The sequence below is a fragment of the Panicum virgatum genome, chromosome 2N (assembly GCF_016808335.1).
Source record: "Panicum virgatum strain AP13 chromosome 2N, P.virgatum_v5, whole genome shotgun sequence".
NCBI lineage: Eukaryota > Viridiplantae > Streptophyta > Magnoliopsida > Poales > Poaceae > Panicum > Panicum virgatum.
Genome location: NC_053146.1, coordinates 26,527,781 through 26,599,869, shown reverse-complemented (window position 1 = coordinate 26,599,869; position 72,089 = coordinate 26,527,781). Strand labels below are relative to the sequence as shown.

Below are 72,089 nucleotides of genomic sequence, written 5' to 3'. Positions count from 1 at the left end.
CTTCCTAGCAGACAGTGGATGATTGAGTCATATGCTAATGCAAGATCAGTGAACCAGCTCAATGTTCCACGCGACACCAACATCCTCTACTTCAAAACTGAGATACAGTGAGATGCCTATTTTGGTCATTTGGTCAAGAAAACTGACAGTGGACGACTGAGTCATATGCTAATGCAAGATCAGTGAACCAGCTCAATGTTCCACGCGACACCAACATCCTCTACTTCAAAACTAAGGTATAGCGAGATGCCTATTTTGATCATTTGGTCAAGAAAATTGTCTTCAAACATCAAACCATAGACCTAAGGTATATGAGGACACAACCTTTAATGTCTGCACTTGTTGATAGGTTTGAGCACATGGGTCTAGCAAATTTCCTGCAGCATAGGTGTGATTTGAATGAAACAGTCATTCGCTAGTTCTATGCCACCCTAGATATCAGCATGGAAGAAGAAAGAATTTGGTGGACAACTGGTAAGAGAACATACTATGCTAGCTTTGCTCAATTAGCTGCTGCAAACCAGTTAGACTATAACTTTATAACAAGTGAGCAAAGTGTGAACATTGTGTTGGAAAACCCACTAGATGAGAATGACTATTCCATTTATTATGAGCCTGCAGATGTGGGGATTCCTAGAGTGTTTGGGGGCATCCAAGGTCTTAGTCATCATTCAATAGTCATTAACAAAATTGCAAGAGTCACTTTTATGCCTAAGAGTGGGAACAAGGATAAGATTAGAGGTCTCTACTGGAATGTGATCTCTCATGTTATGAATGGAAATAGCATCAACATTATTGCTCTTATCATGTATCAGTTGGCAGATCTGAGGCTGAACCTTGAGATGAACCTCTACTTTGCACCTTACATCATGTCCATCATCAAGGCCAAGACTAGCTTCAGAGGGATTTGTGAGTGCAAGCACACTCCATTCAGACCGTTCAAGAATGACACTGTTTTTCTCTTGAGGCCCTTGACTCCTTTTCCTGGTGATGATATGGAGGAGGAGCATGATGGGGATGATGACAATGATGATGATGATGCTCACATGGGAGCAGCTGCAGCACAGCATGTCGTGCCACATCCACCACCTCCAGTGCAGCCATAGTGGGCTCCTCTAGCTGGATATTTTGATTCATATTTTGCATCCATGCAGCAGGGGATGAGTACTCAGATTGAGGGTTTGGCCAGCCAGATGCAGAGTCAGATGAACCTTGGCTTCCAGAACATGCAGCAGCAGATGACATAGCACTTTCATGAGAGCATGTTCCAGCCCATGATGACTTAGATGCAAGGGTTTCAGGAGAGTCTCCACTCAGATATAGCAGCTTTGGACTCTCGCTTTGAGGACATGCCTTCATCTGAGCAGGTTCAGCAGCTTGAGCAGAGGTAGCAGCAGCTAGAGCAGAGGTTTGACACCTTTAGTACTGCTTTCACGGGCTTCTCAGGCCACTTCTACTCGGTCTTCCCAGCACCAGTGCCTCCTCCAGAGTTTTACCCGCATCAGCCGTTCTACCCACCGCCACCGCCTCCGCCGCCGATGGATTGACCTTCTTGGAAATTGATGCCAAAGGGAGAGATGGACCTTGGAGTGCTTGGATCTAGGGGGAGCTCATGGACTTCACATGAAGATCATTCTCTTTTGCTTCCGCTTGCTACTCTTGATCTATTTGTGTTGAACTTCATTTGTGTCGAACTATGTTGCTCTGCATATTTATGTCTTATGTCTTGCATGAATGTTGAGATTTGCGGACTTGGTTTGTAACTTGTGATGAACTTCGTTGGCTTGTGATGCTCTTATCATTTATGTTAATATTTGTAGCTTGTTGAGGTTGTGTAAATCATGTTAAGTTCATATTATATATATCTTGTATATTGTATGCCTCGATTTCCACTTGTAGGGGAAACTCTGTCAAATTTTTCAAATCTCTTCAATATGTGCTCTTGGTATTCACTCAAAATTATATGCACATATCAAGGGAGAGTTCTCTCTACTCATCGAACTTAAGTGAATTTATTCATATCATATTCTGAAATTTTCAAGAAAAATGAGTAAGTTCTTCCAAAGTTCAATTCCAAGTCTATCTTATGCCTTGTGTATAAAGTTGACTTGAACTCTTTTTATCACTACAAAATTAGTGTTGTCATCAATTACCAAAAAGGGGGAGATTGAAAGCATCTAGGCCCCTAATTCGAGTTTTGGTAATTAATGACAATGGTTTGTGGATTAACAATTTCATTTGAGATAATGAGTATAGGTTGATCCACGGATGAAAGGGATTTGATTGTGATCATATTAGGTTTGGGAAGTGATGTGCAAAGCTCGGGCTCAAGGCAAAGGTATCAAATAGGGTTTTTGCATTTTACCGGTCACATGGCGATTAGTGGATGAAAAATGACCGGGTTTGTTGGATAGATAGCCGTACTATCAAGAGGGGTCGTGTACTCATGTTTGACAGGTCATTAGTGCCATTTTGCTCAAAATAACTAGATGCATGCATGAGGGCTAACGTCGTTTTGAAAAGTTTGAAAAAGAGGCCAAAAGTTTGAGCTGACTGGCTAAGGGCGGACAGTCCGGCCCAGAGGGGCGGACGGTCCGCCGTACTCTTAAGAACTGTACAGAGAGGCTGTCTGCCTCTGGTGGGGTTGAAAAATGAAGGGCGGACGGTCCGGCCCAGGTGGGCGGACGGTCCGCCCCTATAACTCAAAATTTTACCAGAGACGTTGCATCTCTAGTTGCGCTAAGGTCTGAACGGCGGACGGTCCGCCCCTGGGGCGCGGATGGTCCGCCTGTCACTTAACATTTGTACCAGAGACATTTTGGGTCTCTGGTGGGTTCTGAGGCTGAACGGTGGACGGTCCGCCCCTGGGGCGCGGACGGTCCGCCGGTCATTTGAGAAAGTGACCAGAGACGTTTTTCGTCTCTGGTGGTTTGGAACATATAACCGCTGACGGTCCGCCCCTAGGGCGTGGACGGTCCATCATGGCTGTAACGGCTAGTTCTGACACACAATCATTGCACTCTGACTCACTGGTTTATAAGGGCAGACAGTCCGGTTTTTGAACCGCGGACGGTCCGCGATTTCATAGAAAAGAATGTAACGGCTAGTTTTTTAGGGGATGTCAATATATACCCAATGCCCGGCCATTGGGAGGCTCTCTTGGCCATTTGGACTACTTTCTTAACACAATAGAGCTGAGCCATCCCTCTCTCACACATTCTTGCTTAGAGATTGCATTCTTGAGAGTGTGAGAGCATCCTAGTGCATTGCATCAAGAGTTTGAGCTTTGTGGCACTAAGAAAACTTCAAGCAAGCGTCATCGACTTGTTACTCTTGGGAGTTGCCGCTCCCTAAACGGCTTGGAGAAGTGGATTTCGTGGAGCACCTCCAAGAAGATTGTTGAGGAGCCCCGATTTCGATTGTGAGAGGTCTGGTGCTCACCTCACCGGAGTGGTGAAGAGCAACTCTAGTGGAATCGAGGTGTGGAGCGGTTCCTTGATTCAAGCCAGCTCAAGATCAAGAGAGTTCTTGATAGAGGAGCGGTTGACTCTTGGAATCCACCTCAACGTGGATTAGGGGTGACCGGCAAGTCATCGACACCACGGGATAAATTCTTGTGTCAAGCCCGGTTATCTCTCTTGCTCATCTTGTTTAGTGCATTTACTTTGAGCATTTTACTTTCCTAGAGATTGTATTTATCTTGTCATCCTAGGTTGCAAACCCAAACTAGAGGTAGTAGTAGTATGACATAGGGCTCTCTTGTTTTACTAATTAAATTTCTCTAGTGTTTGTGGTTTTAGTTTTTAAACCGCCTATTCACCCCCCCCCCCTCTAGTCGGTGTTCTTGATCCTACACCGGTGGTTCAGTGCCGACCCATGGTTTGTCAGGTGATACCCACTCAAAGGCTAAAGGTCCTATATGTTGAAAGGTCCAGCAAAGAGGAAGATTGCACATGTCACAGTAACACCGGAGATCGAGGTACATATTGAAAATTGGTTCATACCAGTGGTCCCGCAATGTAAAAGTCTTAGTCATCAATCTTCTGGCATTAAAACATATTCGAGCCATTGGAGCTGCAGTAGATTTGAGGGGTTACCTATATATTTATAAGTGATAAGAAGATAGGTTAGTGGGAGGGGCATAGTGCCAGATCGCCTAGGGCTGCGCTCCTCCCCTCCCCAGGGCCGCTCCCCCTCCTCCTCCTAGCCTCACCGCCTGAGAGGGTTGCTGGAAGCCCGGTGGTAGCAAGGACGGCTGCGGGCAGGATTGCAAACCCAAACTAGAGGTAGTAGTAGTATGACATAGGGCTCTCTTGTTTTACTAATTAAATTTCTCTAGTGTTTGTGGTTTTAGTTTTTAAACCGCCTATTCACCCCCCCCCCTCCTCTAGTCGGTGTTCTTGATCCTACACCGGTGGTTCAGTGCCGACCCATGGTTTGTCAGGTGATACCCACTCAAAGGCTAAAGGTCCTATATGTTGAAAGGTCCAGCAAAGAGGAAGATTGCACATGTCACAGTAACACCGGAGATCGAGGTACATATTGAAAATTGGTTCATACCAGTGGTCCCGCAATGTAAAAGTCTTTGTCATCAATCTTCTGGCATTAAAACATATTCGAGCCATTGGAGCTGCAGTAGATTTGAGGGGTTACCTATATATTTATAAGTGATAAGAAGATAGGTTAGTGGGAGGGGCATAGTGCCAGATCGCCTAGGGCTGCGCTCCTCCCCCTCCCCAGGGCCGCTCCCCCTCCTCCTCCGTAGCCTCACCGCCGCCTGAGAGGGTTGCTGGAAGCCCGGTGGTAGCAAGGACGGCTGCGGCAAGGAGCTCCACATCTTCCTCTCTTTTTACCCCTCCCCTTTTACCCTTCCTCTAGATGTAGATCGAGGTTTCGTGGGTGATGGATGGCGGCGCAAGCATCAACGACGGTGACGGCATAGGCGTCATCGGAGGCAGTTGGTGGCTACCCGTGGCGGTGATCCGGCAGCTTGCGGCATGGCTACCCAAGGTGGGGCCCGCTGGTCGGAGGTCTGCACCATGGCTCCCCGTGGGGGGGGGGGCAGTGGCTCAGCATCTTAGGGCTGTAGAGGTCCCGCGATGGGGAGCAGGGTTCGCCCCCTGCGCATCACCGGCGAGCAATTCGCCACCACAGTGGTGGTGCAGCCCGCGGCTGTGATAACGACGACAGCCCATGGCTCCCATGGCCTACGGCGCGTGCGGAGTCATCCTCTCTTTGGCTGAGCTCAAGGTGGAGGACATCATCGTCACTCTAGTGGCCACCGTTGTGGGGGGGCTTTCCTCCTATTGCTACCCCCCATCGTGTCCTATTGGGCGCCCTATGGGTATTCAGGTGCAGCTGCCTAAGGTCGCTAGCCGCCATACATTTCTTCTTAGTGTAGGTTTTCGAGCGAAAGCCTAGCTTGTGCTGGTGGTGATGGTGTTGTCGGCATCGTTTTCCTTCTTGAAGGCGTACTACTGTGAGGACGTCAACCTGCAGGGACAGATCTAGGTGAAATCCAAAGAACTGACTCACTGGTTCAGATGGTGGCAGCATCTTAATGTTGCTCCCCTCTTGAGGCATCATCATGGAGCCCTTGATGGCGACACCATGGTTAGCTTCGAGCAATTGCAGTGTCTAATCTGTTTGTGTGGTAGAGATTAACTCAGTGCTATTTCTAGATCACAGGGTGCTCGGAAGGCACAGGATCATCGACGATCCTTACGTCAAGAGTTTCTAAAAAGATAGTTGATGTTAGATTTTTATTACTGTATGAGGATCAAAGCAAAGGTTGAAGGAAGGACATAGAAGAAGTTTGAAGTTTAGTCATTCATGCTTTCTTTCTTTTTTCTTCCTTTCTTGTCTTTTGTTCTTTGATTGGACGTTTGAAGTCTAAGTACTCGCGTAAACTTCTGGCTTTGTGTCCAGATGTGTTTCTTTGTGGTCGTAGACATTTACCTGTGAATGTTCGAGACCAATTTTTTCCTTTAATCTAAAAAAGATAGGTTAGTGGAGAGACTTGCCATTTATGCAGTAATGCATGTGGCTTATCCGGCTTGAGGACCTTTTGCGTGGGTTGCTCAAGAGCCATGACCGTAGGAAGCTTGACGATCAAGAGCCGTGGTGGCTACTCCAACATGTAGTAGGGTTTGCACTGCTTGATCCATCAATATCATGGGATAAATCCTTGTGCTTATCTAGTGTCGTTTTTAGAGCTTGATTTCATAATTCATCATCTGTTAATATGTCATGCTAGACTTTCAAACCATGATGATATCAAATTTTCTGTAGCCTACAAAACTCAAACGAAATTCTTCAATTTCCAATACCTAATTTATCTAGAGACGAGACCAGAAATGCCCACGGTAGCTCACTAACCTAGTAACCTGACATGTATGCCCACATTGTTTCTCATGTTCAGTTTGCGCTCATATTTTCCAAAACATGACAAATGCCCAGGTACAAGGGGACCAGAAGAGAGAAAAAAAAAGGAGAAGGAAACATGGAGGCCGGCCAAAAATTCCAGATTCCTCTGATTGATCGACAGCAAAGGTACAGGTTGTAAGCCCAGTCAGGGAGCATATCGTTCATGGCCACTGTCCAAGCCAGTTCCACTACCGCTTACCCGTCGTACACAACTTTCTCCAAGTGTCCCAAAAGACAGCGACAAACTTGCGATGCACAGAAGACTGCTTCAGAAAAGAATGGGGAATAAATCATGTTGCAGATGACATTTGGTGACGCACTCTTGCAAAAATCTAGTACTGTGGCTAAGGACTTGATTGGGAGACTAATAGACAGATAAGATGTTCGAATGTCAGAGGTTGAAGAACGACTGTGATGGATCAGTAATATATAACATACTCTGTGACCGTCCTTAAGTATAAGACGTTTAGGATAATTTAATTAGCTTGTCCTAAACATCGTATAGTTAACAACAGAGGAGTAAATATTTTGTAGATGAACCAACACCAGTATTTTTTTGACTTCTGAATGATTAACAGTTTTGGAAAACAGGCCACCTACACCAAATTAAAGGTCTACAGAATTACAATGCAATGCACAATACATCGCTTCTGTGTTAGTTACCGTTAGCTAGTGCTCCCCATTCCAAATTGTAGATCATTTTAGCAAATCTAGATGCATAGATATTGCTATGCATTTAGATGTAACGTATATTCAGATGCATATCAAAATTTATGTATTTAGATCTGCAAAAACGACCTATAGTTTTGAACGGAGTGAGTACATGCTAAAGTAGAAGGCCAGATACACCAATTTTATAACATCAAAAGTTAATTACCATAAATACTAAATCAAGGCCTCTAAAGATTGCTAATACAACCTGATGAGCGTACTCATCTATTATGTGCAATGTGAATTTAACCCATTCATGCTGTATGTACATATATATTATACGTTAGAGCTCAATTGATCATTGACAACAAACATAAAGGTTCCAGCATGCAATTGACTAGTGTGGAGTGTATATCCGATGGAAATTACAAATTCAGAAACACAAGGTTTGTGTTTCTTGCTTCTCATAAATAAATACAGCAAGTTGTTTCATCAAAAAATAAATAAATATCACCAAGCATGAAGAGAACCATCTCGTAATAATATTTTTTCACCTTAGATTTGAGCCTTTATAATATTTTTATTCAAGGAAGAAAGTAGAAAAATTAGCACCTATCTAATTGTTACGAGACAACAATGCTCATGCCAATAGTCTTAAATGATTCCTGTCATCTTAGACCATTCTCAATGGAAGTTTCATGGAGAGTTTGATGGTATTAAATTCTATGCCACATCATCAATTTTGCTGACATGGCGAAGAGAGAAGGAGAGAGTTTTATGGGATGATAGAGGAGTTTCATCCCCATAAAACTCAATTAGCAGTACATAGCACGGTTTTAAATAGCGGGCTATAGCCTCGCTATAGCCTTTTTTGAGGGTTCCTGCTACGCTATTTGTATTTGTGCCGCTATGACAGCTATGGACGCTAAATTGGACTATAACTGCACTAAATAGCATAGCTTTAGCTCCGCTATAGTCTTTATCCTTAGCTTAGTGCTACTGTTTTGGTCTTTTGGACAAATAAATATTTGATTGTATGATTGTTATTGCATTATCAACTTAAGTAATGTTCTCATAGCTCTAGAAACATATTTATGTTTATGAAATTTGCTAATTACTATGTTTTGTACATCTATTACTTGTATTTTTCATGGTTTAGTAGTAAACTGCTATTTGTCATAGCCCGCTATAGCCTCCGCTATAGCATCTTAGCCTCGGAAAAAATACGACCGTATTTATCATAGCCCGGATATAGATCATTCCATTTTGTTATTGCATTATCAACTTAAGTAATGTTCTCATAGCTCTAGAAACATATTTATGTTTATGAAATTTGCTAATTACTATGTTTTTGTACATCTATTACTTGTATTTTTCATGGTTTAGTAGTAAACTGCTATTTGTCATAGCCCGCTATAGCCTCCGCTATAGCATCTTAGCCTCGGAAAAAAATACGCCGCTATTTATCATAGCCCGCTATTTAAAACCATGGTACACAGGGCGGATAATCACACACTAGCTCTATTTCTAAGCTTATCTTTTTAACTCAAACTTATAAAAAAACATATCTGCATGCTTTTATTATCTCAACAAGAGCATCATATAGATCATTCCAATTTGGCAACTGAATAAAGTGATAGAAGACGCATGCATGGCTAGGCAAAACTGCAGTTCAACAACATATTCTGTCCTTGACTGGATGGTTAAAATCCATGGTCAAGAGGCCTCTTGTCACCAAACTTGCCGAAGTTCATTTGGGTGCGTATGTGGAACGCTCATTTTCACCTGAATCTTCGCCTATTTTTATTTTCCAAAAAAATGTGTTGATGTGCCAAAATTTAGTGGAAAAGCAAGAGTTATCATGACAAGATGCATTGAACTGGGTATTTACTTCGTTTATCTATAGAATTTTTATAAGTTGTTCAACGATTGTGAACAATATCGAGGTCTGGTCCTCTTTTGGATTATTGGGGAATATATCAACTTGAAAATTTCTAAGATATGCCTTTCTATTTTTATTATCTTAAAATTATTTCATCTTATGAAAAAAGTTACTGTTTGCAGCAGAAGCAATCTGATTTTACCAAGGCAAAATGCATAATCACACGCGACAATGGAAACGTGATGTTCGTTAGACAAATACATTCCAGGAAAATTATTATCGGTGCTCATCTCTAAAATTTAAAGACCAGTTGCTCTGGGTCCTGGAAAATTTCTGAGTCTGTCACTGAGCTGTACGTGACGCACTGGCGGAGCCATGTATCGGCCAACATGGGCCATGGCCCCCTGGTCCATACAAATTTCTAGGCATATATATAGGATTACGGAGACCTGAATTATAAGAATACAGAGTTGTAATAGCTAGCTAGTCAGGCTCAGGCCATACCTGTTTAACTCCTGCAAGCCCACGCATGCATGACCATGTAAGTCTCGTTGCATGGGCACAGCAAGCGGCAACAATCTACTCAATCTACATTTCTACTGCTGCGAGAGGCTGGAATGTTTTCCTTTATCTAAAAAAACATTTCTACTATTGCACTCCTTGCTTTTCTGCTTCAACATTCAAGCTCACAGATGCAGTCTGCTATATTTCTCTCCATTTTTGTCAATGCGGTTCTACACATATTGACTGAATGACTGCCACTTCCTACATATAACATGTGCACGTTGTTGGCCTCCACTCGTCCGCCGCTTAACAGCTGTCATATGTGTAAGTGTTGTAGAAACTGGCCCCTCCTTGGGTTGATTCCTGGCTCCGCCACTACTGTGACGATTCTTTTGATAGCAGTCCTGCATGCTCTTATATTTTAATAAGGATTCTGGATTTCAAGAGTATATGACATACACCAATATTCAAAGAAAACATATAACCAACCATGCGCAACTATTTGACACATATTCAAAGAAAACATATATACTTGGATCTGAAGAAACATGTGGCCGATTTATGTCGTTTGTGAAGCAAAAGGAAAACCTGTCTTTGTCACAACAGGCAAACTGCTTCCTGAAAACAAATTCTAAGAATGGGCAGTCAAATCCTTTGATCTGCAACAAGAGGCAACAGCGCATCCATCATATACATCATGTTTTTCTGACAAATGTGTTCAACAATTGGCCAGCTGGCTGAAAGCCTAAATACTTTTGCACGGAGAGAAAACACTTGTGTCATCCCGCAGGGAAGCAGAACTCAGCAGGGAATCTACTTTAGTTTCCAGGACAACAAACTTCGTAGCTTTCCTACTAGCTAGCCTCATCACTTCGACTCCACCTGTGAACAAGTAAATCAAAGCATGATCGATGCAATCAGTTATATCCCAACAATGTTCAGTTGTTTTCTATCTCCAGGTCAGAAGTAATCTGATCACCAACTTACCCATCATGGGCGTATCATGGCCTATGCCGGTCGAAATCTAACCCTACAAAGCCCCCTTTTGAGGGCCTCTTAACCTAGGACAAAATATTGGCAAATGGCAACCATAAAAACCTCCTTTTTTTTCCCAACTACTCATCAAGTGCATGCAGAAGTGAGGCGAGGAGTAGTAGTGGAGGGAGGGCAAGGCCGGGAAGCTCCAAGCTAGCCACTAGAAGGGGACAACATCAAACGGGGCGAATCTGCGATGGCCTATCGATCCCTGTCGATGTTCGGCCTGCCCTCACCGGTGTCGATCGCCGACAACGCGATCTGGGAGGTAGCCCAGCTGAGCCGGGCCGGAGTGTGTGGCCGGTGCGTGACACGGAATATCCCCTCCCTCAATTGGTGCCGCGGGCAGAGAAGAAGTGGTGGTGCTAGTGGAGCTGATGAGATATGGGGACGTAGTGTCTCCCACTATCACTGTGGAAAGCCGAAAGCGAGCACTGTGTGCTCATGAAATAGTCAGCTTTATTTTCCCTTGATGCATGGCCTGCAGCTTCGTTCCCTTCCCCATGTATGGGGCAGTTCCTTGTATAGGCAATGAGTCACCATAGGCCTTGCTTGCTTTTGCCCATGATTCCATGGCGGCATGATGCAGTGCCTGATCCTTTGGAACTGCATTGAAAGCTTTTTGTGCCTGCAGGAGCACTTTCCCATCGGAGGGGAACTTCTTTGGTTGATGCAAATATCTTTGGCAGGCAGACGACTCGTTCTGCAGTCTACTCTCTACTGCAGTGGGCGGTCTATGTTCAGCTGAATGTGTGAGTAGCTAGGCGCACTACTAGTGTCAGTGTGCCTGGTGGCCTTCTGCACTACTACATGAATTATTTTTAGAAGCAAGTAAAAATGTACTTTTAAGTGTGGGTACGGTACCTACCTATAGTTCACAGCTAAAAATGCTATTTTAGGGGCGGATTAAGGGGCGGATTAAACGCACCCGTCTCTAAAAATGATTTAATTTTTTGGGTGGATCATGGTGGGTCATGTCATGACACGTTCCTGAAAATTCACATCCAGAAAATAAAAAATTAAAAAAATCAAAAACAGCAACAGAAAAAATATTTTAGGCAACCAGCCACCACCACAAGCTCTGTAGGGTCGAGCTACAATTTTTTTTGACGAAATATACACATTTGCATCACCTGTTTTTTGAACCGCCTACCTCAAGCCTCGCGCATGCCTTCCTTACCACTACACCCCACTGTCACTGGTGACTCCATGGTATGCTATTTTTTTATATTAACTCTGAAGTTGATTTGTAGGGGCGGGTGACGCTGTCACCCACACCTAAAAATCATTTTTAGAGACACGTAACGCCACCACCCGCCTCTAAAAATATTTTTCTATTTTATCTAAAAATTCATTTAAATCATTACATATAGCAAAACAAATAAAAAAAGTGAAACTTCTACACTATAGTTATTGTGTACTATAGAAACCAAAAAAAATATGCCAAGTATATTTCAATGTATATAAAGTTAAGATTGTGGAAACCTCAAAGTATAACTTGAGTTATATGAGATATTGTATAGTTATATAGTTATAGCTATTAGAGAACTTATAGTAATTTTTTGAACCATTAGATGACCTTAAATGAAAAAGTTTTCAACTATAAAGTTTTATATCTCATCGTTCTTTACAATTTTAATATGATGTTTGACTGCATCTGAGATCATATGAAAAAATTATGAATTTTCTTTTGCGTGGCACCATTTGTAGGGGGTGAGCCATGCCAGCACCTGCCCCTAAAAAATGCATTTTTAGGGATGGATGAGGCCATCATCCGCCTCTACAAATGCCACCACTTTTAGGGGCGGATCCTAGCGTCACCTACCCCTAAAATGCTGTTTTTAGAAGTGGGTGATGTCATCACCCGGCCTTGGAAATGGAGCTCATTTGTAGGGGCGGGTGATGGTGTCACCCGCCCCTAAAATGCATTTTTAAGGGCGGATTAAAAGCTAAAAAACAAATTACTTTTCATCCCGCCCCTAAAAAATACAGGATGTTGCTACAAATTTGTAGTAGTGCTGTGAAATATCATTTTTTTTCTGTGAGAGTTTTCTGGCATAATCGATCTGATACATGATCATGTGCATTGTCACTCGTTGCTCGTATACTACACTAGCATTAGGCCCAGTTAGATGGCAGGTTGGCTGGACCGGGCTGGGTGCGGGCTTGGTCCGCGCCTAGGTCAAGCCGTTGTCCTTCGAATGCACACAAGGTCGACTTTCCAGCTAGATATCCTACTTTTAAATAAAAATTATATCGCCTTTTTTTCTCATTTGCATATAATTTGGGTGTTTCAAAATAAAATGTGGTCAACCTTGATGAGCTTCTTATGGATGTTGGCCCTGTTACCTTGGCACTATTCTGTTACTATTTAATTAAGTTATTATGTGATGCTTTATGAAATAATTATTTAGTGTGTCGGAACCATATAATTATAATGTACCATAGGTTAAATATTTATAGTTCTTATGAGATGATGTTGGCCCTGGTTAACCTTGGCACTATTCTCGTTACTATTTAAATGTAAAGTTATTATGTGATGCTTTGATGAAATAAATTTATTGAATTTAGTGTGTCAATCTACTCGGATACCATTATAATATATAAATGTACCATAGGTTTAAAATATTTATAGTTACACTATCATGAATTTAGGAATTGAAATACTTTTTATGGTTCTCAAAATGCCCAGCATTGCAGTTTGTCATAACCTAAATTTAACCATCTATCTTTCCAATTGGAAAATTAACTAATCAAATACTCAAGCAGAATAAAATACTCTGTAAGTAAGAAGACTGTTAAAATCATTTTTTGAAACTAAAAGTAATGTACCTTTGCTTTTGAAAAAAATATATTACTCAGGTTAAACGTTGGGAATACATATACCATTTTTAATATTTAAATGACGAAATTATATGTGAACACATGATTTACTGGAGTACCCATGAAATTTGCGAAGGAAATAGAACAAGAAGAAATACGGGAACTGGTCCCAGGGATCTAGAGCTCTGGGCTAAAGTGGACCATGCATATGATAGGAAATGCACCCAACAGGCAGCTGCAAGATCTCTCATTGGCCTGCATCTTGTAACATCTTACAGCACATGAAACAAAGTGCCTTTTTACATCGGTCGGTAATTGTCGACAAGACAGTTTATACTAGTCTTTCTCTCAGCAATACTTGATGGCCATCATGCCTTTTCTTTCATGAGAACCCATCATGTTATCCAAGACATTAAGAATCCAGTGTCGGCATGGTACTCACTAATCATTGCCAACCCCATTCGAAACACAAGAATTTAACATAATAAGCTTTGCAAAAAAATTACAAAAATACTATTGAGAGAAAATTCCTTCCCGGTTCTACTCTAAATTGGCCTTCAATTTGCAGCATTGCATGCATGTCCTATTCTAATGTGCCAGCATAATTAATTATATAACTGACACGTGAATGATCCAGCAACAAATTGGTGCTGTGATTTTGAAAAGAAAATAGTAGATAATCCCTCCTTTTTTAAATATAGCAGAGGGCGTACGTAACAGTCGATAAGTGGAACGAGCATACCAGCAAGGTGCAACTAGGGTGGAAAAACCGACTAATTATTAGTCTTTTATGATCTTTCTAGACGAACTAAGAGGTATCAAAACTAGAACCAATATGTACTACCTCTGTCCTAGAATATAGTTATTTCTAGGTTTTTTCCAAGTCAAATCTTTTAAACTTTAACTAGGTAAAAAATTATAAAGATTGATAATATGAATATGATATCAGTTTATTTATAATGAAACCACTATCACAATATGTAACATTTTCTATTTGAAAGTAATTATTTTTAAAGATTATTGGTCAAAGATGAAAATATTTGACTTTGATTAAGTCAAAAAGTTATTATATTTTAGGACGGAGTACCTCACATGATGTAGTTAGTGTCATCTCTCTGGCTACAGTAGAAAAAAGTAGTACTGGTTAAGGATTATACATTCTGGCACAAATGTTGTTTGGACACTTATCTTTTGTTGCGCGTGAAGCATAATTGTGAAAAAAGTACATAAACATTTTGAGAATGATGGGAATTCATAGGAAAACTAGTGAGTGCCCTTTGTTTTCATGCAGTCATAGACGATTGTTCGAGAGATTTGACAAGGAGAAAGGCCACGATGGCATGCATTATGATTTGACGAGGTTAGGAGGTAGTGCATCCCTATCTGTCCCGGCTAATGCTGTGAAAGCAGCCAAATAATGTGGTTGTGACCTCTTGTGAGCCTGTGGATGCAATAAGATATCACCAGGGAAAGGGAATGCTATATATACTAGCTCATTTATGTTTGGTACGGACCACAATACTAATTTGGCTCCTACGCATTAAAAGTAACTAACCTGGCTCATCTGCTTAACGTCATCAAGTATTTATGCATATCTAGATATTTTTAATCTCGTGTCAAGGCTAATAATGAATATTTACCTACCTATCGATAAATTATATGTGTATCAATAAATGTCCCAGAAAAACTACCAATTAATAAAATTATATTGCAAAACCTGAGCTCAAAATAGTTTTGATTGCATATTCTAAAACTTAATTTACAAATGTTCCAAATTATCTTTCAAAAATAACATCTCAATTGAATCCAATCTCTTCTTCGTGGCGACATATTTTTGTGGCTAGTGAACGGGAGGTTTTCATATACAAGCTACTGTTTATTTATCTGTATTCGAGTATTTATAAAATTTATATAAGTACACAATTTGTATGTAGAAACTTTGATAAAAATCATGATCAAATGGCTCTCCCCTTTTCATGGATGGAGTTTAAATTATGAATATGTATCGATATATGGTACCTTTCCATCTCGCAAATGCTGCCATTGGTTCCACCATTGAAAAGTGTTAACAGTTGCAATTTTCCATCAGAATGCGCAATGCTAAGGAAAACATAGCAATTTAACTCGTACTTGAATGATTGACACGCGCGCTGCAAAATTAGCAGCCATCGCTTGAAGGTGGTTCGGGTTCGCGATTTCGGCCCAATTACCATTTGGGCCCAGGTGACGCCGCCACTCCTCCTTCCTCCTCCGTCTCGCCGTCGTCGTGCTCACGCCGCCGCTCGACGTCGTTTGTTGCCGTGCTAGGTTAGGGTTTCGGGGTTCGGGGTTCGGGCTGCCGGGGTGGCTGCTGCTCACCGCCGGCCATAGAGAGAGGGCCCAGGGGGGCGGCGGGGCGGCGAGGCGGTGGGACGCCGCCGGCCGCGGGTTGTGGAGGACCCCCGGTGGGCGGTGTAGGCGGCGGGGGCGTCACGGCAAGGTCGGACGGAGGTGGGTGGCGGCAGCGTGGGGAGGAGCAGGGTCGGGCAGCGGCGGTGGCTCCGAGGGCGGGAGCCCTCGGAGGCGGAGGTGGCCGGCGGTGCGGGAGCGAGCAGGGTGGTCGGCGGCGCGGGGGCGAGGGCCGGTAGAACGGGGAAGAAGAAGAACAGGGACGACTGGACGAGGCGGCATGGTCGTGGGAGGCGGACGATCCACTGGCTTCAGGCGATGGTTCAGCAAAACATCGCCTGAAGCGATAGCTAGCTGCGCCCCGGAGTGCTGGCTTTAGGACGAATGCTTTAATTTGCCAGTTGAAGCACATGAATAGAGGGAACTACCCTCCCTCCACCCCCCCCCCCCCACCCCCCGCGAGGAGGGGGTTGACCCGTGCCACCATCCGCCCTCCCTCCCCAGGCTGCCTCCAGTGGCCATCGCTACTAGCGGCGACCGTTCGGGCAGTGGTACCAGCTCAGCTCGCCTCCTTTGCCTCCCTCTCTCCTCCACCGCTTCCCTCCCCCGACCTCCAAGCCTAGACCTGCTGGACGACACCGCCGCCGTCGGCTACCGGGGCCGAAATCAGCCCCCCTCCCCCTACCGGATTTGGGGTCCCTCGAGCGGGACCTAGCCGCTCCCGGCAGGGGTCGCCACCCTCCTATTCCCGACCGGCCCTCACGGGTAGGCTTCTCCAGTGGCTCAGGTGGGGGGCCTCTGTTGGTTCGGGTGGCCTCCTATGGTCGTGCTGTCGCCACCGCTCACCTTGGGCTAGCCATTTAAGCACTGCCTCGGGTAGGTGTGTCATCTTTGAGCCAAAGCTCATTCACCTCGCGTTGCCGGGGACGGCGCTCCCTCGCTTGGTTGCCGACTTCCTGCCTCCGGCCTAGGTTGTCGGCCTGGCGTCTAGGTATTCGGCATCTGCCCCTGCTAGCCGTCTCATTTGACGGTTGTGCTGACCCGCGGGCTCCCATACGCAGTGGCGGTGCTTTTCGGCCCCATGATGGTGCTTTGGTGGTGCCCGGTGGTTACTTGGGTTCAGGGAGGAAACGGGGTGAAGGTAAAAGCCTACGATCTTCTTGCGGACCAATGACGGTGATGTCCTCAGGCGTTATTTATCTTCTTAAAGGCGTCATTTTCTCCCTCCGCCTTCCTCTCCGGTGAGCTTTCCGGGTGAAAGTCTTTGACCGTGTTGGTCGGACGATGGCAATGCCTATGGTGTCGCTCCCTCCATTGAGGTGTGGAGGTGTCATCTTGGATGCTCTGTTGGTGGTGGTGCTCAGCTCTACTCGAAGGGCCTCTTCTTCTGCATCTACCTTCGCTCTATTTCATCAGCATCGTCCGGGTTACATAGGTCGTTGGCGAATGCTTTGCCACCTCTGTCTTTGCTACTAGATACTTTGCCGCCGTGCTACTCTGGCGGATACTTTGCCGCTGCCGTCGTGTTGGTTGGTAATCACTTCGGACAGATGCTTTTACCGCCATTTGTTGGGTGGATGTTTTGCCACCCTTGATGTGTTGTAGACCTTTGCAACCTTGACGTTGTAGTATCTTTAGCTGATTCAGTCGTGCACTCATGACTAGTTTTGCGTGTAAGTCTCCTCCCCCATAGTTCTTGTTGTTCTTATTTGTTGTTAGGGTCGTCTGCCACTCGTTTGGTGATATTATGCATCTGTCTTAATAGGCTCTGCCTATTAAGATTTGTAATAGTCGTATTGCTTTCCTCTTAATGAAATACGTGCTCAGTCATGTTCGCAAAGCACATAAATAGTCATAAACATATATATAGCTGTCTCTAGAACAGAGTAATCCATCCATATAGCAATAAAAAAATACATACTCTTTCTGTTTTCAAATTACTAGTTATTTTGGTTTTCTACCTACATAAATTTCAAGACATAACGTATGTCTAATTTCATAATATTAATAGTTTGGGACGAGGGATTTGTATTCTTTTCAAATTTTCTTTTCAGGTAAAAGAGCTACGGCACGGCTAAATTTAAGCTTAGAAAGCCACTTTATTATAAGAAGATGGTAATCGAAAGTTCAAAACGTTTTCGCATAAAAACGTGAGAAAGAAGCCAACTGCAACTCTTTTCCTAGTTTTCCCATGGACTAATCATGCTGCTTTCTTGCCCTATTGAGAGGTTGATCGAGCTAGTGATGGCAAATAATAGTATAGTACACTATACCTCCGCCGACTTGTGGAGCCAAGAAGATCCTGGCCTCCCCCCCCCCCCCCCCCCTCTCTCTCTCTCTCGTTGCTACATTGCTCCCATTCCTTCACCACACGCAACTCTCTCTCTCTACCTCTCTCTCTCATGATTTCGCGCAATAAGAGTGGAATCTTATGTGTAGAACATGTGAGAGCGAGAAGAGTCATTTGAGCGAGGGGGATATCTCTTGATTGTCAGCATCCTCCCAGGCCATTTCTTCCAGGCCATTTCTTCCCTCCATATAACTTCCTCAGCTCATGGAGGCCTAAACGCACCCCCTCTCCGCTCTCCTCAAACTGCAAGAGTCTCTCTCTCTCTCTCTCTCTCTCTCTCCACCTCTCTAACTGTCTCTCTCTCTCTCTCTACACACGCACAGAGAGAGGCAAAGGCAGAGCCTCCAAGCAGACCCCTATAACATCTCAAGCAAATTTTCTGGATCAGTGAGTGGAACGAAGGTTGGCGTCTCTCTCTCCCAAAGGTAGCTGCAGCATGCACGGATCCTAATTGAGGTAAGCTTTCTCTCTCTATCACTCTCGACGAACTGCCATGTCGCTTCCATAGTTCTATATATGCTGCACCCACGCCTGCTTCAGCACAAAGCTTTAGATCCATGGAGAGGTTGCAGGATTGATCAGTCCTGCAACCACGCCATGCATGATCACTGCTCGCGCGCGCACGGTTCTTTCTTGTCGTCGCAACAAAAGTTTGGCATCTTACAAAAAAGTTGAAGTTTAGTTTCTCGGCTCTTCTTCCATCTCAATTTTCGGCAAACAAATAATGTTTGGGACGACCTTGTTGGTGACGCAGCCAAATTTAATATGCCTGGGTTACAACACAATCCAAAGGCATACACGATTTTTCTGTGCTCATTTAATTTGAGATATAGAAATGCCTATGGAGTTCACTTCCCCCATGCTGGAAAAGTAATGCTCTTTAATTGCCACAGCCAAGAGACACGCATCTAGCTAGTATGCCCTTCGTATAAATTATGTTACATTTTTTTTGTCCATTACTCGAGAGGAAACTTTTTTTTTCCAAAGAATTAGCTGTTGATTCATTGAATACTACTTGTACCAATTTCTCCATGGCACCAGCTGCAAACATTAAATCCATGTGTCGCATGGTCCAGTATTTCCATCATAATATGCAATTCTCTCCCACACCAACCCCCTCTTACTCACTTGCAATGAACCTGGCATCTTCCGTGCATGCATTCCATGCTAGCTATCTGCACTTGATTGGTGTTATTTGCAGACCTTCAGTCCACATCCCTCTAGTAGTTAAGGGGCAAATTCAGTATTTCAAAGAAACCGAAAGGCGTCGCAATCGGCAAAACTTGTGACTAGTGTTGATATGCTTGAAAGCAAACAAAAGAATCCCCCCCATTATTTGCATGTGCCCAAATCACTCATGGCAAGCCTGCATACATAAATGGACACAAGGGTGATGCCAAGTTGCCAACATCTTGTGCAGAGAAAGAGTGAGAAGCAAAAGGAGGGGTGGAAGCAAGCAACCAACCAGTGATGCATGTCTGGTGGAGCCTTGTGGGATGAGGCCTGCTTGAGGTGAGCTACTAGCACTGTTACATCTGAAAGCAGCACAGAGTATTAGTGCCATCACCACTGTTTGTCCTCCTGCCTTTTCATCTCTCTCTCTCTCTCTCTCTCTCTCTCCATGTTGATGCTACAAGCTGGAGTTTGGTGCATGATGAGGCTTCAAGGGACATGAGTTGCATGGAGGCCCCATATGTCTTCCCTAATGCCCTGATGCTTTGTGCACTGGGAAAAGGCTAGGTTCACAGCACAACCACAAAACTGACTCGCCAGATTTCAGGGATTCCCAGCTCCTAGAAATCCTGTTCTTTTGTTTGGATTTTTCTTCTAAGAAATTAAAACGCTAGCATTAGCATCTATCCTTGATCAAAATAAAATCTAAATTACCTTATCTTGGATTTTTGTTTCCTTAAAAGCTGCCTGTAATGAGGCTAGCTAGGACTAATCTTCCACTCACACGTTTGTCACTAATGTGGCCAGCATCCTGTCTCTGTATTGGATTATGAGTGTGTGTGTGTTGTGTGGTCTGGCACAGGTCACATCAGCACTACACCATCAGCAAAAGGTGAGTCAGCCTAATCAACCCACGAGACCCTTAAGATGCCACCGTGTGTATGCGTGTGACTCTGGTTGTGAAGTCATGCTTGCATAAACTTCAAAGAAGTGCATACAAGAAACATCTCAATAATCTACACTACTTTGATATTTGGAAGGCGAAAGGAGGGGGGGGGGGGGAGAGAGAGAGAGAGAGAGAGAGAGAGAGAGAGAGAGAGAGAGAGAGAGAGAGAGAGCTAGGATGGGATATGGGGCTCACCCAAAGCTAGCTATCAAGAAAGAGCACGGCAGACGAACATGCACATACACAGTGAACTGTGGTCCTGAAAGCTCCTCTCCTCCCAGAGTATATATATATTGGCAGAAGCTGATTGGCGCTTTTTCTCCAAATGAGAAGGGCCACACCTCAGTCACCTCACATTTTCCATGAGCATGAGGTCCAGCTTTTACCTTTTAGCTAGCAGATTATAAGTTTTCAGAGTTTTCCTTTTTTATTCATCAAGGTATGGATCCACTTTACCTCACCTGTTTTGCTTGAAGAAAAAGCTTTTCTTGAATTTGGATGTTCTGAATAATTTACTGGCATTTTGTTAGTTGCGGTTTTAAAGCCTTTTCATTCTTTTTTGGTATCAATTAAGTTCTAATAATTTGTCCTTGAAAAGGATTCTTTGTGAAGTTTTGTATGATTTAAGATTTTGTGCTTCTGAATGCGGGTCCAGCTGTTGTGTTCTAGCGAAGGATCTGAAGATGAGTGACTGACTGACTGCTAGCAGCCTGTCGCTGGAAATCCTTGCTACAGAACAATTTGTAGCCCTGTTTAGGTTTTTTATTTATAATCATTCAACTTTCACACAGTTTGATGGATGTGCAAAATTTTGTGAGATTAAAGTATTATTTGATAGTCAAGGAAGCACTCAATGACTCAACATGGTGTTGTCTCCATTTTTTACTCAAAATGGAGGAAACCGACAATTTGTTGTTTCGTTAATCTTGGTTCTCCTCTTATTTTCCAATATGTCGATGTGGTCTAGTAATTCAGCTGAAGCAGCTAGTGGATTAAGAGATATTATGTTATTAGCAGGACTTCGTTAAGAAGATCATCACAATGAAGTACATGAAGCTTGGAACAAAACCCGATACATTCTACACTGAAGAAGCAGTCAGGTAACTGTCATGTAGCATTTTATTTCTTGTATGGAAATACAAACATTTACTCCATGTAGCATCAAATACTTTTTGAAAATTATTATCGAGTTACTCTGCAGTTTTGAATTGTTATGGCTTATCAGGTCAGTGGTGTCAGACGTACCCGCGGATCTCATCATCCATGCCAACAACACAAAGTATCAGCTACACAAGGTACTAATGGTTTTTGTATTTTTTATTTATGCAAAGTTGTCACCATTTCCTCTTATGAAACATTCATACTTTCCTCATGGGATGTTAATCAAACAGTTCATCTTTTTCGAAGTTTTCACACAGACATGTATTTGTCTAGTTTTCAGTGACTCAAAAGTAGTTTAAGAAGCTTGTTAGCCAACTGAAATATCCATATCGATCCGATGCAAGGAACATCTCCCCTGAAAAGATTTGCTCCATACTGAAGCACAAAGTTGATTGGGAAAATATATTCTTGTCAATCAACTGCAGTTGCAACCACTTGTAAGGGCTCATAGATCTGATAGCCACTACCTTTACGAAACTCCTAATACTTAGCGCATTCGACGAGCATAGTTTAAGATGGGGCGCTGCACTTGATCCATCTCTCTGATAGTTCATTGTGTCACATGTGCCCCTTTGCCACTTTCTTTCCATTGGCATTGTCACGGATCTAATGATGCTATGAACTAAGCCGCCTTTACTAAGTCGCCGCTTGCAATGATTAGTGTGGATGAAAGCCCAATGATGGCATCAAACCAACTGTATCTTTGTTTACTAATTAAAATGCATATTGAATGAACGAATCTCGGCCAGTTCGTCGAGCTAAGGATCTGCTTTACCTAAGATTGTCATAATTCACATGCAGATCGGAACACACAATGGCATAAAGAAAGCCTGTCTCGCGCTTTTTCAGATACACGCTTGAAAAGCTTCTTCTGCATAACATGCAACCTAGTAAAGATGCTGGAAGAATAGATTGTCCAGTTCTTCTTTAGGTCGTCTCGTGAATGCCACTGACATGAGTAGTTTACTGGCGATTTGTAAAGTAATCAAGTGGTGAACTGAAAGCTATGATCTACCTCTAGTTTCAAAGGAACTCTGAATATGAGTCCTATTTCCCATATATTGTTGGTTTCAGTGTAACTGAACATGAATCAACAAAATACTCCCTCCTTCCCTGTTTATAAGGCATACACGTATATCAAGATTCAAACCTTGTCATTTTTGACCAATAATTTGACTATTAAATTTTTATTTTTATAATGCAAATTTCATATGATTGGATTCATAATCAAATATATTTTACAATGATTATAAGTTTATAATCAAAAGTGATATAATATATGATAAATAAATGGTCAAAGTGTTGTTTAGAAGACCGTGTCATGTTCCACCATGCCTTATAAACGGGGAAGGAGGGAGTAGTATAGCAAGTTTCGTTTCATTTTTCGATTTCCCGGTACCTTAAAATGCTTACATCAGATAACTTATACTGGAACATGATGCCACTGCCTCAAGGAAGAGCATGTGTTTGAGGACTTTTGAGCTCACAATTGTAAATTCAAAGACCTGACGAATATAGTGCAGAAGAGATAGACGAGAAGACAATTTTGTGGCCTCGCCTCGATCGCCCCTTTCCAATCTAGTCCAGCCTCTTGATTTCAGGTGTTGTTTACCTGTAGTTCCCCCTGCTGCTCAAGTGCGGCCTCCTGCAGCGCCTCTGCTCCGACGCCGACGACGGCGACGAGGAGCCGGTGCCCGTGGCGCTGCACGACATCCCGGGCGGCGAGGAGGCCCTGGAGCTGTGCGCCAAGTTCTGCTACGGCATCTCCATCAGCATCAGCGCGGCGAACCTGGTGCCGGCGATGCTGGCGGCGCGGTTCCTCCGGATGACGGAGGCCGTCGCCAAGGGGAACCTGGTGGCCAAGCTGGAGGCCTTCTTCGACTCGTGCGTCCTGCAGGGGTGGAAGGACTCGGTCGCCGCGCTGCAGGCGGCGTGGCGGGTCTCCGGCTGGGGCGAGAGCCGCATCGTCCAGCCCTGCATCGACTCCATCGTCGAGAAGATCCTCATGCCGCCGGCCAAGGTCACCTGGTCCTACACCTACACCCGGCCGGGGTACACGAGGAGACCCCACCAGTCGGTCCCCAAGGACTGGTGGACGGAGGACGTCTCGGAGCTGGACGTGGAGGTGTTCCGCTCGGTCATCTCCACCGTGCGCGCGTCGCGCCAGCTCCCGCCGACGCTCGTCGGCGAGGCGCTGCACGTCTACGCATGCAAGCACCTCGTCGACCCGCTCCGCGCCGTCGCCAACGGCCAGGCGCAGAGCGCGGCGGCCGAGGAGACGCTGGCCAGGCAGCGCCGCGTGCTGGAGTCCATCGTCACGATGATCCCCGCCGAGCCGGGGTCGGTCACCGGCCGGTTCCTGCTCCGGCTGCTGCGGGTGGCCAACTACGTCAGCGCGTCGTCGTCCACGCGCGCGCAGCTGATCCGGCAGGCCGGGTCGCAGCTCCACGAGGCGAGGGCCGCGGACCTGCTCATCCCGCTGCCGTCGGACCCGCAGGCGTACGACGTCGGCGCGGCGGAGGCCGTGCTGGAGCACTTCCTGGCGCAGTTCCAGCGCCCCGCGGCGCCCGACGAGCGACGGCGGATGAGCGCCGCCATGGACAAGGTGGCCAGGATCTTCGACGAGTACCTGCGGACCATCGCGCTCGACCGCGACTTCCCCGTCGCCAAGTTCGTCGACCTCGTCGAGTGCTTGCCGGACATCGCCCGCAGTGACCACGACGGCCTCTACTACGCGATCGACATCTATCTCAAGGTCCGTCCGGAATCTCCAACAAACATGCATTGCTTTGATTAATTAATTTTATCATGGATGGATGAGGAGTTGATCCATGGCGTGCGTGCAGGAGCACCCGGAGCTTGGCAAGGCGGACAAGAAGCGGCTGTGCCGGCTGATCGACTGCCGGAAGCTGTCGCCGGACGTGCGGGCGCAGGCGATATCCAACGACCGGATGCCGCTGCGCACCATCGTGCAGCTTCTCTTCGTCGAGCAGGAGAGGACCATGGGTGCCGCCAGCCATGGAGCTGCCGTCGCGCCAGACCGGGCCTCGGTCGACGCCATCTCCCGGCTCGCGGCAAGAACCAACGAGGACGAACCGGCCTCATCCGCTGACCAAAAGTCAGACGTGCACCGGCCACGCCGTGATCACACCCGGGTAGCCGACGGAGTGACGGCGGCCATGACAAGGTCGCTGTCGGAGTCGACCAAGACACCGCCGCTGGCAGGGAGAAAGGAGAGGACGACACAGGAGAGGAGCAGCAGAATGAGGAACAAGGAGTGATGAAGCCGGGTGTGCAGTTATTCTTGATTTTTTTTAAACAAAAAATATTTCCGTGCATCCCATTTTTGGTGGGAGATGTAATAGGCATCCATGTTGAAACTTGAAAGAGAATGAGGGGGTAGATTTTGTAATTAAAATGGATGGGGGATTAATAAGTGGCTACACTCATACAATCTAGGATAGCTCAACAATGAAAAAAAATACTTGTTCATCATATTCTACCTCAATTGGTTAGTAATGACACCAAAAAGATCCTGGTTTTACTTTGAATTTTAAATCTTCATCCTATCAAGCTCCTCTCTTTCATAACCTTTCAAAAATCAGCCAATTCTAACAAACTTTGTACAGGTAAGTTGATATATGGCATAGTTCAATTAAATATACCTTGCCGAAAGTCATTTCATGGGCTACTCTGCTTGCAATTGAACAATGTACAATAACTGATTCATCGTTCCGGACGAAACAGTTACAAGAAAACTAGACTCAAACCAGAGGGTTAAAAAGCCCGATTCACCTTTCAGCTACGAGTAATCTCCACACGATCACAATCTCATTCTCATCTCTACAACAAAACTGCAAAAATAACAGAATCTACCTTGCTCACTCACAAAACTAGCCTCAGCACCAAGCAGGCTTTTGCGGTTTCGAACCATTGACCAAAAACCAAGAGCCACTATCATACACAAATCGGTTCCACACTAGCAAAACTACAACTTCCACGGTGTCAGTGTCTATGTGAGTGTTTCCGACTTCTCCTAGAACTAATGTCACCCCTCACCATATTTCTTATCTCAATAATTCTGGAAGCAAAGCATATGTAACCAATGATTGCCATGGCATACAAGGATCGATATGGCGCCAAAGCCATAGAGCTTATGAAGGAATAATAGCCAGCCAGGAGGTAAAGGAAGCTCAGACCAACTTCATGCCCTCTCCTTCCAGGTAGCTTGAAAGATATACAACAGCTGACATTTGGTTGGGATCCAAATAGTCCATGCAGTATAACACCAACGCAAATAGCAGAATCTATCAACCAGGGAAAACTCTGCCCCATACCAATCCTCTGTACAGAAGAAGGAACATATTGGAATCATCACTGATTAAGCCAATCTAATAAAGAAAACTGGAAACTTGGGGGAATTTGCTTCATGATGTTCAGGTACTTAAGAATGACAAACCTGTAGCCAAGCAACAAGTGAAGGCGCAAACATGAGTGTGCTTAGAAGATGCAAGATCATGATCCCATGCCGACAATCAAACAGTTCCAGTTGACTGTCGGTAAAGCTTTTAGGAGCTCTTGGGCTATCATCCATCGGCAGAAGTTGCTGGAGCCCATCTGATATACTTTTGGACAGTAGAACTGCACTATCACCCACCTTGGATTTGTGCAAGTCCTTTTTCTGAGTGATACTACGAAAAGAAGCTGCTAAAAAGCTGTATAAGACAAGAATTCCACTTTAGATATTGAGTTGCAGCCACAAATGAAATAAAATATACATGGTGGGAGCATGTTGGAGATAAAACATAAATTATGTATATTCTGCTCACAATACAAATACATTTCATCAAGTGAAACTGTTGAAAGCAGCCTTAAAGTTAAAACGCACCTGCATAGATTTGAATGAGCATGGAATATATGAGAGAGAAGTAGCAGACCAAGGCCAATAGCCGGATGAACCAAACAGACAAGTGGTAAAGTAGCAATTGCGACAATTATATTTGGATTGTTCTTAAGCATCTGCACAATCTTTTCCATGAGGACGTTAGTTAGCACCTGAATATAAGGGACTAAAAGAAAAAGAAAGACAAGATAAGCAGGTCTCTATGTACTCCACTTATAAAGGATGTTTACCCTCAGTGACTGCAATGAAAAAGAGAAAGTGAAGAATTGACGAAGAAATGCAGATTGAACAACATCCCCCCATGATTGCCATCTGTAAATCATCGTTGCAAGATTAGAGGAAGATCAATGATATATGATTTTATGGTGAGCGCAGAGTCCATATAGTCAACAATTACTTATGCTTCATAACAAATCACTTATGGGGGTGAACAAAAAATCAAAAGTTGGACTCGCAAATAAACAAGTAAAAGATGATTGAACATAGGTAATAACCATAAAACAATTTGCAGATTACTTGAAACGAAATAATAACTAATCATTTGAGGTAGATTAAGGCTGGGTAGTTCTGAAATCAAAACTGATCATCTTCCTTATAGATATTCTTATACGGGAAAATATAAGAAAAAATATTGTCTGATGGCATTGTTAATCTGAACAATGTTTCTAATAAAAGATATATACTTATATGAGAAGCAAAGCAATCTAATCAAGATAATTAGTAATTTCAAGACTAATACCACCTGCGAAGGGGCCTGTAGCCTAGTGGTTGCAGTGACCATAGTAGCACCCCAGGTACTAGGTGTCTAGGTTCGCATCCCCCCGTGAGAGCAAATTTCAGGCTGGGTAAAAAAAGTTACTCCTGGTCCCCCTATACAGTATGGGTGACTTGTGGCGGACCCTCATGTAGGGGTCGGTAGTGGGCTAGGCCTCAAAGCGGTTAAGGCCCAAACCACACTCCTATTGAGCTCTTCTTAGTGAAATACCATAGGGGGCAGTATTTTTAACAAGAAAAAGATGTAAGAGATAAAAAGTTGTTCTCGATAAAAAAAAGATATAGAAGTGTGTATTGACCTTCTCTTGATGAAGACATGTAGAATGGCAACCGCATAAAGTAATAATTTTGAACTTAGTATCAACAAAATTGTGAAGCCATTAGCAACTATATAGCAGATCATAGTAACCAACAAGAAGGCCCAGAATGGTGGTTTTTGCTCCGTTGAGAAAAATGAAAGGGCAAGAAATATAAGTATCGGAAAGATGCAGAGAAACATGAATGGCTTTGGGACCCCAAGATTAGACTCCATAGCTGACAAAATGGATGGCACAGAAGAATCACATTCCCATGCTGATGACTGTCGCATCAGGCCAAAAAACATTATGGCCACCATGAAACCAAGAATCTGCAATTGAACAGGCTACAGTTTAAAAAAAATAAGAAAGCATTGCTGACCTCTTATGTAGTTATGTTACTATAGTAGTTAGCAGTTCCAAGTAAACATGCAGTGACATGTTAAATATATGTTTACTAACATGGTATTGTGAAAGACACAGATTCCAGTGCAAATATACTATAGCAAGGAAAAATAGAAAATATACTAGCTTCAAATATGCAGATGCAGACCAGACCCCCGAAACCATCTTTTTTTAAAGGCTTTTGTATATGGTACAGAAAATACATATGCAACTGAAATGTTTGACTTGAACAAATTCTATGATTTTATAAGTCAATTAAACAGGCGATTAAAACATAAAAAAATTAATAGGCAAATATTTTTTATTACTACTGCTGTACTACAGTGACAAACAGCATCCAGGCAGTAGCATTGTGTGGTGCAGCAACAACAGAGGCTTCATTGGCCACTGGTGGGTCAAATAGTCGTGAAAATTAAACACTGAGAACCTACTCCCAAAAAGATCATCAGTAAGCTATAGCCACCAGCAATGCATGAGAAAGATCCACCATGATAAACATCATGGATATCAGTGATCAGGGCAAATTGAGGTGCCACAGTTAACTGTTGCATATTCACAATTTGTGAGTCATTGTCATGTTAGCCGCATATTTTTGAGTAAATTCCCTATGTGGCCTTACTAAACTTACCTCTCGGTTCTTTTTTTTTCAGGACTTCCCTATATGACCCTCTTCCCTTATTTGGCCCTTCCGTCACTCCTGTTAGTGCATGCCGTTAAACATATATGAACATCTATCTGACTAGCATAGTGCCCGTGCGTTGCTACGGGTAATATAATAGATCTACATAATATCACCAAATTTGTGTTCATTCACTCCATGTACAAGCTGTGTTGTGATCATGCGAGGTATTAATTGTCCGGAATCCGATTGGGATTCCGATTGATTTGTCCAGATTCCATTATGATTCCGACTAATTTATTTGGGTTCCAATTAGGATTTCGATTGATGAAAGGTTGTCGGACTCGCATAAGGGATGGACTAAGGCCCGCCTGTCAATGACACAAGATGGACCAAACCAAAATTTGAGGTGGAAACCTTACTCGCTTTAGTAATAGGTATAGATATAGATTTTATATGAAGTGACGAAACTACCCCTAGCCATTGAGATAGGTGCGCAACAGGCCCTGAACCGTCTCCTCTCGATGGGCTTCTCTTGCTCCCGTGTTCACCAACCTGAACTGTAGATCAGGGGCGGCGACGATGCATGCGGGCAGCGGGCAGCGATGGCCAGCGCTGCTGCTCCGGACGGGCGTGAGGCGGCGGCCAACCCTGCTGCTCCGGGCAGGGGCGCTCACCATTGCCGCTGGTCGGCCCCTCCATGCCGAGCTACACTCTCCGACCTCCCTCCGCCCCAACCGAACCCAGAGCTAGCTTTCCCCAAGCCCCATGAAGCTCCTCAGCCCAACCTCCCTCACCTAAGCCAAGCCTCCCCCGCCGCTGAGCCCCTGCTCTGCCGCGCCGCCACCTCCGGCCGCCCCCAGCCCCAACTGAGGCCATCCCGAGGTTCCTCTCACCTCCCTAGTACTCCCCCACAACCCCTCGCCGCCGGCCGAGCCTCCCATCACTGGGACTTGAAGCCCCTCCGCCGCAGCCACACTCCAAGGTGCCTATCTGTAAAAGTTGAAGTTCAATCCCCATTTCAAATCTGCAAACTTATAAATTTGATATAAAATCATAGAAAAATGCAAAATAAAATTTTATGAGCTCCTTGTGATGAAATCTATATCTTTGCTTAAATGCACATATGCAGTTTCTAAATATTTCTTGGTCTAGAATAAAAATTAGTTTAAATAACTCATAAATTTTAAAAATAAAATCAATATTTGTCATGCACAATTATTTGTTAAAAAGGTCAATATATTCAATATATTATAAATAACGCAAAAATAGTCCACTGCAACATATACAAGTACTATTTTCAAAATGTTCAGAAATGTGTACCAATATCAATTTGGTTATAGAAATACAAATAGGGGTAAAATGGTCTTTTCCTGTGGCCGTTAACATCGCTAACACTTAAAACTGACAGAAGGGCCAAATAGGGAAGAAACGAAGTTAATGGGTCATATAGGGAAGTTCTGAAAAAAAGGGCCAAGGAAGAGGTAAGTTTAGTAGGGCCATGTAGGGAAATTCTCCATGTTTTTAGGATTCCATGGTTAGAGGCAACTTCCTTGGTGGTCAAAACATCCATCTACAGTGTATAAAGTTCAGTCTGCATCTCTGATGGATTAAGCGAGGAATAGATCAAACATCCCTTCTTCTTAATCAGGCCATGGGGATGAGTCCTGCCAGCGATCATTTGACAGGGGGTGCTCTACGCCTCTACTCTCAGTTCTTGGAACCATATCCAACCTAATCCATATCATATAGCTTTCAACAATCAATGTGATCTAGCAGTCTTAACATTACTGTATCATCATCAGTATATGAATACAACTCAGGGAAAAGGTAACAGCATGCTGTCATGCGTGGATCAAAGTACAAAGAAACAACAAGGTTACCTCTGATGAGTACAATAAAAAGAACCTGCTTGCCGCAGCACTTAGTGAAGCACGAGCAGTGATTTTGTATGAGCAATGCGGGTCAGCCTACAAATTTTGAGAGGAGTTACATTTGAGAGATAACTTGTTTTAATTTCTTACTATGGATAATTTAAAAAACGAGAAATTAGCTCTCTGACAAATGAAAAATGTGTATTACACAACTTGACATCCGAAATGTCTGATAATGTTCTGTCAGACTGTAAATTAAATAGGAGTATTTGTTAGAAGCTGACATTACCACACTGGAAATTCTAGTATTTCAATTTAGGATTAATTAAGATGGTCCACCTGGGTTTTACTTTTTAAGTACTTGAACTTGGGTGGATAGAGCTGAATCAGTGGGCTTTGAAAATAGACCGGAGCCAAACAAAGCTTGCAAAATAATCAAACCCATCAAAGTTAACAGGTTTTAACAACCAAATTATCTGTTAAGTAAATGGGTGAGGATGACCACAAGCTAACTGCCTGCACTGTTGGAAATACAAAATTAGTACTATAAACTACTCCCTCTGTTCTGCTATGTTTGTCCATAGCTTCAGGAGAATATGTTCCACAACTTGTCAAGAATCAAGAATTTAGTTGTTGCAGAACTTTGTCATGGTGAAACGCTGGCCGACCTGCCCAGTGAGCCCATGGCAGCAGCAAGATTACGTGCAGGTTTATGTTATTAGGAATATATCTTTAGTTAGGTTAGGTTTATGTTCAAGTTAGTTAGATTGGAAAGTTATCTCTAGATTACTTGTTAGTCAGGTCAGTAGATTGTATTTGTTACAGGCGGCTATATATATGCCAGCCAATCATCTATTTGGAACCAATTAACAATTATCAGGAGAGATCCTCATCTAACACCGGGCCTTGAGATTGGGTGCAGCCATCGCTGGCGCGCCCAATCTCAAGTGTCAGGTTCAACAGCCGTCTATGCCTTGCAATCCTCAACCCCCACGTTCTGCACAGCTCCCAAACCAGGGCCATGACATATGTCCACTCTACCCTTGATTAACGGAAGAAGTCTACATAACCCTCCAACCTATTGCAAGTGGAAGTGGACTACATAACTCCCCAAACTATGAAACAGTCTATTTTACACCATCTGACACTCGTCTTTGTAAACCTATTCAAGTGACCCCCTGGGGTGTTTTTTCACAGCGTTTATGCAGCGCCGCACCCGCACAGGGGTGACATGCTGCCGTCGCCTGCCGGAGCTCCACCAGACCAGCAAATCCGAGCACGGATTTTGAACCAGATAACATGGGGAGAAAGAGGAGGATGAGAGCAACTCAGATTCTTTTTTTTTTGGGGGGGGGGGGGGGGGGGGGGGCTTGCTGTGGATCAGTTTGTTGTATGGTATCACAGAGTACATATTCTATTATTTTTAGATCAACTAAAAAAATCAGTCAGTTTCCATATACAGAGCATATTTGACTCACTAAGTTACTAACTTACTTTACTGTCAATCTAAAGGCACACAACATAGAAAAGAACCTTACCAGGATCATTACTGTAGTTCTGTCCGTGCCTTCAGCTGAGTCCCAAAAAGCAGGTGATGAATCAACCACTAGAGTCTCTGAGTATATATTTGGAATGATGTGTAGGCCTGCTACAGAATCCCATGCCAAAGCAACAGGTGGAAAGCACCGCAATTTACAAAGATCTACAATACCAAAAATATATATATGAAAGGTCATTCAGGTGGTGCAGACAAGGTTAGCCGGTAATCAGCATAATTACTAGTCTGGTTTTGTAGACGGTATTTAAAAAAAAGATAAAACTCGACCGGTGGGGGAAAGACCGCCCCCACAGTATTGCACCAAGAAGAAACCTCAGCCAAGCCAGCCGGGAAAACCCACGAACCCTGGCTTCACCCTATAGGGCCACCGGCCACACCGTAATCTGGGCCGATCACGACCCATTGTGTTAGCAACCACTGCAACTACCCCCTGGTAGGAGGGCCCAAACCAACCACAGGTGCCACAGGCCAGTGCCTGCCACTATTTTTTGGTTGACAGTGAGGGGGGTTTTTTGCTGCCACCAGGATTTGAACCCTGGTTGATGTCTTCCTCAACTGGGAAGCTTACCACTACACTACAGGAGTGTTGGCAGTATTTACATGCTTGGACACTAATTGATGATATCACTCCACACACTAGTATAGAGGTTTTAAGTCCACATTTGTTTTATCAGTTATTACTATGACCAAAGTTACCAGTAAAGACTAGGACAAGAGCAAAAAGTAATTTCCTCTTTACATTAGTATTTACAGAGCAAAAGAGAAGTAATGTCTCACTATTTCTCTCAGCTTCCATTTGGTCACCAGCATTTTTTATTCCGCATCCAGCAGTTTTCAGTGATAATGTTACTGGTAGAAGGCCGAGACTTGCAGAAAATGATAAGTTAAGAGCCAACGGATGATCTTCTGACAGAAATATTTCCTGAGATCAAGATTTATAAGATTCGACCAATATTACATAGCATACAATAGACGAAATATCATACTCTAAATTTCGGTAGTTACTAGTTACTAACTTCAGGAGCAAAGCGGGAGCGGATAATCCTGCCAGTAGAAAGTGCACTAGCCCCTTCCACTGGATTGAAGAACTGTCCCACCGCCATAGAGGCTGCTGGGGGCGGCCTACCTGAAATGGTCTGAATAACGAAGTTCAGCACAAGCAGTGGGTTTAAAAATTCTATCAGCGTTCAGAGCAGTCAGAATTTGTTTCCACTGATTAAAAAGATAATTGCCATCGCAGGGTGCCGAAGATGACAGATGGGATATGAATTAAATTGAAATTGCCTAGATAGTTAAGAAATATCAGAAAACCTAAGTTACTGATGTGAGAGTATATGTGCCCTGGTCATGGAGAACTATTGCAAGTTCATTTGTGTAAATAGGACAAATAAATGACCAATCTACCCAGTAAAAACAAAGTGCTACTGAGGCACAATCATGTTCCATGGTCTAGTGTACCCACCTCACAGGGTGTTGTGCCTGTTGTGCATTTACTCTGTTTTTATTCAATTGTGTTTATTCGTAAAAGCCACAAATTTTCTGTAAAGGAATCAATGTGTTGGACATGCTATTTCCAATTTGCGAAGAAAAAACTTTTAAGCACATTTAATTGTACCAAAACATTCTAGTGCAAGACAGGAATGGCACAAGAGAATACCGGTCGAGGCGCCACTGATATGGTCATGAAGCTGAAACCATTCATTTCTTCTGGACTCAAAAGAAGAAATGCAGAAGGCGGTGGTTGCTCAGTTTGACTCCCAGGTTCAACCTACTCAAAAAGCATAACATATAATTATGAAGGCTCAAGGTTGTCAATGTTGTGATTTATTTTTGTTTGACATGAAAGGGATCGTATCGATCATGATCCTATTAGATTTAAAAAAATGTACATATTTTATTATCGAACGCATGTAATGTACATATTTTATTACAAAGGCACGTTTTTGTTGATATAGATGTTTTTACAGCAAATAATTAAATAAAAAAAGTTTAGAGCTTTAGCATTCCAATGTGCATATTTACATTTAGCTCAATCATTTATTTTTTAAACATAAAGTAAAAATAAATTAATTTTCTAAATTAACAATTTAGAAACTGTAATGTAATAGTGATAACATGTCAGCTTAGAACAGTATATATAGAGATAGCATAAAATAAACTAAAAAGAACATAATGATAGATAACAAAATATTTTGTGAGCGAACATAGCCCCATCTCATGCATGCCAGCACCTGCTCTCCTGCCTAGATCCGTAGTAGAGACAGAGAAAAAAAAGAGAAGAGAAGAGGAAGAGAGGATGAAGAGATGGGATGTTGTAATAGTGTGGGCAATTCAGTCTTGTGTCTATTAATGAGATTTTCTTTACATTATCCAAATATGTAAATTAGACAGACTGCAGCAAACGGCATTAAGAAATAGAGGCTGACCAAGACCGTAAGTTCACATTCAAAAAATGCAGGCAAACATAAAAGGTGAAAATATATACAGGGGTAAGAGTGAATTGTCCCCAAGACAAAAGGTAGCAGGAACTGACTGGCATTTCCACAACATAAAAGCACAAGCTTTTCAAGAAGAACATTTAATATCCATCTATATAACCTAAAAAAATGCAAGAATCATGTTCATCGACTGGCATAACACACTACAAAAATAAGGCATAGACATTGCAGTTAACAGTAAAAAAAGACACCGATTTTAGTTGTCCTCAATTAGTCCGTCACATTACAAAGATGACTGGTGTAATGTCTACCCAAATTCCTCAGACAAAAGGATTACTGACAGAATGTAAGAAAATGATAATGATTAGGTGAACAATTTGAAATATTACCTGTTTTGGAGCAGGTCCTGCAGGAATTTGGACCATCTTCGATGTAACTTCCACTATCTTTTTACCGGCAGGCACTTCATTTTGCACAGGTGAATGATGCTTTTCTGGCCACAAATGAATCCTTACTCCAGAACATGGAGCAAGATTTGTTACAAAAACAAAGTGTCCTCTGCCATTTAATCCCTTCCACAAGAAAAGAGCAATGCTGTCAAAGCTATTCATCATGTGGTAGTAATCCAATCTACTTCAATGAAAGTTTCTAAATTATCAACAAAACTTCCATCACATACAGATTGCGGTTAAAAACTAGAAGGCCAGTCACCTACCAGCTTTTTAATATCTAACCATCTTCTCCTGCCATCCATTGCTAAAACGGTAACTGAATTTGACTGAATATACAGGTCCTTTTCAAGGCCATCACTTGTCCACTGAGTGGATGGCGGGCAAGGAAGCGAATCTTTATGCTGTAGTTCTACACAAAAGAATATATCAATACATTCAGATAAGAAGAATAATTCGCGCTATGTAACTCGATAAGACCCTATAATTAACTACAAGGGTTTACATAACATTTGATTGAATAAGTGCGATATAAATATGTTATACTAAAGTAGCAGTTTGCATGCTTTCCCTACAGCATAAAAAGTTAACAATTCCATGAGCCCCATGTTACAGCAGTGTACTGCTGTCAGACACAAAAATTAAATAAATACGAACATGGAAAGACAACAGAAAGTCAGAAACTAGAGCAAACAAACCATCTTAGTTCATTATATAAGTTCAATTAATTTGGAGACAAAAAAATTGTTTTCACATTAGAACATTTACAAACAGAAATAGTTCTATGCAAAAAAAGATCTACATAGATTTCAGCTCCTGGCCAAGAAGTATAAGCTCATTCGATAAATAATTCATGTTGTATGAAACCAACTTTCCAATTGCTTTAACTGCAGAGGCCTTGAGGAAGAGACTGAGCTGTACCTCCAGCTTCCCGGTTATCACTGGCTGGTAAATTCGATGATAGAGAACCAGGAACATGAGTCATCGAACTCAAAGACTGAGGAACTGCACTTTGGAGCATTTTTGTGAACACAAAAACTCTTTTTTCTGTACTTGAAAATGGCTGCCCATTCACAGGATCTATGATGCTAAGAAGAGTGTGAGCAACCTGGAGAACATTGAGTCAACACAACTATTAATGCTACCACATAGTGCAAAACATTCAAAATTTGTCAATTGTCATTAACAGTTTTACACAGATTTCTGACCTGTACAGCTAATTGATTGCACCATAGAATGGATTGATGCTCCATGGATAACCAAACATTCTTCATACTGGAGCTTCCTACCATAAAGCCATGCGTAGAAGGCACAATTCCATCCAGTGATGCCAATCTTGACCTAATCTGAATCAAAATGAGTGAGAAATTTATCTCCAAAAAAAATGAGTGAGAAATACTTCCAAAACGACCACATTCATGTCACAAAGTGGTTGCAAACGTCCAAAGTTTAATAATCACATATTGACATCATGCATGCATCGAGAACTGAACACAACTGTGCAATAAACATTACAAAGTTAAATAAAAGAAAAATCTTAAAATAAAGGATCTATAATTCTATGGAATCCCAGACTAAATATCAGAAGTGGAACCCAACAAGCAATCCAACCAGAGAAGAGCAGACCCTTATATGGGCTGGGTCATGCTACTTGATTGTTCAAATAGTACGCCCACTGAACCAGTAAATTATATATGTCAGATCACCAGTTTTTCTGCAAACCGCTGAGGTAGCTGCAGACCAAGATTATGCCCCAAAACGAAATACCCCAGTGTCATGTACAACTTCAACCATGGCATATAAAGAATTCATCATTCACGCGGCTAGGTGCGCTAACTAACTGACGCTGACCCATTTGCCTCAGACCTTGGTCAGGTCAATGTCACTAGCCTAGCCTTGTAGGAAGTCGAACAATGGAAAATAAAAATGCAATGGAAAATGGCCACTACATATGAACTAAAAATTTGAGTTTATCGTGTATTTAAAACTCAGAACAAGGATCAAGGCAACTTTATTTCAAAATTTATAAACAGAAAGTGATAAGTAACCCCATATGCAAAATATCGAATAGACAACACAGCTAAGTAAAAAAAATATCGAATAATCAACACAACTAAGTAACATGATAATATACTAGAGTTGTCATGACACTTGCACATTGGTGACATGTCACATACAGATTAGAGCACATTAAATAAATGTAGAATAAAGGAGTATAAGTTTTATAGTGTTGATTCAGTATGTTATGGACATGATTCTCTTTTCTCAATATTAGCTAAGATTTTTGCTGTCATCATAAGTGACTGGAAGTGAGCAATCATAGAATGTAATGTTCACCCAAAAAGTTCTTGCTGAAACCATAGGTGATTGGAAAGCAAGCAATCGTAGAATGCAAATGTTTACGCATAAAGCCATCTTGTCCTTGAAGATAACATAGGCATAACTAAATCTGCATTAAGATTAATGACAACAGTGAAAAGATACCTGATAATCATGAATCCCACCCGATACAGATATAACAACAACATTTGACAACTTTGGACTGCTTGCATGTGAGACCCCCATCTTGTATCCCTTTCTCCATTCCTCATTAACATGGGAGAAAAAATGACCCAAGGATGGCTGAAGTGCAATGGGAGGGTACCTGGTAAGGGATTATCATCCTGAGAACCACTTGCTCATCCACCCAATGGCAAGCAATACATATTAAAGGAGCAAGTACCCCCCCCCCCCCCACCCCAAAAAAAAACTACAAAAGAAACAGAGAGAGAGAGAGAGTACTGGTGTGGGCTGGAAAGTGTAAGTATAGTTTCCACTGTCGATTTCCTCAAGTTTGGGTGGACAAGAGCAGCTCGTGCAACAAAGCCACCCATCGAATGGCCAACAAGTATAACACTAGATGGCAAGTCATGAGAAGATTGAGCACCACCCTTTGTTCTCTCTAAATGTGATTCTTTGTATTGGTCAAGGATCTGCAAAGCACAAGATCAAGTCATTGTAAAATTTAAACCTAGATGAAAATCTTAACATTGAAATGTCCACGGAAAGTTCGAAACTATAGTCTTCCTCAACGTTTTAAATATCCAATGCTGTGTAATTTTCCTATTTGACATGATTCTAACAGAAGGTTATAATATGACAGTAATGACTAATGAGCAAGGGGACAAATACGTAAGCTAAGATACAATATTAAAGGTTGGAACTGGTACCCTGTGAATGGCATAGACAACATATTCAGTATGCTCCTCAAGTATCCGACCATCCATTGCAGAGTGCTCTCCTTCAAGGTCAACAGCATACCAATCCAGCATGCGCCCATATCGTGACGGAATCGAAAAACCTTTGAGTTCATTTCCTGATACGATGCTAGATGCTTCCTGATAAAACGTGGGCTCAAGTGGGCCATTCTGATACGCTCGAAAAGATTCTGCAGCCAATGACCGGACCTAGATGCGAAATATGATAATCATCAGTAACAGCAGTACTTGCATGCATTTGGAACTGAACCATAAGTACATAACTTGTGCACCGTCAGCCATCTTTAATCTTATAAGAATTCAATTTGCACATAATACCCTCAGATAATAGCACAATAGGCAGAACAGAGATGCACATAATACCCTCAGACAATAGCACAATAGGCAGAACAGAGATGCACAAGACATGATTATGTCAAGTCCAATATGGACTTCAGCAACCAATCCGAGTAGTTTATCACTAAATGGACCACATTTGATTCCAGAACAAAGTTCTGAACCAAGTACAACGAAAACAAGCCAAAGAAGCGGGGCTTGGTCACCTGTTTGTAGCTCCCTCCGTTGCCGGGAATGAAGAGCACGGGCACGCCTCTAAGTCCCCTAATGTGCTTTGCAAAGTCGATCTGCTTCCAGCCCTCGTGGTACAGGAACAGCCCGTACCTGTCGGAGGAGACATTCCTGGGCGCGGCGGCGATGGGGATGTAGGTCGGGTACATGTAGGTCATGAGGCAGCCGTTGGGCACCGGCCGCAGCAACCTGCTGAGCGCCGCAAGCGCGACCCAGGCGGAGAAGAGCAGCACGGACCCAACCCGGCAGCTGCCGCGGAACCCGCCGCCGCCGCCTCCCATGGGAGAAGAAAAGCTCGAGCCTTGCTCCAAGATCGAGCAAGATCAGAGGGAAAACAAACGGTGGGGCCTTCGGATCGCGGACGAGATCTTTGCACCGTGGGGGCAGCTCGGGGGATCCGGGGACGGAGAGTCGAGTGCCTCGCGGGAACAGAGGTTCCCTCAGGCGAATGCCGCGGCCCTGGGTCGCGCCGCGACCTGCGGAGAACCCGCGGAGGAGGACGGGTGGCGGAGATGTGGAGGTGGGGTGTGGGGGTGGGGCGGTAGTGCGAGGGAAGCGGCGGCGATGTGGGGAGCTCGCTTCGTGCCTGGTTTTGGAGGGGAGGTGCCGGCCACGGCCACTGGCTGCTGGGGCCGGCCGCGGCAGTGGCCTGTGGGATTTCGAGGCGCACGAATATTTTGAGGCAGGGCGGACAGACGGCGGGACAAACAGAGGACCGCCGGTCGCACGAGTATACATGTTTTAGCTCATTAAAATACTGCTTGACCATTCAAAAATTACTTAAACTTATAGTGGATATTTCTTCTCTATGTTTGAAAATTATTTTTTCAACAAGGAATATTCCTTGAATACAAATAGAGTAATTTTGTAGAACTTAACGTTATTAAACTGATGCATGAATATCTAAATATGAAGCAAAGCAACCGCATGCCCCCCTCCCAAATCTCGCTCACATTTGTTATAAAAAAAAAGACTTCTCGCTCACATTAATAGACGTATATGTATGTTTCAACTGTTCCTAAAATTTTACGTGTAAAAGCATTTCCAAAGAGTCCCCCAATCCCCAATCCAACTACAATATTAGAAGAGTAATAAAAACTAATGCTCCAGCAGTTCCCAAAACTTTTCACTTTTCTCAATAATTAATTATTAGGACATCACAACAATTCACCCCACCACTCCCCCAATAAAATAATTTGATTGGGAGAAAGTTATTGTGAGACTGAAAAACAACTCCTTTTATAATTTTAAAACTGGTATTGGAACACCTCCCAATACTAATTATTAGGAAAGGATTATTAAGAGACTGCTGGAGAAAAAAACTAACTTCACAACCATGCGCTACTTCGAGAGATGAATCTACTAAGGGCTTTGACCGCAGGATTAGAGAATGGTACTGTAGCACTACTGTAGCCAATCATCAATTAATTACTATCATTAGATTTATCGCGCAAAGTTTCACTCATTTGTGAAAAGATTTTGCAAATAAATTTTTTTTAGTACTCTATACATACAAGATTTTTTTTGTAGCGCGAGTAGCGCAAGCAAAATAGCCAAGGCATCTGCCGCATAGGCGTCACTCTGCGCGAGGAGCACACGCAACTTGCTCGCCGACCTTGTTTTGCATCCTAATCTTTAGATTTTTTTTTAAATGATATTATTTTAATAGTTAATCGCGAAAATAAATACCGAATTGAGAAAATTACAAAAATAGAATCCAGTCGGCTCTTGGGGAGCTGACAGGCCTGTTGTCGGCCATTAGAAGGCCGGCATGCCTTCGTTGGCTACTGACGAGCCGACTAGAGGTGCCACGTAGGCGGCCATGGCTGGGCGCACAAGCCAGCGTGGCTTGTCGGCAGTATAGGGCCAGTCGGCCATTGCGGAGCCAATAAGGCCTATCGGCCTGATATGCGTACCTGTCGGCCGTTGAGGGGCCGACAGGAGTGTCAGCCCATTTACCCCTCCCCCGGGGCGAAGCCAGCCACAAATGTCACCGGGGTCTTCATGTTTATGCAACGGGGTCTTCTACTAGTATTCGCTGTAGAGTTCTATAGAATTCTGAATTTTTATCGGGGTAGCTTCGCCACTCCACCCTGGTTTAGCGTCGCCCAACTCATTCACTTTCGACCCGCCGCCGGCATCGGTCCCCACCGCGCCTCCACCCTCCACGCCGCCGCCGCCCCGACCCGTGTCGCCGCGAATCCTCCGCCCGCCGCCGCCATTTGTGGGGAGCGGCTGTCTGGCCGCCGCTCAAGGGCTGCGGTGCCTGTCCGGGCGCCGGAGCGCCGCCCCTGGCCGGATTGAGGGGCGGTCGGTGCCGCGGCGCCGCGCAGCGGGCGGCCGGGCACCCCGCGGCCAGTCGGGCGTAGTCCGCGCCGCGCGTGCCGCTTTTGTTTTTGCTTCCTCGATCCCGACACCGTTTCGACAACGCGTAGACGTCTACCTTGTTTGCGGAAGGTGAGATTTTTTATTCTTTGTTTTTTAAATACAGTCACATGAGGCTAATATTCGTAGCGTATCAGTATATATATTTGTGCAATTGTTTAATATTTCATAAATAGTGAGTTGACTATATAGACGAATTTGCTCTAGACGGTGTCCGTAATCTCGTAAATCGTGACAAGGCCTAGTGAGTTGAGTATAGAGATTCAGTTTTGAACCATGATTGTAGCAGTACTGTTTGTAGTTTAAGCATTTGACATTATCTACGATATTAATGCAGAATGTTTGGTTCAGAAAAACTTAAATAAATAGACATAATGTTACGGGTGCATGGCTAATTTTGTATCGTGTCATTCAATAGTAGGAATGGATTCGGAACTAGTAAATATCAGAGTTCATCATGACAATGAGTTCATCAATTATTGTGACTCGGGGATAGATTTAAGTCAGTTTCAGTATATAGATACAACTATGAGCAATCCATTACACATGATACATGGGGATATGTTAGGTTGGATGCATAATTTTCTGCAAGTTGATCCAAGTCACTGGAGGATCAAAGTTTCTGATGTAGTTCCAAGGCAGCGTGAGCATGGTTGGCGCTGGGAATTGTACGAGATGAGGAACTCGAAAGGTTGGCGTGGATTTGTCCATATGGGTATGAACAAAATGAAATTCCCTCTTGTTGTGCTTGTTCAGCAAGAACTGGCTAACGTAACTCTAGGAGAGAGTAGCATGAGCCATACCGTTGCTGCAATAGAGATGGTGGCTGAAATCGATTGGCCGCATGAAAATGCTACTGCAGAGGAGTTGGAGGTGTAGCTTGTGGTCCAACAACAAGCTGAGTATGAAATTGAAGGAATTGGCGGTGACATTACTACTGATCAGGGTGAGTTGGATGAGGCGATTGTTGATGAAATGGAGGTAGATGACGAGGAGTACAAAATCTTTGTTGCAGGTCGAGATACTCGACTATTTGACAATGATGATACCGTTCTCGAGGACTGGGGCAACTTTGACAAGGATGGGCTCAAAGTTAATGATGGTCATGACAGTTACTGGGTGTATAATCAAATTGAGATCCAAAGTGGACAACTGTTTCACGATAAGAAGCACCTGCAACATGCAGTTAAGAAATGGTCTTTCTTGAAAAAGAAATCATTCAAGGTGGTTATTTCCAATCCAACCACATATGATGTCAAGTGCCTATCCCCAGGATGTCCATGGCGGGTTCATGGTTACCTGCCGAAGGGGGAGAACAACTTTGTGGCTTTGATCGTCGTTGGGCACTCGTGCAAGCTTTCAGAAACCGTTGTGAACCATAGAAACATGACAACTGAGTTTGTGGCCACTGTGATGTACGGAGAAATTGTGAAGAAGACTTGCATATCTCCGTTTCAGATCATGCTTACAGTTTCCAATAGATTCTCCTATGAAATATCATATAACATGGCATGACGAGCAAAGCAGAAGGCGCTTGAGTGGAGGTTTGGCTCGTACAAGGATTCGTACCACCACTTACCACATCTACTGGCACTACTACAGAGTAGGAATCCAGGAACTATAATCGATATTGATGACTATCAGGATGCAAATGGTGACAGGGTGCTTAGGCGTGCCTTCTGGTCCTTTGGGTGCATGATTGAAGCTTTCAAACACTGCAGACCAGTTCTCTGTGTGGATGGAACATTTCTGACCGGAATATATAAAGGGCAGCTGCTCACCTGCATTGGGGTCGATGTAAATGACAAGGTTGTCCCGATTGCCTTTGCTTTTGTGGAATCTGAGAATGCTAAAAGCTGGTTGTGGTTTCTTTCACTCATCAAGCGGGCCGTGGTTTGTGAGAGGCCTAACGTGTGTGTCCTCCATGATCGCCACAAGCGTATATTTTCAGCTGTCAAGAAACTGCAGGAAGGGCGCAATGTTGATGTTTCGTGGACAGACCTGCATAGTTCTCATTCTGTTCCCTCAATTCCTTCCCGAAAGAATAGTAGACTAACAAACGTATCTTACTCGTTCCCTCAACTGCTCGACTGAAAGAACTCTTAGTTCTCATTCTGTTCTTTCTTGTTTTTTCAGGATCCAGGAAAGACTTTCTTTAAAAAGAGGAATCCAGATGGATAGATTGTGAAATAGAGTATCTCCTTCGATTGAAACATCAAGGATGAAATAGTGGACTTCTAACCGAATGATTGATGGAATTCAGGTGCGATTCCTAGTATTCAAATAAAAGAATATTAGATTACATATAAGTTCTTCGTGTTCCTACTCCATTCTATTCTCTGTCGGGTCAGGAAGATATTGATCAGTGCCGGCATCTATAGCTGCCAATGAGATGTGGGCTAGGGATCATCGATGGTGCATGAGGCATATGGGTGCGAATTTGTACTCCCAGTTTAGAAGCAAGTGGCTGGAGAATCTGTGAAAAAAAATGTGTAAACAAAATTAGCGATGCAAGTTTGACGAAATATGAGCCCTTCTTGATAAGCTTACTACGAGTCATATGGAGGAGGTTCGTAAGAAACCTGTTGTGGCACAGGAAGAGGAGTCGCGGGGTTTAGATCCTGTCGAGGGTGAGCCTGCATGCGTGACAAGGAGGCGTAAAGGGGGAAGATCAGTGAAATGCTTCTTTGAGTGGATAAAAAATGAGCCCCTTGAGAAATGAGGATTGATTGCGGATATTGATGGATCGAGGTATGGAATTATGACAACAAATCTGGCTGAGGTGTATAACTGGGTACTTAAGACATGCTGCTCCCTTCCCTTGACCGCCATTGTCGAGTGCATTCTTCGAGGAACAGTGGCATATTTTCGAGAACGATTTCAGCAAGCCGCACTTGTTGTGCGAGATCCTCAAATGGTGTACTGCAGTAAAATGACAGAGATAATAGATAAAATAAGTGCCAAGGGAGCGCTGCATCGAGTGCATTTCATGGGCAACCAAGATTATTTCTTCGAGGTGTCGGTGCGTGACAAGGGGGCCATTGGAATGGGTAGTTCTACGGTAACAATGGAATGCCAGTTTTGGCCAGAAACGAACACGTGCGTGTGCTCTTCCAACAAACCAAAACTGCTGCATTTCCCTTATTCACATGTCTGCGATGCTCGTGGCAAGGCAGGAATTGCAGGGACCTATGTGTCCCCGTATTATCTGAAGGAGGCAGTCATGGCTACTTGGAGTGGCGAACTCCGTGGTTGGAGGGCGCTAGCTGATTTTACGAAACCTCCGCCCAATGGGGCAAATTGGATTCCTGATCCGGAAACTAAGATCATTCATCGGGGTCGTCGGAAGAGTCAAGGTCATCGGGGTCATCGGGATTCCTGATACGCAACATATTGGTCTAGAAGGAACATACCTTATTCTGACAGCAGGATTGATCCGAATGAAACAGAGGAGTACAACATCCATCATTCACGGCCAGTACCCTTATCACGTCCCGCCCGTTCTGCTTTCTCATGCTCGCACTTGCGTACATCATCATCCACCTTCTTCAACCACGCCATATATTGCTGATCACGACGAGTGATCCACGTGTCAATCCACTCATAAAAATGACAATAATGAGTATGCGTCTCGTCAACAGAGTGCTTTCATAAACAAGAAATGAAACAAATTTATTATAAAAAATAAACACTAGACAAACATATATAAAAAATATATCTATACCTGTGATATTGCACTTGATTTTGGACTTCCTCAATATTCTTACAAGATCAATACCTATGGCCAAAAGTCTCGTAACCACGAGATATGTTGGGAACACAACACATCTGGCAATAGCAATAGGGTGGCTCTACACCTTTTGGCCATACCTTACAATCTGTAATACATCTATTTGGATCGTTAGGAGGGCCTCCTAAATGCGCCTCCATTTCCCGACACAAAGCTGCCCTAGGTGAGGAGCTCATAATGGTTTGTTTGGACTAACTGAAAATATATGGAAGGTAAATTGCCTGTGCTCTCGTCAACCACATCCTTGCCTTTTATACACGCAGGGCTGCCTGCAACGTCCTTTCAAACAGCGAGGGAGTCACGATATTACGAGACCACTGCTGCCCTTGCACTTTAAGCACGGACATGACCACTCACTGCTCCACATTACTGCGCTTGCACACCAAGAAAAGCGATCTCCGTTCACTGCGTAGCATAGACAAGCCAATCAATTAGCATCCTTTCGACGTCAATTTATCTCACTTCACTTCATAGCCGACAGGTACCTGTCGGCTATTGGGCAGCCGACAGGCCCCTGTCAGCCACTGGAGGGCCGATTGGCCTGTTTGGAAAATTGGGTTGTCGACGGTCGTGGGCCGACAGCACAATTGGCCCGATTAGGGCCTGTCGACTCTCCAATAGCCGACAGGTCCTTTCGGTGCTGACAACGGGCATTCGGGCTATTCAACTGTGCCAGGTCATATGCCACGTAGGCAGTCGGCCCTTCAACGGCCTATACCAGCCTAGTCGGTTTCCATCAGCCGACAGGCACCTATTTTTGCAATTTTTTTATTTTGGCATTTATTTTTGCGATTGACTATTAAAATAATATTATTTCAAAAAAATTCTAATCTTTATCTTAGCGATCTCGTCTCTCATGCTAGCATCAAAGAAGTGGGCGTAGAACTGCAGTAATATGTACCATTATGACAAGTCTCTCATCGTAGTCGCGGCACGGCTTGCCGTCGGTGGCTGTGCTAAGAGTATGCCCCTATATAACTACGAATACCTAAAATTTATGGAAAATAGGCAGTGTTTAGATGTTTTGGTCAAAAAAAATTTGAAACGAAATTTTGCTATGTTGGAGTACTAAATAAAGTCTATTTATAAAACTTTTTACACGGATGGGTTGCAAATCGTGAGACGAATCTAATGAGCCTAATTAATCCGTCATTAAAGGTTGTTTATTGTAGCATTACTATTGCAAATTATGGATTAAGTAGACTCATTAAATTTGTCTCGCGATTTATAACTCATTTGTGTAAAAAGTTTACTAAATTGACTTCATTTAGTACTCCGAAATAGCAAGACTCCCTTTCAAAAAATTTGGAATTTGGAATTTTGAAGGGATCTAAACATGGCCTATATATTCAGAGATGTATACTGTCATATACAAGTTATGAACCCAATTCAACAAATCCAAACAAAGAAGCGCTAAGGACGTCCATAATGGTTAGTTATTTAGCTAGCTAGATCTGATGTGGCCAGAAAAAAAGTAGGACAAAGAGTAATCACTAGCGACGACCAAATAGCGGATCTATTTCACGTAGTCCAAGAATATGTGAGAGGAGTGTGTGGGTCTAATAGTATAAAATAGTCTTTCTTTTCTCTCCCACTTCTGCATCAACAAACTAAATATCTAGTACTAGTTGTTACCATTGCGGACACCCTAAAATAGGAATGGCTCCCATGCTCACGGCTCGTCCCAGCCCCCCCCACCCCCACACACACACCTCCCGCCACCGTCTGTCCCAAACCCCAGTACGCCTCCGCCTCCAGCCCTCCGCCCTCTAGCCTTCTGCCCAGCGTCCGGCTGAGTCTGGCTCCTCCTGACCTCCCCAACTCCGGCAGGGGAAGCAGTACTGAGGGGCATACCCCTTGCTGCCCCAGCACTAGCGCTCTAGCACCTGCGCGAAGAAGCCCACCACCGGGGAACTGGGCACCAGCCGACCAGCGGCGCCAAGTACTGCTCCACCCTCGGCTTGCAGTCTCTGTGTTGATGCTTTTCGGGATCAACACACAAACGCACTCGATCGTGCAGTGAGCAGAAGCGCGTGTTGCAGCGCCACCGCTTGGACCGGTCAGACCGGTTTCAGGGAGCGGTCAGACCGGTCGCCGCCGGCGAGATCGGTGATGAAACCTACAAACGATAGCCTAGGAAGACCCGTCGGGGCAGGCGCACGCAACATTGTTCTAGGGTCGGCAGGCCACCTAGAATGCCCTCAATCGACGTAGAGATGAAGGAGGAATAACAAGTAGTAGATTGGAAAAGATAGGGCAAGAGAAAATAAAAAGATAAAAGTTTTTGTGTTTGATCGATTGGATGATCTCAATCGGTCGTGACCGTTTATATTTATAGAGTGGGGTGGACTTATCCCACAAGAAATCCTTTTTACAGATCTAGATCTACAAAAGCCCTAATTGTACTCGGATTCTAGGTGGACCGGTCCCACCGGTCTGACCGGTCGGCGCTTTGCCGGATCCAAAATAGGGCTGATCGGTCAGATCGATTACGGGCACCAGTCAGACCGGTCTAGTCTAGCCTATGCCAATTTTGGTCGTCAACATATGCCCCCCTATTTTTTGGTAATGCTTGCATGCCAAAAAAACAAGCCTCTGGATCAAAATTGTCTCAGGACGATGATAAACATGCATCGGCCATATTTTGTTCTAAGGGTGATAATTTCTATCGGCCGTATCTTGCTTCTTTTTCAAGTTGATGACGAAATAACTTGCTTAGGCCTACATACCTGCTTCATGGTCGCCGACCTTGCAGGTACAACCTCCGCTTGCTGTTCCATGGACTCCTTCTTGCGGATCCGTTGCAGCCTTCTCTTTTGGGTGTGAGACAAGTCTGAGGGACACCACCTCGGCTGTAAATACTTATTATCTTGCTTCATATCCTTCTCACCATCTTGGCTGCAATTAGGTTTGCTTTTGACCAGATTATCGCTAGCAACAATCGGTCTTTGAGGGGCACCATAACTTGGACATGTAGAAGGATATTGAATAAAACATGGATGCATATATATTCTACTATAGTCCAAAGGCGTGTAATAGTAAGGATACGACCAGAACCATGGAGCAACCGGCTCACCAAACAAATATGGTGTAAAAGCATTATTACCTTGTCGCAAAGGAGAAGCCAATTGCTCACGAAGCTTCGACGAGGGTTTTGCATCCTTAGCTTGATCTGGTCGTTCCTTCTGCTTCTGAGTAGTTCCTTTTCCTTGAAACTCGGCCTTTTTTGGCGCTTCTGGAATTTTTTCCAGAGCTCCTAGAATGACCGGTCAGACCGGTGCAGACCCGTCCTTTTTTTCCGCTGGTCGTGTTCCCCGAGCACTGAAGCTCACCGGTCTGACCGGTCTTTACAGACCTGGCGCATTTCTTCTGATTTTGCCCCCCGAGCATTCAACCTTTCAATGAAGCTTCAGGGGACCTCTTCACTGAAATTTCTTTGCTTTGTCTCAGAGGTTCTGTCCTTAGTTCACCAATGACTATTCTTCCCCTTTGTTGATTTGGCTTGATTCAGCCGAACTAAAACATTAGGATTCTGTAATTCATCAATCTGCATAGGGAAAGAATTATTATCAATTTATATTTGTGGAACAACCAATCGTCCTTCATTAACGGCCGATTGAATTTGTCTCCTAAACACATTGCAATCATTGGTTGCATGAGAGAACGAATTATGCCATTTGTAATAAGCATGTCGCTTTAATTCCTCAAGCGGCAGAATCTCATGAGACAATTTAATGCATCCCAATCTATTTAATTCATCAAATATGCGATCACATTTGGATACATCAAAAGTAAACTTGATATTATCTTGCCAAATTTTCTGAATTGGCTTGAGAGAACCACAAGTGCAAGGTTTATCATTAGAAGGCCAAGCAAATTCAGCAGCATAAACATCTCTGCCTTCATCATCCATACAATTTGATTCACAACCAAGAACATAAACATGATGATTAGGCTTTTCATTGGAATTTTGCAAACTTCTAGCCTCTTTAGCTCGGCTTTCATTAGCCAGAGATTTTTGCAAAACTTGACTTACATCTAGAAATTCTTGTCCATCTAGCTTATCCTTATGAAAATCAAGTAAACCAGCAAAAACTAGATCAGCCAAATCTCTATCAGAAATTGTCAAACTATAGCATCGATTTCTAATATCTCTAAATCTTCTAATATATCCCGCAACACCTTCATGTATCTTTTGCTTAACCGATGTAAGATGTGACAATTTCAATTCCGTTTCACCACTAAAGAAATAATCATGACATTTCTACTCTAAATCGGCCCATGTGCGAACTGAATTGGGTGGCAATGAATTAAACCAAGTAAATGCAGCACCCGATAGAGATAAAGGAAATAATTTTAATTTGTAAATATCACTAGTGCTAGCTTCAACTAGTATAATAAATTGGCTGATATGCTCCAATGTAGTTCTACTATCATCACAAGTGAATTTAAAAAATTTAGAAATTTTAAAACCCTATGAATATGCAGCATCCTCGTACTCATCAGGGTATGGTCTTTTATATAATCGGCATCTCCCTTTTGGATCTATACCAAAAGTTTGTCTAAAGATTTTAATCACTTCATCTTTAATGCTGCCAGATCCAAAATCATCGGCTATAGGCCGATTTACATTAGGTGTACCATGATGTTGAGCAAAGTTTGGCGGTGTAGAATACTGCAATGAACTTGCTGCCCCATACGACACATTTGCATGAGGTGCTGAATTATAATTAATTCTGTTATGCCGGTAAGCCGAATTAATCACTAAAGCATTATTAGTTGGACTTTTGTAATTAGCTTAATCATTTATTGCCTTATCGGTATTAGATGTAGATGTATTATCATCACTACCGATAGGCTTCATACCAAGATGTGATTCTATTCGGCTAAAGCGGTCATCAAACATACTATGAATTTTTGACCCACAAAATCCAACATATTATTCACATGAGAAGAAACAGCATTATCTATATCATTAGCTATTTCGGAATTAAGAACAGGTTGTTCATTCTCATCGATTTTTACCTCAAACTGTGAAGCATCGAAGGCGGCATCCATTGTGCCCTTCCCTTGATGGTCGATGGAGAAGTGCGAGATGTACTGCTTCATGGCTTCTTCCTCCAACTTCTGGATCTCCTTCTCCTTCTCTTCTCTGATCTTCTGTCGGATGTCATTAAGAACCTTCTGATGTTCGGTTGAGAGTTGTTGAACAGTCGGCCTTGAGATGTTGAAGGCATCAACATCACTAGGTTTAGGAATTTTACCGGCCATGGCAGCCGACTGATTCTTTCCCCAGCGGAGTCGCCAAAAAGTATATTGACGCTTTTCGGGATCAACACACAAACGCACTCGATCGTGCAGCAAGCAGAAGCGCGCGTTGCAGCACCGCCGCTTAGACCAGTCAGACCAGTTTCCGAGAGCGGTCAGACCGGTCGCCGCCGGCAAGATCGGTGACTGTTGACGGTCCTTAAGTCGGAAACAAAGCCATCAATTCCTGCATCTTTTCATAACATTCGAACACCAAATATAGTTATAGGGCTTATTGCTAACCATTTCCACGAGTTTTGGTGAATCTTGGATTGCAGGCACCCATACGCGGAATAAGACAAAAACATACAAAAGACGCGACACAAATACATAGAATATCCAATCCTGCATCACACTTACAAAGAGGGCCCAATTGATAGAGCAAACCGACATACAATGGCCCGGCACCGACATACATAGGAGAGGACCCACATGTCAGTCACCCGGCCAAAGGCGGTGGCGAAAGGCAGCCAAGTGGGGCCGGCCGAACCACTGGTTCGGCCGAACCTGGACTGGCACCAGTCCAGGTGTGTCTTGGCCGGTGGTTCTTCCTTATCCTCCCAAAGGCGGTTATCAATGTTTCCATATCTGAAGATGGCGGGGACCGACCTCTCCAAGCTATAAAATGACCTCCACTCACCACTCTCAAGGATTCATTCATCCCATCACATACACAAGGAGAAGGAGTAGTAGTAGGACTCCACTTATATCATTAGAGTAGGGAAGTGTGCGAGGTGGAGGATCGGAGAAGAGCCGGACATGTCGGGCTCTCTTCATCTTGTATTTCGACAGGTACGAATCACTTGAGTAAGTATCCGGAGTTCATCTTCTGTTAAGTTCTTAGTTTAGTATTCTTAAGTTATTCATTTGTTTACGGGTTCATCATCCGTTCTCGTAACGGATGCTCTGGTAGAGGGCCCCTGATAAAGACGGGTAACCTTGCACAATGCTAGAGTAAGTAGTTGAAGGCTTAAGCGTGGTGCTTAGGTCCTAGATTGCCTTTGTTTGCCTTGTGCTCCATAGTATTGTGGGGTAGACCGTGTTGGCGGTCGATTTCGATGATTTTTACCGCCAACATTCCTTCGATTTCATGCTTTTAGGACTATATTGTTATAATTTTTGCTAACATTAACAAGTTCCACGAGTTTTGGTGAATATTTGAATCCAGGAGCAACATATACAAAAACGAGCCAAACTAGGGGAAACCCTAGGCCGGCCAGCCTAGGCCAGGCCGGCCGGCTTACCCCTGCAACACTTCATCGTGCAACTTTGTGGAGGGTGGCTTGAGCCCAAGATCAAGTCACACCAATGTGTTCTAGTCAAATTTCACAAGTCAAGGCTGAAAGGCTTGAACCAAGTGGAGTTGAGCCCAAATCCAAAGACAACTCGAAGATTCAGAACCCAACTCAACTTGAGAAGCAATGTGGGCCTTGAGAGCAACATGCTAGAGCAATTTAAGCCCGAGCCAAGCCAGAGCCAGGCCGGCCGGTCTAGGAGAGGCCGGCCGGCCCCTAACTGTCACCGTTGAAGCTACACAACTTCCACCGACTTCAGGAGGAGATCCAGAGCGTTCACTCAAAGGCGGTGGCCAGATGGCCACATCCCCAGGCCGGCCGGCCTAGGGGAGGCCGGTCGGCCCCACCTAGCGGCCTCTGAAGCTCTCCCTTGGCGTGAAAGACAAGCATAACTAACTTACCTGCGTGCAACTGACGCTTAGCCCAGTGCCGACCATAGAGTAGTATAAATAGAGCATCACCCCCCTCTTGTAACACACACCCATCGTTAGAGAAGAGAGTCTCTTGATACACTCTTGTGTTGAGTAGGAAGAGAGTGAGGTGAGTGCTCTGGTGAAAGCCGAGCTAAAGGAGCGGACTCGAGTTCTCTCGGTCTTACTCCACATTTGTATCCACCTCGGAGGAATATACTTGAGTAAGTTCCTTGTCTCAACTTCAGTTTCTCGCTGGCTTTACTTTCTGTCTTAATTACTTGTTAAGTACTTACTTTGATCTGCGGGATCCTGAGTCTGCATAAGTAGCAAGTTCTGCTTATTTGAGGTTGCTTTCTATCTAAGTACACGGTAGGAGCAAGTAGCTCAAGAGCTGTGGGCGTGGTGCCCAGGCTTGGTAGTTATCTCAGGTTGTGTTCCACCCCACGAAACCGTTGTGGTAGTCGGTAGGTGGTGACAGCCCTATCCGTCCTTTGTAGTCCACCACGTTCGAGTGCAGGTTGCCGTTGGACTCCCCTCTCATCCCTTTCTGAAGTCCTTCCTCTTCCATCCGCCGAAGCAGATCAAGTCAGTAGTTTGCTTGTCAACTAGTCAGAGTAGTAGGTTATCTGAAGTTAGGCCCTCTTCCCTTTATCTTCTTCTCGCTGGTTGTGTCCGGTTGAAGATCTCCAAGTTTGGTCGAAGCTTTACCATTCCTTGGATTCGATATCCCAGGTATACTCCCTGGTGAAAACTACAATCGGTCTCTGTACGCTTGCAGAGTAATTCGTTAGGCTAAGGAGTGCCAACAGACAGCAGGTGGTGACAGCCTTGTCGGTCCGCTACGAAGCTGCTTCGTGGTTAGTACATTCCCCCCTGTCCGAGTACGGCGTAGAGCCACTAGCCGGAGGTCCCTAACAGTACCTGGGTCAGACCGGTGCCCGAAGTAAACAAGTGACGAGCCTAAGTTTACCTTGCCTTGATCCTTAGCCTAAGATAAACCACACTACCCGAAGCTCTCCTACTTCTCGTTCTCCTGGGTTAAACTAGCTAGAAGATCGTTACACCTCCATTCCCTATGGAAATACGATACCCTGAATACTCTCTGGGTGAAGTGCTACAACGGTATTTTCCGTGCGCTTGCAGATCTTATCTGTGATCATTAAGAAATACCAACAAGCATTTCTTGTGCCGTTGCCGGGGAAAGGTTGCTGTAGTTATCTTCGAACCTAGTTTGCCTGTATATCTTTTCTTTTACCTTTTCTTTTCTTTTATCCCTTCTTTTATTTTATCCTTATACCATTTCACACCCTTCTATCCACCAACTCTCTACCTCCGAGGATGAGTTCTCAGAGCCATCAACCTCTCCAAAGCCTTTCAAGGTTTCCGGCTATGAACTTGATCCTGACATCATTGCCATGGTTCAAGAACGAACTTTCTCTGGTCTAGGAATTGAAGATCCCTACCATCATTTGCAAGAGTTTGAGGAACTGTGTTCGTACTTGGTAATGCCAAGCATGTCACAGAAAACCTGGAGGTGGAAGTTGTTCCCTTTTTCTCTCGTGGAGAAGGCGGAACAATGGTACACTCACAATGTGAGAAGTGCGAATGGTGATTGGGAAGAGCTCCGAGATGACTTTTGTCTCTCGTTCTCTTCCTTATCCGACGAAGCATCTCGACGAGGTGACATCCTTGCATTTGAACAATTAGAGAAGGAGTCCATAGGTGTAGCTTGGGCTAGATTCTCACACCTTTTAGCTTCAAGCCAGACTGGTGTATACCCGATGACATATCCTTGCACATCTTTTACATAGGTCTAGACATGGACTCGGCCGATGATCTCGACATCGCCACTGGAGGTTCGTTTGTGCATAGAACTCCAACAGAAGGAAGAGAAATCCTAGATCACATCTTAGGAAACTCTTCTTCTACTGCTCATCCTTGCGAGCCCCAGCAGGAGTCCTAATCGCACCTTGAGAGCTCCTCATCAGCCGAATCCTACCCTTACACATCCCAAGATTTGTCTGTTGAGCCCTCTTCCGAACCATGGACATCGAAGGAAGAAGAAATTCAACTTTCGATGATTGTTGGCGCCTACCAACATCACCAGCGATGACGCCCGCAGATGCCAATTTGGGGTGGCAGTATTTCATGAACCACGAATAAATCCGCAAGTGCACGGAATACCGCTGTAGCATTTTACCCGGGAGTATACCGGGGTGTCATTTATATTTCCGCAGGGAAGGCAGTGAGTGAGAGAATATATAGATTAGTGGGTGAACTCTATCTAGATTGGATATTCTCATGCATAAACAGGGGTAAGATAATAACATGGTAGGAGGTAGTGTGACACACACAAACTACCCTCTCGGATAAATAAATAAAAGAAAGATAAAAGATGCTTTAGGCCGGGAGCAAGGTAAAAGTCAGAGCTCGAGTCAGCTATATTAGGCTAGCTATATCTACACTTTCTCATTGGTTAGCTCGTCAGAGATTAAACTACACAACAGGGAGATCGCTATCGAAGCGACGGGAGGAGCCCGTACACCCCGGCGACTTTATTTACCTCCTACCCCGCATACCGAACGTGGAGGATTACTAAAAGGCTCGGACAGGGCTGTCACCACCTGCCGGCTACCTCTACAAACCGTGGGTATAGTTGACATCCAGCAACACTTAGCTAATCTAGACACCATGTCTACACTAGTAAGGGATACTCTAGTGTCCCGCGCAGAGCCCCCACCCTCCGGATGGACAGACATCACACTAGAGCAATCATACGAATATTGGAATAGTTGATAGAGTTCTAGGAACAAAAGACTAACTATCTCCAGCACAGGGAAATTATACAATGAGATCATTGAATAATAATGCAACCATGACAAGAAGCATATACTCGATAACTCAGAATATACTTCAAGCAGATATCGGTAACCATAGTCTAATTCTATTACAAACGATCGAATATTACAAGAGAGAGCTAGAGATAAACCCATACCAGACTCTCGAGCAACTCCGGCGACTCGATTACTCCTAGACTTCTCGTAAACTCCACTAAGCCTAAAGACTATGCAAGAAGGAACTTGAGAGGTGAGTGAAGTGAGGTGTGTGTGTGTGTCCTATTCTCTACCCCCTCCCTTTTATTTATAGGAGGGAGCCACCGGCCGCAGCACCCCAAACCGACCTAAAGGAGCAACAGGGAGGCGCCACGTGGAAAAGTTGAGGCGGTAGGGCCCATGGGCCTGGTCGGCCGACCTATAGGTCGGCCGGCCTGCCCTGGCCGCCAACTGCCCCCAACTGCTGGGGGTTGGGCTTGTCTGGGCCTCCTTGTCTGATCCACGCTGGGGTTGGCCTGTCTTGACTTGTTTTGCTTCGGTTCTTGGGCTACACTTGGTCCATTTGAGCCTGAATCGGTACTCTGATATTTTCTATGATTGTTTGCTGGGCCAAAGTGTGCTTACAACCTGCATATTAGCTCAAAAACACAACTTGCATATTCTAGAAGGTAAAGTGTTGTTTAGGGACTTTATTGAATATAAGTACGTATAAGAAATGCTAACTCTCATGATTTTCTGATCAAGTTGACACCTAGAAATGATCGTTAGTGAGAGTCAACAATGATCTCTTTCCAATTCGAGGATGATCCGTATGAAAACCTTAGAAACACCTCGAATTAGCTTCGTTATAGGAGACCTACCGCACCCCTTTATCCTTCCAGCAAATCCACGAATGAAGAATGGTCGAAGGAAGTGAGATGCTCCTCCAAGGCAATTCAAGTTGGCTCATCTTCCACGACCTTCTATTGCTCTATAGGGGGAAATTCTATAGAGGCCCTTTATGACTCCACTACCAAGGCTTGCATCATGTCTGAATTCCTCATGGAGACATTCATAGGAAGCATGCCTCTAGACCCGACTGACATACTCTTCCGAAGTCCTTCAGGACTATTCTTTGAATGTTGAGGGATCGTGCGGGCAGTGCCGGTCAAGATAGACAAAATTGAGTTCAAATTAGACTTTCACATCTATCCGATCCTCGATTTTGAACTTCTCATAGGCTACCCTTTAGAAAGGATTCTCCAAGAAAAATCTTTGCAAGGGAGCCTCAACCATGATTTCGGGAAAACTGCTTTCACCACTCCTATCTCTTGCCCGGAAATTCCCATGGTAGAACATCATCTCGACCACAACCCACTTGAAGAGATGATGCAGGAGTCGTCATTCGTCTTTCCAAATAGTGCTTCACCTCCCGATCCTCTCAATAAAGCATCTCACAAAGAGGACATGAGGGAGGAATGGACAAATGGAATAAGGCACTTCTCCGAAGCAGTTTGGAGTAATTCGCCCTCCACGATCATTCCATGTTCTATACGGGGAATCGCCGTAGAAGTACAACTTATTCCCAACATGGAGGAAAATATTATGCCATGGCACTTAGCATACACCCTTTTGGGTAGTGTTGCGCTGAAGCCATCCAGCAAGCTCTTTGAAAGTTGTCCCCAGGGATAAATTCTTGAATGCCGGGGGGTCGCAAGTGTCGTACCAGTCATTATAGACAAAATTGAGGTCAACCTTGACTTCCATATCTTTGACATTCTCGATTTTGATCTCTTAATAGGCTACCCTCTTGTGGGTTTCAAATCCATTAGAGTGGCTTTTTTTATGCTAGTTTGCCAATACCTAACGCAACCCTCCTCCTTTACCCGGGCTTGGGACCGGCTATGCTGAGACGACTCAGGAGGGAGAGAGTCTTCCAGTCAGCATAGGCGGAGTTGTTGTTGTTGTTGTTGTTGTTGTTGTTGTTGTTGTTGTTGTTGTTGTTGTTGTTGTTGTTGTTGTTGTTGTTGTTGTTGTTGTAATAGGCTACCCTCTAGAGAACTTTCATCATTCACCTCTAGGGAGCTTCCATGAAAAGCTTAGGGAAATGGCTTCTGCCTCACCATGCTCAGAGAACTCTTTGGCGAAGCCTTGTCCCAAACAGAACCTGCTCGAGGAGATGCATGAGAAAACCTCATCATCCTCGATCGAGTTTGAGCCTCTTCTTTCTAGCCCACATTTTGTTGCTCCTGATCATGATCGGGATACAACAATGATCTTCCATGATGAAGCTTCTAAAACTGAGAACTGTTGGGCTAGGGAAGCCAGTGAAGCGCTGAGCTGACTCTGGAGTTCAAAGAGAATAACTCTATAGACGAGCATGGTAGCGTCATTGTCGAAACATCACTACCATGCTCCTTTAGCACCCCTCCAGAGTCAGGCACTCGTTGCACCATGAATGCCTTTGCGAGCTGCAACCTCCTTAAAGCTCTCTCTAGCAAAACGTTTGGAAGGATGGTTGTAGACGCCTTTGTTTATCATAAGCATTGTAAATTTCAAGGTTGCACTATCACGCTAACCCTGCAGCTTAAGCACAATCGATGAATGGTGATGAAGGTGGGGGCTACATCACCAATTGATAGCTGCAGGAAGAAGCCCCTAGGGTCGAGCTAATGACCATAAACAAAGCACTACCGGGAGATAACCCGAGATATCAAAAAGAAAAAAAAGAATATATATAATTCCTTCTTAAAAAATAATAATAAGCATGAGCATGTTTTAGGTATAGTATGGACCTTCAGGTATTTTTGGTCGCTAACCATTTCAGGTTAAGATTAAAAAGAAGAAGGACATGCAACGCCCAAGAACATGGGAACTACTCCAACTGGATGTTGGGGATTACTCCGAAGGAAACACCAACACTACACACTTGACTCTTGGTGTCCCAACACACAAAAGTTCAAGTGTGGGGGAAGTTGGTGGGCAAATCAATGCAAGTTCTATTCAAGGAGTATCCTAGTTTACAGAAGGATCAGGTCTGGTTTACTTATAAAAAAGAAGAGAGATAAAAAAGGAAGAAGAAGAAAAAAGTATAGAAAAAAATGAAAAGGAAAAGAAAAAAAGAGAGAAGTGAGCGAGGAAGGGAGTAAGAGTGAGCCTGCAGGACCCACACGAGTCAAAGGCTGCCCTGAGCGCATGCCTTCAAGCTTTGGCCTTACACATCAGCAAAAAGACATTCCTCCACCTGGCTCCACCCAACCTTGCTCTCGCGCGCTTGCAAAGCCTCGCCATAATCCTCATTAGCTCCTAACTTTGCAAAGCGCCGCTCTAGCAGCCCGAGCTCACACACCAGAGGAATACTCCTCTTCTGGTCCGGGGCTTTGCTACACCAGTCCATTTGGCACTCACTCGCACACATGAAAGGAGACGTATTATGCACCGTGCCAATGGAGAATGCCACCAAGGCCTAGGGTTCCTACACACTAGCCGTGCGTGTGACCTAGCCTTGCAATCGCCTGAGTCAGCATGGTCTATGAGTCGTCCTCTACTTCTGCTCACATCAAACATGGAGGAGTCATCGACAACCAAACATGACCATGCCACCTCTGCAGCAATATCAAGACATCCATTTTACATGCAGATGGTAAGTGCACTCAGGTATGTAACCTCAAGTTCACCAATCTCCATTTGAACATAGCTTGATCTTCAAAATTCATGACTCCGTTGTTTTTGCTCGTATGATCTGGTGTGGATGGCTTCTAGCTATAGGCATCCATAGGCTTTTTAAATTTAAGCATGGTGCTTAGGTTAAAATAGTCTTCTTTAATCAAATTAGACATGGTGTTGAGTTTGGTTAATGAACCATTGAGATAATACTATCACAGACTTTGGATGCATGTCTTTCTGTGGACTAACCCCTGCAGGAAATTTTCAAAATTGATAGGTAAGTCCACAAGTTCATGCTGGAGATAAACAAAGGCACGGGAGGCACGTCATAAAAAAAAACACAACATACAAGGGGAGCACAGATCACCTTTCCAAGGTGCACTGTGAGTATTTTGTCAAAAAGCTCCTTCATGTTTGTGCAAGTTTTATCCTAGCCTTGTTTAAAGATACAAATTTGGTGAACAACAATAAAAGAGATAAATACCTTTTGATAAACAAAGAAGAGGAAATTTCTCTCTTGAAAAATGATGAAATAATAAAATAATGGCAATCATTTTGGGATCCATGACATTTGAACCTTGGAATTTGATTAAGCATGGATGTGAACAACAAATGAAAAAAAGGGGATGATGAAATACTGTCAAAGAAAAAAATATTTAGACATTTCTCGAATATTTGTTGTCCACTAACCTTTTGCAGGGGATGAACACCCTAACACTCATACAACACTCCTTGGTCCAAGAGGGAGACAGACGCACAAGGAACCAAGCAGAACAAAATCTAAGGTTTGGCTTTATGATTATAGAGCTTAACTCGCATCTTGATTCATAAAATATGCGATTGGTGTTGACGCGAAACGATCACACACCAAGCCCGAGAGCCCCGTATGCCAAGCTCGGACTGCACTTGATTCAAACCAAGGCATGCCAGTCAATTTGACCTGTAAATTGACAAGAAAATGGCAAACCGTCAAATACAATAGTGTATCGGCTGGATATCCGAATCACCCTTACACAGCGTATCGGCAAGGCTCTGCCGATACGGAAAATGACAGCAGATCGAGTATAAAAAAATGTGATTAAAAGCGATCTACAAGGAATCGGCAAGAGGCTGCCGATACGGATATGCAACTAGACGGCTAGATCTAGAGGTGACACGTGCCAAGATAATAATGCGCAAACCCACAAATGTATGGATTTGAACAAAGCTAAGCTTGTAACCGATCTATTCAGCTTCACAGGGTTTATCGTGATAAACAGGGAGCTTACAGCCGATTAAACAAGTTACTAAGCCGGGTAAATTGTGAATAGATCTAAACGAGAAAACACCGATGCGCCCGAGATCAAAGCTTAGATAAATTCGATAAATTTTGAATAGATTTGAACGAAGCCATAGTGATGCACCCGGAAGCTAAAGCTCAGATTTACTCGGTAAACGAGGACTTACCAGCAAACCAAGTCGCTCGAATGTGAGGCGTCCTTGATCAGCTTGAAAGAACTCGCGGAAAAATAAAAAAGATGGCGAACTCGCCGACAGAAAAGTAAATTAAAAGTAGTAAAGTTTGTTTGTTTGGATGTGTATCAATCTTTTACAATAGCCGGGGCTAATATTTATACCCCACGCTAACACAATCCTAGCCGATTACGGCAAAGCACGATTCAATTCTAGAAAATAAAACACATTCTAAAACAAGATAACTCCTGCCAAACTGAAGCCAAAATATCTGGTCAATCTCACCTTCCCCGGTTGTTGATGCTCCTTAGCGCCCCGATTTGTATACTGCAAGCGCACGGTTCGTGTAGCTTTTCCCTTAGAGTATTCCCCCAAGGTTTATCAATCCGTGGATCGACAAAGAACTACCTAAGGTTTTCCATCTAATCTAACGGATCTATCCTAACATGAAGCATTGATTGCATATAAAGGGTAAACCTTTGACAGATATGAGTGATGTGTAAAGGTTGATCTCATCCATGAACATAGGCTTAATCATAGCAAAACCAAAGACATGACTAGGCCTATCGTCATCTAGTTGTAGTTCAAGCTAACGAGCAAATAAATCATGCATCTCAATCAAAAGCATCTTTAAACTCAAAATCTCCAATCCGATCCCTCGATACTCCGCCTACTCTGTGGAGACGGCCTATCACGACGCCCCCCCTTTTGAACGAAATACCCTGAAGCAAGTCGAACCCCCTTTGGTAGTTCCGCCATGAACCTCTAGCCACCATGACTACAAGATCATGCTAAGCGATCTATCTCGATAATAGATCTAGGATGAAGCAAACCCAAAGAAAAGAACGAAATCGAAAAAGAGAACATGATCGCTAATAGATTCGGAAGACATAATTATCATTACTCACATAATAGATTCGTTTGGATCGTCACCACCGAGTACATACCATTGACGACTCCAAATAGCTCACGAACTCCACCATGGCACAACCTCGCAGGGAGGCCATGGCGGCTAGGGGTGGCCTAAGCCATCTCCTAGACAACTTCGAAGACTTGCGGCAGCCGTCGTCTCCCTCCGGTCATGGCCCTAGGTTTTCATCGAGTTCTGGGTGGATGGATGCCTCAAGTTGAATAAGGTGCGAGCTATTTATAAGCCGAGGAAGCCACCGGTCGAAGGGGAGGCCAAACCGCCTCGAAAACGGGCTGGGCCGGCCGGCCCCATGGGCCTAGGCCGGCTGGCCTACCCTGTTTCGGGCTTGCCTTGGTCTCATTTTTTGCGTGCAGACTCCTCGCATCTTCTAGAGTTTATGTCCTTCACGATTGCACCCCTTTTGACATTGTTATCTTGGAGATATCTTCGAGGAAAGGATAGGATAGGAAATCCTTCCTTAAATCTTCATTTGCTTTGCTTAATCCCGAAGTATCTTGATCTCATCTTCGTGGGCTCGGTCCTTTGGGCTCTCTTGGAGGATGGATGTGCATGAATGGGCTTCGAATCAACATGGGCTTTGGTCCTTCCTTTGGGCTTTGGCCTTCGTCTTTCTCCGTGTTAGCGCTCGATCACGGGCCTCGTCATTTCATGCTCCAAAATAGACCAAAAACCTGCAAAAACAAAGTTCCTCCAAAATATATGTGCATATGTGAAAATGACCAATAATTAGGCCGGGGTTAGGACGGTTAGTTATTTTGATATTGAATTCATGCCATTATCAAGGATAAACAAGGGATAAAAGGGGTACTTAAGGAGCGCCAACACCGGTCAACAGGATTTCCACCGGTGACACACGATCACCCTTCACCGTTCGCACTATATACGGACCCTTTTCTCCTTTGCAACAATCTTCCTTGACACATGTTAAAATCCGGTGTCAACACATGCACCCCAATTTCGGAGTAAAATGTCCTTTTTACTTTCAAATTAATCTTTGTCATGATTACACTGCCGAACGGTCTTCTCATCACTGCTGTCTCGCTTCCCGTGCGGGTGGGGAACAAAAATCTCTTCTTTGCCCTTCACCTTTCACCTCCTCATCCACACAACGGGAATCTGTCGATTCACATTTCGTCTTTTTACCCATACGCTCCTCAATTAAATGCAGGGGTAAAAACCGCACCAGTGCATAGCAACCGATTTGTCTACCTCATTTTGGGCTATAAATAATCCCATCGGTACTATAGTTTCTCCATCAGCCAAAGCCTCCTTTGCCTTCTTCCTCTTCCTCCAACCAAAAACCCCAGTCTCTCTTTCCATCCTCGAGCACATGGCGAGCAACAAGCGCGTTGGCGAGGGTTCCTCCGGTGCTCCTTCGCCTCTCCATCCCCGTCACGGGTAAGACACTTTCTTTCCCCACCAATGCTGCATCCCAGATCTGCATCTGACTAGTTCTTGATCTCTGCAGGGACGCCGACGCCGAGCTCCCGGCCAACTTCCAGGCCCTGGACGAGAGCACCCAGGGTCTCATCCGCGATCTCCTCCGCCAGCGGGACGAGGCCCACCGCGAGCTCGACCGGGCGCAGACGGATCAGGTACTATTTATAGGGTGGGGTGGACTTATCCCGCAAGGAATCTTTTTTATAGATCTAGATCTACAAAAGTCCTAATTGTACTCGGATTCCGAGTGGACCAGTCAGACCGGTCGGTGCTTTGCCGGATCCAAAATAGGGCCAACCGGTCAGACTGCTTACGGGCACCGGTTAGACCGGTCTAGTCTAGCCTATGCCAACTTTGGTCGTCAACACCTTGCACCCTCGGCCCTTCAATTCAAGGAAGCTAGCAAGGTAAGAGGAACACCCTAAATCCACATTCAAGATTTCCTTTTCTAATACTTTCGATTGTGTTCTTAATTCTTGCAATGTAGATGAAGAAGAAGGGTGTTAGCATATTTGCATTGTGGGAGAAAGCTGCAAAGGCCAAAAACACTGCCTCCACATCCATACCAAATGCTCTTGAGATTGAGAATAATGAGAGCAATATGCAATTAGCACTTGTGCTACTACCAGCACAGAATGATGATGAAGAAAATGGTGAAACTCCCCAGCAGGACAAATGGCCCCCGAACTCCAATTGTAGAAGAAATTGCAACTGATAAAGTGGGCGAAATGTCTGAAATCAGAGTAGATTTTGAAGCGCTTGAGCATAATCTTGGGAAGTGGGATATATTGAGTTAGGGCCATGTCAACCAAAGAATCATGATTTTGAATACAGAGATATAGGTGGTCATCCACGTCGCTTTTGCCGAATTTGGTTTAAATAGAATAAATGGATCGAGTATAGTGTAGAAAAAGATAATGCAACCTTTTGCTTTGTTTGCTATTTGTTCAAGGATAGAACAAAATGCCCTAGTGGAGATACATTTGTGAATGATGGATGGAGGATACATTTGTGAAAGATGGATGGAGGAACCAGCACCTTGAAAAAAATACATTGGTGCTGTCACTATAGCTTATGCTGAATCTCAGGAAAAATATGATAGGTTCACTACACCCAAAACATCAATTCGGGAGTCTTTTGCTCCTAACATCACCCAGTACAAAGCTTTATAGATACTCCATTTGACATGTACACTTAAATGCTTGAGGTTTTTGTTGTGCCAAGGCTTGGGATTTATAGAGTGAAGAGTCACTGAACAAAGGAAATTTTCTTGAGCTTTTAAACTTGCTTGTAGGAAATTTTGATGAGGTTGACATAGTGGTTCTGAAGAATGCTTCACAAAATTGAAAGATGACATGCCATGAAATACAACATGAGCTCAACAAGTGTTGTGCCCAAGAAACAACTAAGCTAATTGAAAAACTTGGTAGTCAACATTTTGCAATACTTGTTGATGAGTCTGTTGATGTGTACCAGAATGAGCAGCTAGCTTTTTGCTTGTGTTATGTTGATAAAAAAAGGACGAGCAATTGTCCGGATTCTTGGTATTGTTCATGTTGAAGATACTAGTGCCATGACACTTAAGGCTGCAATTCATGGGCAAGGATACGAAGGAGCCAGCAATATACCTCTTCACAATAGACTCAGCACCAGGGAGATTCTTCGAAGAAGACACATGTTCTTACCCTCATATGATTGTGTCTGTTGCCACTTGGGTATGGAAGAGACTCTATCTCATCTATTTTTTGACTGCCCTTTTTCTTTAGCATGCTGCGCTAGGCTGAACATTTTGATTATGGGTAACTCGTCAGTACAAATTCTAGAAGCAATCAAAGACCAAATCAACCTGCCTTTCTCCAAGGACATTATTATCATCTTTTGCTGGAATCTATGGATGCAAAGAAACGACTTCATCTTCCAGGGGGGTCAGCCATCTCCACAGCATTGCTTTCAGCTATTTAAGAAGGACTTTGCTCTTGTTATTTTAAGAGCAAAAGCAAGATATAAGGACCATATGTTAGAATGGCTAGAAGCCCTTGTGTAATCTCTCTGATTTTCTTTTTGATTTTTTTGTCTCCTAATTTCTTAGTTGTCGTACATTGCCCTAACTTTTTTGTTTGTTTTAATATATCTATAATCAATAGGGGTCACCACCCCTCCTGTTTCTTCAAAAAAAAAAGAAGCCAGCAATATCAAAGGTAATGCTAATGGGCTGCACAAATTATGGATGAGTCTCCATATGCTTATTATGTTCTTTGTTTTGCTCATCAGCTACAATTAACTCTTGTTACTGTTGCTAAGGAGAGTGGGGATTTTTTTTGGACAGCTTGGTATCTTGTTAAATTGTTCTTGGCAATTCTTGTAAAAAGATGAGAATGTTTTGAATGGCTCAGGCTGAGGAACTAATTGATGCATTAGAGTTGGAGGAAGTACAAACCGGGAGGGGTTTGAATCAAGAAATAGGTTTGGGAAGGCCATGTGATACTCGTTGGGGCTCTCACTACAAAATTGTGATGCATGTTATCTCTATGTACCCTGCAATCCGACAAGTTCTAGTGAAAACTGTAAAGATAAGTTCTGTTTTGTAATATTTTTAACAATTCATGTATAAAACTTGTATTTTGGTTATTATTATGAATTAGTTATGGCCATTATAACTTGTCGTCCATTAAATTGTGTATTAGCTTTGTTTTTTCTTTATATGTTTGGCAAACAGTACATTATTAGCTCCGCCACTGCTTGCTGTCCACCTCATACGCCAGGTCCGTTCATATCTCCGCGAAGGCATGGTCAGGCGCCATACTGTTGATGTACGCACTGGCAAAAGGAGCAGAGTAGCCATTGGCCATGTCGAGGGGCCAACCGTCGAAGCCGACGTCGTCCTTCATCCAGGTGAGCCACCACTCGGTGAAGTCGCTTCGGACGCGGCCGTTTGAAAGACCGGATCGGGTGCTCAAGCCTAAGAGGGGGAGGGGGTGAATTAGGCAACTTAAAACCTTAACCTATGGCTCCAACTAAATTGCACAATATTAAACTAAAACATGCTATCTATATGTGCAACTAAGGTTGTTCTAGTGTGAAACCCCTATCCCAAAAGAGTTTAGCAACCTATAGCCTTTTCTGATAAGAGACTACTCTACGAAAGTAAAGGCAAACAAGAATTGCTAGTATGAAATGTGGAAACGTAAAGAGCGGGATAGGAGGAAGCAAACTCTTGACGCAGGCGTTTATCCCGTGGTTCGGTTAGCCACAAAGGCACACCTACATCCACGTTGTTGAAGCACTCACTAAGAGTATTGCTCCTCGATAATCAAGTCTCTTCAGCGGACTCAACCACGGTCACCCTGATCCCGATTCCCACTAAGGAGCTTCTCCACAAAGGATGGGGTCTCCACGTCCCCGCACAAAGATCGTCCACGCCGCTCCACACCAAGTCGGAGGGTCGTTGACGTTGCCGGCGAGCTTCAAAGCTCCAAGGGGCCGGCGCACCAAGATATCTTCTTTGGTTCACAAGAGAACCACAGCACAAAGGCACAAAGCCTTGCTTGTTCACTCTCTAAAGAGCTAACCTAGCACTAACACTCTCAAATGTGTGCAAAGGACTAAAGATATGATCAATAAGCACTTGAATGGCTTATAGATGTTCTTGGGTGTGTTTGAGGCTTGTAGCAACTCCAGCAATCTTCAAATGGCCGGGACATGGCATATATATAGGCCACCAAGTGGAGAGAGTCGTTGGGAGCCGTTACCCAACTTTTCTGCGTAGTGTCGGATAGACCGACGGTGGGTCACCGGATCATCCGGTCACACTGAGCCACAGGGTAGCCGTTGGGGTCTCTAACAGCTGACGCAGGAGGCACCGGATAAACCGATGGGGTGGCATCGGTTCATCCGGTGCGCGTCGGATCATCCGGTGCTGAAGGGATCTTCGGCTGTCTACTGATGTCATTGCTCCGACGCTATGTTCCGGTGCCCTTCGGATTATCCGGTGCTGAAGGCTTGGCATCAGCTCACTTGACATCGTCTCTGGTACATCCTCCGGTGATTGCTCCGACGCTCTAATCTTGGTAGCGTCGGATCATTCGGTGCCACTTGGCCTTCTCCCACTTGTGCTGCAAATTGCACTGACGCCTCTGCGTCAGTTTATCCGGTGCCAACCGGATACACCGGTGCCTCTGCATCGGATCATCCGGTGCCACTGACTTTAGCAGAACTCGTCCATTTCAATCTTTCTTTGAGTTCTTTCTTCGTGTTTTGCTTTGCTTGGCCTTTTTGCATTATCCCTGGGATCTATAATTATTCACTTGACAAACTCATTAGTCACATTGATTGCGTTGTTACTCAATCACCAAAATCACAAAACAATGGCCTAATGGGGCCATTTTCTTTACAATCTCCCCCTTTTTGGTGATTGATGACAACACAATCAAAGCAAGTATAAAATTTGCAAAAATGGACAAATTGAACCACTTACACTTGCTTGGATGCTTACCATCATCCAATGTTTACTTGGCCTCCCCCTAAATATATCATCCCCTTTGTTTCTCCCCATGTTTGCTACTTCTTCTTCTTTTTCTCCCCGTTTGGAATCAAAGTTGTTCCCCCTTTGGGTGATGCTCATTTTTACCTTGCTTTGATCCAAACTTCTCCCCCTTTGGAATCAAATCACCTAAAAAGGCTTGGCAAAAACAATATAGCTCAAAGAAAAAAGTTAGTAGCCTAGGGAGTTAGTTCCATGAATTATGACTCAATTATATGATATCAATGAAGATACCAATTGAGCAATTACTAGGGTAGATCACAAAATCACGAAATTTGCATGACATGAACTAAGATTTCCACAAAGTGTGTGCACAAAATGATAATGTGGAAATTATATGCACAACTAGACAATTGAAAGAGAAAGCTTAGATCATATCATGCACGGAAGTAGCTCTAAAATAACAAAGAATTGACAAAGATATCAAATTAAGGAGTTTTAGACCATGCATACCTCCGGGAGTAATTAGTTACCTTCCATGTACCAATTTGAAAGAGACTTGTGCCAAATGATACCAATTGAAAGTCTTTGAGGTAAAAAACACTTAGTACACCAAGGTGAGCAAATGTATGAGCACATAGCCTATGAACTTAGATATTGAAAATTTAAGTTCAATAGAGCATGGCTCAATATGCATGAAAGCACACTACTTTATCTAATCACTCTTGTAGAGTTGTTAATTCACATTGAGAGCAAACAACATTCTCTTAGAGTGTTAACTCCGGAAAGAGACTACAAAAGATAAACTTGTAAACATGTTAGTCTCCAAAATCACAAACCATAGGATGAGCTCCCCCTAAATGTGTGCATTTAGTGTTTGAATCACTAATCAAATGTATGCACATTGTTTATGAAAACAATGGGAAGTTTACCCTATAGCTTGTGTTCATGGTACAAAAATGAAATACATACCTCATGAAGTCCAAGTACCATAAAAAAAGTGATTTTATGTAGTTTTCTACACACTTATCAAACCATGTAGGTTGCTCATGGGTTAGAGCAAGACATAAGCAACCCACCATATATAGCACTAGGAAATGCAATGCATGCAAACATCTTAGCCAAGCAATGGAGCTACATGATGTATGAATTGAAATCTAGCTACCATTACCTTATGGGGGACTTGGGAACTAAATGTCCAAGTTGTGAGCTTGGCCTCTTTAGCTTAAATCCTCCATCTTCTAGTTAGCCAAGCCACCAAATCCCCCGAAGCCATACTTGGGCTTCAAGTCTCCTTTGGAACCCACACCATTTGAGGCCCCTTCATATTGGTGATGACATCCTTGGGCACCCAAATGGAGTGATTCCAACTCCTTTCTTGCCTCCCAACCTTGTGAGCAACCACCTTGCCGTTTGTCTTCTTTTTGATTACATAGGAGGTGCTATGGCTCTTGTTCCTCCGGTTGGGCTTGGTGTAGATGAGAGAATTCTTGATTGTAAGCTTCTTCTTGTTCTTCTCATCCGAAAGCTTCTTCTTTGGTTGAGAATACTTGTTGGACTTGTGGCCTCTTTGATGGCACTTTGAGCAAGTCACGGTGGACCCCTTCTCAAACTTCTTCACCATGTCTTCACGGTTATCTTGAGAAGGTTGGACATTGCTCTCTATGCTCTTACCTTTTAATCTAGCCAAGTCCTTCATGAGCATTTCCACTTCTTGCCTGAGTTTATCATTCTCCTTGGCAATAAGATCATCACATGATTCTACAATAATATTCTCATAGCATTTCTCATTGCTAGGGTTAGACTTATCAATTGAATCAAAACAAGAAGTTGAAGTACTATTAGTATCATTAATGCTCTCAATTTTTAACTTGAACTCTCATGCTCTTCGCTAAGCAATTTGAATTTGCATAACAAATTTTCATAATTTATAGTGAAAATAGCATTAAGATCATTAAGAGCATTAAGATTTTCAATTTCATTTGATTGCTTCTTAATAACTTTTTGGTGCTCATGAACTAGTTCAAGAAGTTCTTCATATGAAGGAGAATCGGAGTCATCATCACTTACATCATTTTCCATACCTCGGGCCATAAAGCATGTGTGAGATGATTATCCCATATTGGTGCGGGTGGTGAATTTCTTGCTTGATTCATCACTTGAGTTTGCGCTTGATTCTTCACCACCGCTTGCCCATTCACCAAAGATGCCAAATGATTCATGTTTGGGCTTCTTCTCCTTCTTTTCTTTCTTCTCCTTGAATCTCCTCTCAACCATCATTTATTGGTGATGAGGCCCATCTTTGAGGAAGATCATATACCCCATTGAGTTGATTTCTTGCAAACATTTGTTCATCCTTTTGACTTGTTTGTAAAGATTGTAGTTTATTGACTCTTTTTCATCATTTGAGGAGCTTTGGCATGCCTCCTCTTCTTTCTCTTCACTTGAGCTATCTTTGATGGTCATCTTCTTCAATTTCTTGACTTGCTTGCATGCAAGTGCACTATGTGTTGGTGAAGAAGGTGACGTTCTTGGCTTGATATTATGGCGTAGCTCATGGGCGATCACCTTGTTGAGGACTTGATTTGGCGTTAATGTGTTGATTTCTTTCTCATATAGAATTGTGATAACCAAATCATAGTCGGGCATTCGTAATGAGTGAAGGATCTTGCAAATGAGCTCCATATCATCAATTTTCTTCACACCTAAGGAATTGATCTCATTCACAAGAGTGTTCAAACAAGAGTACATAGATTCGGCATTTTCATCATCAAGTTGCTTAAAGCTATTAAGCCTATCAATGAGAACATGATATCTTCATTTGCTACATCCTTCGTGCCTTCATGGTTCTCAATGATAGTCTTCCATAGCTTATGAGAATTTTCACAAGAATAAACACGGTTGAACACATTTTCATTTAGAGATGACAAGATTATGCATTTAGCGGTGGCGTCATATTGTCTCTCTTGTTGATTCTTGCTTTTCATTCCTTCACTCGTTACTCTCCAAACATTTAGGCCCTTTGCTTGGAGGTGCGATTGCATTAATATCTTCCATCGTTGGAAGCCCGTGCCATCGAAATGTGGAGGAGGTCCTAATGAATCCATCCCTTCCCCAAAGAGCTAACTCACTAGGCGGTGCAGCCTAACCGATCAAGTGAGCCGGTAAACACAAATTGCCAATGGAATTGGCTTTCTTTGTGAGAGAAGTGAGTCCCGGCTCTGATACCAATTGAAAGACCAGATCGGGTGCTCTAGCCTAAGAGGGGGAGGGGGTGAATTAGGCAACTTAAAACCTTAACCTATGGCTCCAACTAAATTGCACAATATTAAACTAAAACATGCTATCTATATGTGCAACTAAGGTTGTTCTAGTATGAAACCCCTATCCCAAAAGAGTTTTGCAACCTATAGCCTTTTCTAACAAGAGACTACTCTACGAAAGTAAAGGTAAATAAGAATTGCTAGTATCAAATGTGGAAACGTAAAGAGCGGGATAGGAGGAAGCAAACTCTTGACGCAGGCGTTTATCCCGTGGTTCGGTTAGCCACAAAGGCACACCTACATCCATGTTGTTGAAGCACTCACTAAGAGTATTGTTTCTCGGTAATCAAGTCTCTTCAACAGACTCAACCATGGTCACCCTGATCCCGATTTCCACTAAGGACCTTCTCCACAAAGGATGGGGGTCTCCACGTCCCCGCACAAAGATCGTCCACGCCGCTCCACACCAAGTCGGAGGGTCGTTGACGTTGCCGGCGAGCTTCAAAGCTCCAAGGGGTCGGCGCACCAAGATATCTTCTTTGGTTCACAAGAGAACCACAGCACAAAGGCACAAAGCCTTGCTTGTTCACTCTCTAAAGAGCTAACCTAGCACTAACACTCTCAAATGTGTGCTAAGGACTAAAGATATGATCAATAAGCACTTGAATGGCTTGCAGATGTTCTTGGGTGTGTTTGAGGCTTGTAGCAACTCCAGCAATCTTCAAATGGCCGGGACATGGCATATATATAGGCCACCAAGTGGAGACAGCCGTTGGGAGCCGTTACCCAACTTTTCTGCGTAGCGTCGGATAGACCGACGGTGGGTCACCGGATCATCCGGTCACACTGAGCCACAGGGTAGCCGTTGGGGTCTCTGACAGCTGACGCAGGAGGCACCGGATAAACCGATGGGGTGGCATTGGTTCATCCGGTGCACGTCGGATCATCCGGTGCTGAAGGGATCTTCGGCTGTCTCCTGATGTCATTGCTCCGACGCTATGTTCCGGTGCCCTTCGGATTATCCGGTGCTGAAGGCTTGGCTTCAACTTGCTTGACATCATCTCTGGTACGTCCTCCGGTGATTGCTCCGACGCTCTAATCTTGGTAGCATTCTTTTGAATAAAAATAGGTACAAGAATAAGTGTGGGGGAGATCTCTCAAAATCAACAATCGAAAACTCTTTCGTGATCTCTCCCCCAACATGTTGCACATCATCGACGGTCCAACATGCTGAAGATCAGGACAGATGGAATCCAGTGGATGATGGCCGAACCTCTGGTTCGACCAAACCACCTCTGATTTCCCTCAGCTCCCTCTTCTTCCTCTTCAAACGATGGTTTGTACAACCCAACCCTCAAACTCCTCCCTAACTTCTTGAGTTTAATGATTTTCTTTGTTGATCACTAATTTTAAACTCAATGAATCATGCCAATTCACCATGTGCACTCCATGCGCTTCCATGAATAAACTTGCATACTCTTTATTCCTCGCATTCTTTCTTGTTCTTGTGAACATCTATCTTCATAGGGACCCCATGCTATCTAAGTAATTGACTAATGTGATATGATTGGATGAATGGAACCATGCTCTTCTTTGCAAAGTACTTGGGATTTCTTTTCAAAAAAAATCATCAATAGCTTGTCTCCTCAAATTAATGAAATCCTACCAAAGCCAAAGTTAGATGTTTATGCTCAAACCTTCATATGCAGTTTGACTTTGCTTTGAGTTTTGTCAAATTCTTTGACCCTTGTTAGAGACTTGTCTTACTCTCATGATCAAGATCACGTACACGCCCACTCGCATAGCAAACACTATCATCCACCCACAAAATAAAGCTCAATGACCATGACTCTTTCTCTCTAAAGTGACCATCAAGGATGTGGGCTATAAAAAAAAGAGAGAAGAAGAAATAAAAGATGCCTACCCAAAGAAGGTATGCCACATGCTCAAAAGCATGTCAAAAAAAATAAAAGATGCATACCCAAAGAAGGTATGCCACATGCTCAAAAGGCATGTTTGAAAAAAAAGATAAAAAAAAAGAAAAGAAAGATGCATACCCAAAGAAGGTATGCCACATGCCCACAAAGCATGTCAAAAAGAAAAAAAAAGAGAAAGATAGTCCACATCCATGGAAAATAAAGAAGAGAGATGGGTCAGGCAAAGAAGTTCATCCACCCTCAAAAAAAAAATCCCACACACTTGCACATCTTGATCAGAGAGTATGACTCGTTTCTGCTTGGATCTTATTTTTGACTTAGCAATATAAGCAAAGCAAACATGCCTCTTTACTCCTACCCTAAGCTCCACATAAGCCTAATTAGATGATAGGAGAAAAGAAGGCAAGAACTTTGCCTTGGTGAGGATCCGATACAAAA

At 43.7% G+C, this 72,089-nt stretch overlaps 2 protein-coding genes across 10 annotated transcripts; one reads left to right on the top strand and one right to left on the bottom strand.

Moving 5' to 3' along the window:
• The first annotated feature begins 18,054 nt into the window (after nt 1-18,054).
• Nucleotides 18,055-24,847, top strand: LOC120660150 (BTB/POZ domain-containing protein At5g47800-like). 7 transcript variants are annotated; one of them, XM_039938514.1, is made up of 8 exons: nt 18,055-18,310; nt 18,387-18,515; nt 19,480-19,571; nt 19,697-20,551; nt 21,196-21,278; nt 21,404-21,473; nt 22,958-24,094; nt 24,186-24,847. In XM_039938514.1, the coding sequence occupies exons 4-8, from the start codon at nt 20,504-20,506 to the stop codon at nt 24,618-24,620; spliced, it is 1,773 nt and encodes a 590-aa protein (XP_039794448.1). In that variant the 5' UTR covers nt 18,055-18,310; nt 18,387-18,515; nt 19,480-19,571; nt 19,697-20,503; the 3' UTR covers nt 24,621-24,847. The 7 variants fall into 7 exon arrangements, with proteins under 7 accessions (XP_039794448.1, XP_039794447.1, XP_039794450.1 ...); XM_039938513.1 differs by having other exon boundaries at nt 18,055-18,515; XM_039938516.1 differs by lacking the exon at nt 19,697-20,551 and having other exon boundaries at nt 18,056-18,515.
• Nucleotides 24,848-24,986: 139 nt separating this feature from the next.
• Nucleotides 24,987-39,147, bottom strand: LOC120660149. Of its 3 annotated transcripts, none has more exons than XM_039938512.1 (18): nt 38,455-39,147; nt 37,865-38,101; nt 37,437-37,627; nt 37,140-37,299; nt 35,864-36,001; nt 35,577-35,763; nt 34,922-35,067; nt 34,596-34,778; nt 33,426-33,536; nt 32,785-32,904; nt 32,546-32,690; nt 31,749-31,858; nt 30,220-30,306; nt 27,316-27,644; nt 26,473-26,554; nt 26,228-26,367; nt 25,799-26,054; nt 24,987-25,683 (listed from the first exon to the last, which is right to left on the bottom strand). In XM_039938512.1, the coding sequence occupies exons 1-18, from the start codon at nt 38,758-38,760 to the stop codon at nt 25,345-25,347; spliced, it is 3,267 nt and encodes a 1,088-aa protein (XP_039794446.1). In that variant the 5' UTR covers nt 38,761-39,147; the 3' UTR covers nt 24,987-25,344. The 3 variants fall into 3 exon arrangements, with proteins under 3 accessions (XP_039794446.1, XP_039794445.1, XP_039794444.1); XM_039938511.1 differs by having other exon boundaries at nt 26,228-26,358; nt 31,749-31,912; nt 38,455-39,146; XM_039938510.1 differs by having other exon boundaries at nt 31,749-31,912; nt 38,455-39,145.
• Between the last annotated feature and the right edge of the window lie 32,942 nt (nt 39,148-72,089).

Bases quoted from the DNA above. Each gene is read 5' to 3' on its own strand.
- LOC120660150 (XM_039938514.1), top strand. From the start codon at position 20,504: ATGAGAAGGGCCACACCTCAGTCACCTCACATTTTCCATGAGCATGAG. The intron at 21,279-21,403 runs GTAACTGTCATG...ATGGCTTATCAG, and splicing joins TACACTGAAGAAGCAGTCAG to GTCAGTGGTGTCAGACGTAC. The intron at 21,474-22,957 runs GTACTAATGGTT...GTTTACCTGTAG, and splicing joins CAAAGTATCAGCTACACAAG to TTCCCCCTGCTGCTCAAGTG.
- LOC120660149 (XM_039938510.1), bottom strand. From the start codon at position 38,760: ATGGGAGGCGGCGGCGGCGGGTTCCGCGGCAGCTGCCGGGTTGGGTCC. The intron at 37,628-37,864 runs GTACCAGTTCCA...TGTGCTTTGCAG, and splicing joins TTGTCTATGCCATTCACAGG to ATCCTTGACCAATACAAAGA. The intron at 36,002-37,139 runs GTATCTTTTCAC...ATTTTGATTCAG, and splicing joins GTGGGATTCATGATTATCAG to ATTAGGTCAAGATTGGCATC.